The 72,089-nt window shown below is 33.6% G+C and overlaps 2 protein-coding genes and 1 long non-coding RNA gene across 3 annotated transcripts; 2 read left to right on the top strand and 1 right to left on the bottom strand.

Annotated features, from left to right (window-relative positions):
• Nucleotides 1-8,923: 8,923 nt before the first annotated feature.
• LOC133686340 (probable BOI-related E3 ubiquitin-protein ligase 3) lies at nt 8,924-10,552 on the bottom strand. Its single transcript, XM_062106964.1, has 3 exons — nt 10,161-10,552; nt 9,718-10,069; nt 8,924-9,590 (listed from the first exon to the last, which is right to left on the bottom strand). The coding sequence occupies exons 1-3, from the start codon at nt 10,214-10,216 to the stop codon at nt 8,985-8,987; spliced, it is 1,014 nt and encodes a 337-aa protein (XP_061962948.1). The 5' UTR covers nt 10,217-10,552; the 3' UTR covers nt 8,924-8,984.
• A 9,904-nt stretch (nt 10,553-20,456) lies between these two features.
• Nucleotides 20,457-21,877, top strand: LOC133681088 (protein CYSTEINE-RICH TRANSMEMBRANE MODULE 6-like). The gene is made up of 3 exons (XM_062104182.1): nt 20,457-20,662; nt 20,768-20,924; nt 21,471-21,877. The coding sequence occupies exons 1-3, from the start codon at nt 20,632-20,634 to the stop codon at nt 21,511-21,513; spliced, it is 231 nt and encodes a 76-aa protein (XP_061960166.1). The 5' UTR covers nt 20,457-20,631; the 3' UTR covers nt 21,514-21,877.
• A 19,243-nt stretch (nt 21,878-41,120) lies between these two features.
• On the top strand, nt 41,121-43,061 carry LOC133681162 (uncharacterized). Its single transcript, XR_009836428.1, has 3 exons — nt 41,121-41,388; nt 41,477-41,558; nt 42,086-43,061. It is a non-coding gene; the product is annotated as an uncharacterized LOC133681162 (long non-coding RNA).
• The last annotated feature ends 29,028 nt before the right edge of the window (nt 43,062-72,089 follow it).

Here is a 72,089-nt window from a genome sequence, read left to right as displayed (position 1 = left end):
GTGACCAAATGTTTTTATTGATGGCAATTAATCGGGTTCCCATTGTATTGACATTTCATTGAAGTGGGACTATAGCACCACCTAGCTAGCTATCTCTTCGCATGATATTCTTTTGGGGAATAAAAAATACACACGACAAATGGATTTGATTATAAATTGAAGGAAAAGACAATTTAGAGACGTGATATCAAACAAATTGGTCAATTCCATGGCCCTAGCTCGTATGGATAATTCATTGAATAACTTGGACAAAAATTATTGCATTTATATTGATATATATTACTTGTGACGCATAATTGAGATTGCAATCAAGATAGATAAGTATAACTACGCCAATCAGTGGGTGGGAAATGACAAAATAAATCATGCATTAATTTCTATTGAATATAATCTATGATCAAGAAAGAATTCATTTTTTGTCAAGATAACCACGAAATGCCATTTTTATCAAGGAAAAAAACAAGAAGATACTTGGCGGAAATTGTTCTAAAAAAAGTATATGGTATGAATTATTTTTTTTGTTTGAGTATTCCATTAGCCATCATTATTAAACTTGTTTTAGTTTGATAAATTAACTTAAAAAACTCATAATTCAAAACTTAATTAGAACTATATTTTAATTTAAATTTGATTAAATTTAAGTGAATTACGATCTATTTACCTAATTAAACTTTAGATCTGATTAATAAAATAATAATTTAAAAAATAATTCTTTTATAAAATAAGTTTTTACAGGGTCCCACCTAATTACAGGTCTTACAATTATAAGATTAGCTTAAAAAATTTAAACTTCATTAGAGGAATCTTTTCATTTTCTAATTTTGTTTAAAAAATGGTGCCCAACTTTTGATTGTGTTCCTAGGCTAAAACATATCTTTTGTAATTAGCAGGAGCAGTAGCATTACCCTTAATCTAATCTGCACACCCATCATTATCACACCCTAGCTAGTAGTTAATAATTAAACATTTTCCATTTCTGTATGGATTGTCCGTCCAAACCAACGGCTTTAAATTAATTAGTTAATTCATTCATTAATTAATTATACCAGAATATAAAATAACTCATTCTTGCACCATGTGCACACGTTTCACTGTGAAATTAATTTTACAATGAAATTATCAATTCACCTATTAAAAGTTGTATTTTCTTAACTATAAAAGCAAAGACTATTCGGTTTTTTTGTTTTTATTGGCACAATATAATTACTAAAATCTTGTTTGAGTCAAATAATTTGTAGCTAAGATTAAGGAGAGTTTTGATTTTTTTTTTGTTAATATTGTTTGGGGTAGTCATGAGTACTTTGATATTTGAATAAATTAAATTAAAAAAAGAAAAGAAAACTTGTTGGCGAGTAAGAAGCACTCGTGTCTTTGATAGCACGTGCGACATCTTTTAGCAGCTAAAAACCACATTTCAAGGTGGTGTTTGATACGTCTTGCAACTCCCTTCATAAAAATAAAGTGTGTGTAGCCTCTTATGCACGACGAAGCTCCAACAGTGTTTTTTTCCCCTCTTTCCTCTCTCTTCAATCTTGAAAAACATGTTGCCCTTGTAAAAAAACAAAATAGTATGTTATTTATTAATTTTATCATATTTGGACCTCATTTTTTTAATTGTAAAATTTGATTTATTTTATTTTTCAATTTCATCCTTTGACATTTGAATTTTATATCAAGATTGTCCTTTTATTTTATGATATTTTAGATTTGACTCTCAATATTTTGATTTTTAATTTTGATTCTTGGCTTTTTATCAAATTTTAATTTATTTTCAACTTTATTCTTGGATCCATGATCTTAGTTTTATTTTTTATATATATTTTGTCTTCATTCTCTTAGTTTTTATTTTTATTTTAAATTATTTTGTGAATTTAATTTTTTTTTCAATTTTGCTCTTCAATTCAAAATTTGATGATATTTAAGGTTTGACTCTTAATGTTTTGATTTTTAATTTTGATTATTAGTCCTTTATTAAATTTTAATTTTTTTTAATTTCATCCTTAAATCCATAACTTTGATTTTTTTTAATTTGTCCTCGTTCTCTTGATTTTTTTTATTCATTTCTTAATTTGGTCCCTTTTTTTTTCATCCTGCCCTTCAATTCAAAATTTAGATTCTTCTCTCTCACTCTTTCTTTAAATGAGGACTTTATTCTCTTAATTGCTATTTTTTTATCCTTTTACGTTTTGATTCTTGGAGATTAACCATGGTTATTTATTTCAATTATATTTCTATGATATCAAGTTATAAATTTATTTTTTTTCTTTAAGATATACTGACAATGTTTGAGCATTATTTTTATACACTATATATATATATATATAAAAAAAATCATGCCAGACCATGAGAAAGCAAGAGCCAAGCATCAAAGTATTAGCTACAAGGGAGGCGATAAATGATTAACTAAACCAAGTTGATTAATCAGGCTAATGAAGAGGAGAAAACTGGGAATCAGATTCACGTGTTAATGAGGGGATGCCGGTCATAAAGGGACAGATGGTCCTAATCTGGTGGAGGGGCCCAGAAGAAGGGCTCAGAGATCCTACAAACAAAATCTCCTCTTATTTTTGTGTTGTCCTTGTTGCTTTTTTCCTTATTAAATGCTAAGTTTGGATTTTTTGAAGGTGTTTAGGTGGGCCCTCTGAAAGGTTTTTGTCTCTAAAATCAAACAACATTTTCCACCATTGGTCCATTAATTCGCTGGACAATTTTGAAGGTTTGACAGAGGAGAAAATGCTATTGAAGATGACTTGTAATCAACTTGGAGAAAAGGGACCTCTTCTTGCGGAGAGATGGAAGGACGGAGCTACGATTATTATTATTATTATTATTATTTCCAAGTATATTGGTATTAAAATTATGTTTTTAAAAAAGCTTAATCTTAAAAGATTGAAGCCATCTATCATTTAAAGTTGTATTTGATATTCAATTGAAAAAAAAAGGTTTATTGAATGTCAACAAATAAAAGTTTAAAGGTGAAAATAAAATTAATAGCGTGGATTAATAAATAAATAGGCAATATTGGTGTGTACTTCACTTTATTCATGAGCCCCTGTTGACAATGACAAAGAGAGCAGAAAGGGGGCACGTAATGACGTGATGGTACGCGCCTCCATGGAATCTTGCCATTCAGTGGTCACCACTAGCCAGTAACCAGTCGTCCCCGCCACCACCCCGCCACCACCTTACTTACCTGGCAACTCTCGGACAAATCATACACGTCGTCAACCTGTACGTGCCTCTGCCCTTCCCTGCCATGCCTGCCACCCCATTCAATTCAATTCAATTCAACATGCCTTCGTCATCGTCATATCATTTCTGATATTTTTCCCATTAAAGTAAGAGAAGAACACTCCGAGAAATTATTATCACGCGAGTAGTTGTGGTAGATTTTTTGTCCTTCTGCTTGTCATCTTCTTGCTTCTTTTTCCAACCATTCATTATGTTTCTCTCTTTTTCTCTCTTTTTTTTTTAAAATAAATTTAATCTCCAAAATGTAAATGTTAGTAGTAATTTTTTTGGTAGTTACAGGTGTAAATTGATTTTTTTTGTCAATAATAATGTATGAATTTTGATGAGGTTTGTTTTATTAAATCCAAAAAATTTTACATAATGGATGTAATTTTAAAATATTGTTGTATAATTTTGACAATTCTTGAGAGATATATCTAGCCATCTCTAAATTGAGTGAGTGTTTTCATATCTTAAACTAATAATGATAATTTTACTCTGGTTTTTAAACCTAAAATAATTTAAATCTACTTGTTGTATATATGTGGCATCGCAACAATAATCCTTTCATATCGGGATCATTGAGAATGATATGGGTAGAAATGATAAGAAATTATTGTTCTTTCTCAGAAAAAAAATAGAAGTTGTCACTTAGTATTTTAATCGTTATGAACCTTAATTGATCTTAGAATCTAAATAACAGAATTGATTTCATAAAATGAAGGTATTAATATCCCTAGCATATATTACCTGAAGTAAGCTATATTATCTATTTGTTTGATATAAACTAAGAAAATATTGTAATTTCTAACTCATTTTGTGCATGAATAAGCCTCACAAACCCAGGATAAACACTTTTGCTTTAACATACATAACTTAAATTAAACCTACTTGTTGTATATATGTGGCATTGCAACAATAATCCTTTTATATCAGGATCATTGAGAATGATATGGGTAGAAATGATAAGAAATTATTGTTCTTTCTCAGTAAAAAAAATAGAAGTTATCACTTAGTATTTTAATCGCTAGAAATCTTAATTGATCTTAGAGTCTAAATAAAAAAATTGATTTCATAAAAGAAAGGTATTAACATTCATAGCATATATTACATGAAGTAAGCTATATTATCTATTTGTTTGATATAAACTAAGAAAATATTGTGATTTCTAACCCATTTTGTGCATAAATAAACCTCACAAACCCAGGATAAACACTTTTGCTTTAACATACATAACTTAAGTTAAACAAAAACTAAAACAACAATATATATATATAAAAACAAACTTAAATAAAAACTTTAATATATCAAAAACATCAAAATAACTTCATTAAATAAAAATCACAAGAACAAAGAAGTGAATGCAACATTATTTGTTAAATACTCTAAACCTCTTTTTAATGCTTATATATATAATCAAAAGCAAGCCACATAGGACTTACTTTTAGATAAGCAATGCACACCTAAAACAACTACTCTCTCTTGGTTTTTTTTTGAAAAATTGTGCCTCTCACAAACTTGTAAGAAAATTTTTGTTTACGCTTTTGGACTTATACACTTATGTTTCTTATTGATATTTTTCTTCCTTTTCTTATCTTATCCTATCTTTTCTTTTTTCTTTTTTCTTTTTTTCAGCCTTTTTTTTTCTCAAGAGGGGTATTTATAGGATTTTGCTAAGGTTTTGAGAGGTCTTAAACTCATTTCTGACCTCTTAATCTTTAGGGAAGTATTGTAAACCCTCAATAAAAATCTATTAAAGAGCTTTTATGTGTAAACACATGAAAAACAAATCGGTTTTTACATGATGCTTACACTATTAAGGCCTATTGAGTTGCCCATTTTCGAGGCCCTGCTGAAGAAATTGTTATATTATTATCACCTGAGACCACCTAAAGTTGGTAAAGGATGTGTATATCATTTATTTAGACCCCAACTTTACTTAATTTAAAAATCAGTAGCTTCACATTCATTCATTTGAAATTGCTAACTCGATCAGCCAAAACTGTTAAAATAAAGATACAAGCTGAAAAATAACATATCATTCATCTTCTCTTCATCTGAACGACACATCATTTAGAGTTTTTAATTTGAATTTTGGCAAATTTAAATTGAATATCTATTCTTCCAATTGCTTTTAATTGTACTTGTAATTGCCTTCAAATTTTTAATTTCATGTAATTTCACCATTTTCAAATTCAATTGTCAATCCCAATGTTGATTGCTATTTTCATTTTAATTAATGGTTTTGAATTTGTGCATTTTAACCTTCAATTAACCAATAAACTTCTAATTTTTTTAATTTGATCCCTAATTTGGTCAATGACAACCCTTATATTCACACGTTTTTTTCAGCTTGGTCTTTAGTTTTGGATTTCTGTAAAGTCCGTTAAACTTTAATATATAGGCAATTAAGCCTCTAATTTGATCAAATTAACTCTTAAAATTTGCAATTAGACCCCCTAGACTTTAATTTCTTCCAAATAAAACCTAAATTGACTTCAAAAATTAATTTTTTTGCAATTAAACCCTCAGTAAATTCAATTAAACCTTGAAAAAATCTAATCAAGTCCTTAAACATCCAATTTTAAATTTTCTTTTTTAAATTGATTTTTCTTTGGCAATATGACCTTTATCTATAGAAAATACATTGTCAATTTTTCAATCTTATATATTTTGATCTTTCTTAACTAATATTTGGCAATTTTCTAAATGTTCTGGTATATTTTTCTCACTGACATATTTTTTTTTAATTTTCTTTCAATATCCATTTTTCAAATTGTTTTTGTTGTATTCTCCCTTTTGTTCTTTTTTTTTTGTTTATTTAGAGCTCTAAAATAAGTAACAACACTACTTTTATTAATGTTGTTGTATTTTTTTAAAATCTATGATTATTATTAACATAAAATAAGAAAACAAATTTCCAAATATGCATACTAAAGATTACACTTTGCAGTAATTAATAGTGTAGTAATGAAATTTAGTATGGTTTATAATCTAGGTCATTAATTAACTAAATTAATTTAAATCAGTTAAAATAATAATATTTTAATTTTTTTAAAGATAAAAAATATTTCTTTTAATTTGTTTTTTTAAATCAACCCAAATTAACTCTCAAATATATATTTTTAACCTTAATCAAAGCCAATCGTTGATTGGATCATCAACCCACCGACCAGGGTTAATAACTACCAATGAAAGTTATAATTTTCAGGGGGATAATGAATCTTTTTACGAATTAAAAAAGAAAAAGAAAGGAAAAAAAAAAGGAGTTTGTGACTTTGTGTGCACGAGAGAGATCGGAAAAGAAAAGAGAGGGAGCAGAGCATAATTTACAGCGACATTTGCGCGCGTCCTACGTGTCAGCCTTCGCCTCACACCTGTCGCTTTCACTTTGTCGTTGACCTCACACTTTTTTCTTCGAGCGTGGTACCCACGCTCAACGTAAACCTGGCTGAGTGGATGGATGGCCTGCTCTGGTGTGGTCTGGTCTACTTACTATTTGGTAGATGCGTAGCCTACGTGGCTGGGACCCACCTCACGTCCCCACCTCTTTCTCCCTCTTCTTGTAGCCTCCTCCATCTCCAAAACTGCTTCTTTATCTTGCGCCATTAAGGGGTTGTTTGGCAACATAGTTTAATTAGTGTTTTGAGTTTCTTTAAAAATATATATATTTTTGATATTTTTAAATTGTATTAATATGTTAATATTAAAAATAAATTTTAAAAAATAAAAAATATTTTAATATATTTTCAAATAAAAAATACTTTGAAAAATAATTTTTATCACTGTTTCAAACACCATCTCATTTTTTCTTCAATTAATTAATTTAAAAAATTATTGTTATCAAAACATACAAAAACTTAATAACCATTAGTATCAAATATATTAAACTCAGCTTAAAAAAAATACTTAATATAATAGGTTTAATATGTTAATCTAAATTTTTAATCAGTCATGAGTCAACTTAAATTTTTAAATAATAGATCATACTAGATCAATTATTTTTATATATTTTATGAAACACATACCGATCTAGACCCCAAGCTCTAAGCCTACGTTCTTAGTCCGATCAAGCTTAATAACAATGGATAATACAATATAAAAGCTAGGTATTACTATTATTTATTTTTTTAATTTCACAACCACAAAGATCAGCTAATTCTTTGAAGTTATGAGAATATTAACTCGTAAATAATGTTAAAAAGAGAAATAAATATCTTCTTAACCATTTTGATTAACCTCTTAGGTTTTGGCACACTTATTTGAGTGAATTTATTGAGTAAACATTATCTTCCAAGTAAATTTAATCTAATCTAATTAAAGATGGACAAAATCCACAAATTGGTCAAATTAATGTCGACATTACTATTGCTACATATGAATGTATATTTTTCATTTATCGAATTTTTGGAAAGATTATCACCAAAGAAATTCCCACAAAAACATAATTATTGAACAATAAATAGCATCTTGATAATGACATGAATGAAATCATTAATTTATATAAGCACTAACTTGGTCGGAAGGATCCAAAATGAAATGAAATTGGAAAAAAGAGAGGTTGCTATCTACCCTTATAAGAATTCTTGGGTGTTATCCCATTACTATATATTTTCTAATTATTTCCGATTTAAAAGTTAGCCCCCAAGTAATTTGTCCACGTTGTGTGAAAAATTGACAAGAGGAGTGTGCTAGCAACCTTCTCCTTTACCTTCCCTATAGTCTACACTTTTTTATAAATAATAAATAATATTTTTTTTTTATTTATTAACAGCAAAATTAAAATTAATGTCGATAAGTTTTTTTTTTAATAATTGTAAGAACACGGGCATGGGCATATGACCTTTTTGTTTTGAAATATTGTTGGTATCTTTTTTCTATTCTCAATTTTCTTTTTCAAAATATTATAGAAAAATATTTTACATAATAACATAGTATGCTTTACCTTAATTGTAAATGTTTGGTATATTAATTTTTTTAAAAATGGTAAAAATAAATATTTTACATAATAAAATAGTATGCTTTACCTTAATTGTAAATGTTTGGTATATTAATTTTTTAAAAATGGTAAAAAGAATTCGGGTTTTGCTTAGGCAAAAAAATAAAATAGACCGGTAAAGAAAATATTTTGAATAGTTAGTTCATTCAAATCACTTGAATGTTCACCCCTACCTATATTATTGCATATACAAGATTATTTTCTTACGATCTCTTAAAATTTAATCCTTAAATGCTAAAATGCATTACAAAATAATGAAATAAAACCTAAAAGAATATTATTAAATTACCACATATTAAAGAAGAAGAAGAAGAAGATCTAAAATCATAAGGTTACTTGATCTATTTTTACTTAAAAAATATACCACAAATATATATTATCTAATCATTAGATTATCCTTAAAAATGACAAATGCTTGTTATACACGAATTTTACCAAAATTATACTATTGCCATGTATACAACTTGTTTGTCGGACAAGTGGCAAGTATGAATGCTTGAAAAATGAGCCATGGGTGACCATGAGAAGGAGAAGGTAAAAGGAAGAACGAAATGGAGAAGAGGCATCTAGCACTCCTCAATTGACAATTAAGGCAAGAGAAGAATGTGGTAACCAAAAAAAAAAGAAAAAAATTCCAAGTAAAATCCAATAAAAGAGAATTAGTAGCAATAAATAAACCAGGAAAGGAAAAGATTAAACAAATTAATTTCTTTCATCTTGAGAGAGATGTTATCATTGGGTATTGTAGTGTTTCTCATGACAAGTTAACATGGACGCTAGCATTCTTGGTGGCTCTGCAGATGGGGCAAGTATGGAGACTTGACCCACAAACAGTACACAAGCACAGATGCCTACAAGGCAACAGCAACACACATGACTCTTCCTTGTTACAATTCCTGCACATCCAACTACCTGCTCCTGTACCTTTATTATCCTGCGCCCCATTGGCTACCGTGCATCTCTCCGACACTCTTTCTTCCCATCCATCGTCGCCAACAGGTCCATCACCACCGCTGCTGCCACAGCATGATTGCGCATCGTCCATTAATGCTGCTGCCTGATCATCTAATCCTGCACCAAGGGTGCGTTCTTCGTTAACCTGGGCCGCGAGGACTTGTTCAAGATTGGAACGTAGAGCATTGGCTGTTGCTTCATTGGATTGCGCTAGGTCTCTCCATATTTGATTCTCCATGCATAAAGACTTGACTTTCTCTTCAAGGGCCCAGTTTAATTTGCCTATCTTTTCGATTTCTTCTTCTTTTGCTCTTAGTCGCTTCAACATCCCTGTCTCTAATGCCTCGAGTAACCTTCTTGCCTGCCTCTTCCTTTTCTCTTCTATCTCCATCCTTACTTTCTCCATCTAAACAAAACAACCAAAAACATTAAAATTAATATCATTCCCTAAATAGGACAATGCGATATATATGCTAATCATTGAAAAAAAAGACAATAACAGAATTATGAATTTAATGAAGTGATGGACTTACATGTTGAGAAATAAGGCAATCTGTGTCTAATTGCTGTTGTTGGATCTGAAAAGAGAGGTCCTGGCCAAGAAAGGAGAAGGGAGTGCAAGTCTTAGTGGACTGTACTGGAATTGGATATGAGAGGAGAGGATTGATGGAGTCTCTTGGGCGCTTCCTCTGTACAGGGAGATTGTAAGTGAGACCACTTTCTGATTTGATTTGCGTTTTATGAGGGATTGAATCAGTGATCACAGAGCTATACATAGGAAGCACTGTCTCTGCTGTTGTTGTAGTTCCTGATAATGGCACACCATATCCCATCTGGGTATTGTACATATATGTATCTGCTTCAATGGGGTTCATCATCATTTCCCTGCAAATTCATCACCAAAAACAACATTAGACGGCTAAACACTCATGAAAAGAAGAGTACGCCAAGGGGGCAGCAACAGTGCAACACCAACCTGTTGCTTAAGAGTTGAGGAGGGAAGAGATTGAGGTGCCTGGCTTCAACGGCCATATGATGGTGTTGAGAAATTTGCTTGCTTTCCCTGCTCTATATAAAAAAGGCAGAGTCTTTCTATGTAATCAGTTTTGGTTTCTTGTTCTTTTTGGCTAGAGGGTTGGTTTGTAGGAAGTGTTGTTTTGGTTGGTTTTTAGAGAGGAGAAGGAGAGTACACCAAGACAGAGAGAGATGGATGGGAAAGAAACGAGCAAATGGGCATGCAATAGAGGTGGCAAGGCTGTATGGTGGGGTTTATTTAGGGTTTGGTTTGGTCTAGTGATAGAGAGAGAGAGAGGTAGAGAATCGAAGAGATAAAAAAAGAATCAAATCCACACACTAATCTATTGCATTTCTAGAGGTCTAGAAAGAGAGAGAGATTTATAGTGAGAGATTAGATTTGATTTGTTTTTGTTGGTTTTGGTTCTCTTGTCTATTTTTGGATTCGGTTACCATGAAAAGAAAATTGATAAAAGAAAAAAAACCCATCCTCCAACTTGACTCCAATGGAGGTCATGGTCAATCCATTTTTCCAGCAATTTACCGGGGGTAATTCCGGAGTATTATCCGGTATTCACATTAACTAGAGAGATTGGTGTTCTTCTTTTACTATTTCTCCTTTATCATTTTGTGTGGTTGAAAAAGAAAATCTCAAAAAAAAAAACCCTAACTATATGGGTATTTGTTATTTAGTTTCCAAGATGTTTTTTACTTTCAATTGAGTCCTTAAATTTGATTAGTTTCTCTGGGAAAAAAAGATAAATATAAAAAAACCATTGAAGAGATAAGAACATAAAAACAAAAAGTACATGAAGATATATCTTGATTATTTTTATTGTTTTTATTTTTTTTCTCTCGATACAGTAAACAATTGATTTTGTTTTAAGGTTATGTTTGATTAGTTTTTAAGGTAAAAGAGATAAATATAAAAGAAATAGAAAAATATTTGGTTGGAAAGATAAAAACAGAAAATATATAAATATATATTTTTATTATTTTATTATTTTATCCCGATACAATAATCAACAGTAGACTGTATATCCTTCTTATCACAAATCCTGGAAGCCTAATTAACAAAAAACATCTTGAGGGCTCAATAGAGATCTGGGTTATAGATTGAGGACTAGTTTGAGGTTTGCCCTTAATAATAAAAAAGCAAAAAAAGGTGAGCTGTGGAGATTTTATTTAATACACTCCTAAAACACGCATCTGGGCATCTGCCACGTAACTAGCCGACTGAGCCTGCGAGGTAGGAAGAAAGTAGGGCCCACAAAATACACGAGTGGGGGCAGAGTTCAAGGAGGGTCCATTTCCCACAAGAGAAAGGAATGAGACAAAAAAAAAAGGAGAGTGGGACCATGCATGAGTGCCAGTTTGGCATTAGTGGGACCCAGTGAGAGTATGTATTTTTGTCAAAAAAGAGGGGAGCTTTTAATGTGCGGCCGGTGTGTGGTGGGGACTAACGTTAGGGGTACGTACGGTGTTTACACAGAAGCCAAGACGGTATCCTTTGGCAGTTTCTTTTCTTTGTTTTAATTTTTTTTAAATTTTTTCTGATAATACTGATTTTTTTTTATGGCATAGATTTTTAAGACATGATGTTAAATTCATGCGGGTCGCATGGGAAACGTTGGCCAAGATTTGGCAGTGTCTGCCATGATGACCACGTTGTTGTTGTTCGGACAATTAATGGAGTTGTTTTGTTTACCAGCTGGTTTTACCATATGGTTTATTGAATCTTGATGATGATACGACGACGATCACCATTTGACCCAGATTTCTTACCTTGGATGATTTGTTTCCAATCTTGGAGTCCCACAAAATCAATTGTCTTGCGTGCCATGTACTCACCAGGCTCACCACATCAATGTGTTAGAAATGAGATGTAAATCTTATCTAATTTTTTTTATATATATATGGGAACAGTTTTTCAAGAAAATCTCAGCAGAATGAATGAGTACATGCTTTGGAAAATTCTCAAAAACTGATTTGGAGAAGAGCTTTTGGGGAAGTTTTTCTTTGTTCAATCTAATATCATTCATCATCTTTTGATATATGTTATGGGAAATTAAATTCATATATATTTTTTTTATCTTATGCTATATTTATGATCTTTTGATATATAATACGAGAGATTCATGTTTTTTTTATCCTATAGTTATTAAGTTTAATATAACTTGATAAATTGATTGAAAAATCCATGACTCCAAACATAATCCAAGCTAAATCTTAATTTGAATTGATTTTAACATTGATATGATCAAACCTGATAGACTCGTGAGTTGATCTGTTTTCTAGTTAACCTAGTCAAATTTAGTCTCGATTAGATCAAAATCAAGAAAGTTTTCTTTTTTTAAGAAAACTGAAATTATATTATTTTAAACAAAAAAAATTATAGATCTTGATTGACTCGATAACTCGTGAATTGATTTAATAACCCAATGACCAAAGTCTTTTGTTTTTTGGATTAGACCCTGATCTAAGTTTGATTAGTTTGGGCTAGATTATATTATGATAAATATATTTTATATGATTCCTAATATAAATGTTTTTTTTTATACTTGTTAATAAAAAAAAATTTAATTTCAAAATAAAAGAAATATTTTTCATCACTAGTGATGAATGCTACACGATAATCAATATTACATGATCGAATTATATGTAATTAAGGATGTCAAACCTGAGTATTCCTTAGAAATACAGAGAAGACAACTGATGGAAAGAGATTCCCTCCATTCATGGGTGGATAAGCCACATGGTTTCTATTTTATATGGGATCATCCTTATCATGATAGATCGGCAAGACATTTACATATACTTCACTCTCAAGGCCAATTCTTTATGAATTTGTTATAACAACAATGATCGTAAATTATAATCGAAAATAATTTTGAAATTTGACATCAACGAATACGTTCAAGTGGAAGAATTTATCTGCTAGCTCCTAACCAAATGCAAGTGTCATTCATGCACATAGTTCCAAAGTCGGCAATCGATTTGTATGATCTTCATGTCTTGACCAGATTATCTGCTAGTAAACGTTGAAGGCATATTCAACTACGTGCTATGTTTCCAAATATGTTTCATAGGACTTTGCAATTGTTTTCTGCCATCGTATGCCGGCAAGGAGCAAGACAATTTCGAGGAAATATTGGTAGATATGATCATGAAAATTCTTGGACAAAATGTATGGTTTGATAATTCTTTGTACTCTAAATTAGAATTTAGTGTGTGTCCCTTTTGACTGTCTTAGTAATCACTGGCCACAGAACAAACTTTTCAATTCTTCGATCCATGATCAACGAAATGAAATTCGTGTTTGATGTGCATGCACAACTTTTCTCAGTCAGGAGTTCAGGTTTCCACATCTGGGGCCTAATTTCATGGAATTGAATTCTATTTCAATTTGACACTAGCACCTTGACCAAAGATGTTGCTTGACAAGGCATGCATGCAATCAAATATTCTCTAACTAATTGCAAGTTTTCAAAATCATGACCTAAAATTTAGTTGAATAATTCATCTTTGATTAGATGAAATTTCAACTATCTAGAGTTTGTTGCGGTGTAGTGTTTTCTTCCATAAATTTAAGCCGGGAGGGACCATGAGAGACTAACGTACGTAGTTCACAATATTTGACAACTTGCTTGCTTTGGCAAAGGCTAAAAGTAAGGAAATGGTTTTCGAGGGACCAGACAATATCGCTAAATAGTCAACAACTAACTAGTAAAAGAACACGGTTAAGCAATGAATCAAGTTTTATAAATCGAATCCATTCACATTTCTCAACTCAAAATTTCCATGAATTCAACTCAAAAACAACACGGCGAGTCCCATCCATTCTATGGTCAAGAAATTTATAATATTTTTTTAAATAGAATAATTATTTTTTGTTAATCGTGGGTATCCGGGTCAGTTTACGCGTATCTCGACTAATCCTTTAAGACTATAAAGTTAATGATAATGTAAGTCTTCAGTAATCTTAATTTAAATCAGATAATTTATATGTATGGTGATGGTAGTGATGGAAGTGAAAGTGGAGGAGAAGGTGATTAATTCTTGAAGAATTTCACAAAGTGCAGTTGTTACTCGTCTCTCGTTGATAACTCCTCCATCGTGCCATGCCCTCCACGGCTACTCTTGTTTAGATGTTATCACAATAAATAGACATTCAGCCGGACCATTCTTTAATACATATAGATTCGAGCTTGTGTTTAATTATTTGAGGCATAACGACACGAATATGGCGATTTTACACACTAGGCAGTAGAATATTCGACATGATGTTAATTTCCAAGAAGTCTCCTCTATATCAAGTAATTAAAGGAGAAATGATTTTACATGTTTTTATATCTTAGAAGTTGCATTTAATTTATGATTATATATTTAAGTTTATCTAATTTGTTTTTATAAAGTCATTGTATCTCTGATATATATCATTTTATCATACTATTTTTTTAAAAAACTAACACATCACGTAATTAATTTGTATATTATCAACCCCAGATTTTATATGCCTAAAGTACCTGTCACTAAAAGATATAAAATAAGAGAAGAAAATATAGTAGTTTAACCTAAGGTTCGATAAATTAGAATTTAATACTTAGTTTTGATAAGCTACACGCATAAACTATATCACATATGATGTATTTTCATAAGTTTTGATATGGTCAAGATCTTACTGAAAGGTAAATATATGGAAAAATAATTAAGAGGATTGATTGGATACAATTTGTAGATATATTTAGCCATATCTCCTTAATTAAAATCTCAAGCAATTTCTTGCTTACTCAATCCCCTTGCTGATCTAACCCCCTTTGTATATTTTTTTGATGGGGCAAGAATAAGCAGATTAGCTTCGTTTGAGGGAACAAAACGACAAGCAATTAAACATTTGATTATAACTGTAGAATCACTTGGCAATAGTTAATTACACTGCCAACTAAGGTCTGCATGCAATTTGATACTACTCAATATATATTCCCTGTCTACGGACCACTTGAGGAGGCATAATCCTTGATTACTAATAATTAAACCGTATAGTCGTTTCAATATACTAATACTGTCTTGATATCATATGTCCACATGGGTAACATCATTAAACTAATGCCTGATCACAAGATAAAACGCCTCTTGAGGCAGGCCGTACAGACACAGCAAGGCCATGCTGCTTTGCATTGGTATTTCACTAATCATTATATAATGCTTGAACGAGTAGCCTTAATTAAGCTAAGGGCACCCTTTTTCTTTTTCTTTTTCTTTTATATATATATATGGTAGATATTAATGAAGATTGAGGAGTAGTCAATTTCCTTTTGATGAACTTGCAATTGGTGCTATTTATTGAAAAAACTTTGAGTGGAAAGGACTCTAAGAACATATAGGTTGGACCATACTTTTCCCATATTCCCAAATATTTATAATTCTTGAGTAAAGTCTACAAGCTAAGCTATAGTGAAGTTCAAGAACAATCTGACACAATAAACTAAGAAACTCGAGTTCAATAATTGTTAAACCATCTTGAAACTTCGTAAATTATAAAGGGGAAAGGAAGAAAGTGATGGAGAAAAGCAAGCCCACAACAAGAAGATTAGATAAAGTAGATAGATAGATAGATAGATATATGGATGGATGGATGCTATATTCACCTTCCTTCACCTTTTCTTTTCATTCTACCTCCATTATTGCATGCATCAAGCCAACCCATATATATCAACTATACACTTTCGTTTAACCACCACCGAAATTAAAAACCAAAAAGCAAAGTGTAAAAACAAAAGTCGGGGGGAAAAGTAGCTAAGATATTGGGTCACAACCCATTCTACATTTTGATGGTTGGAAAAGGAAAAAAAGAAACTATATTGGACGGTTATGATTGCCTAATGCATGTTGTCATGATAAATCAGGACAGTAGCAGAATATAGTAAGAAAAAAGGGAATTGGTGAAGATGTAAGAGGTATCATGTGTGTTTGTTCTTTCCCTCTTTTCAGGGCAAATGTATTGCATCTTGACTCAGTTTGTTCTTCATGTAGTTTCTCTCTTTCCTTCATCTCTTCTTCTATTCAACTTAAAGCAGTTGTTTTATTATTCTAGATGTGATCTCTCCACTCCTTTTTAACCCTCGCACATTATGAGAATCTCATTTTCTCTCTCACACTCACGTACACTCGTATATAGCTTTGTTTTTGCCTTTTGGGAATCTCATTCATCACCCCCACAAACAAATAAAACCAACCCTCTGAACATGTTAGCCTCACTACTCTTCTCTCTGTAAATGTATGTATATGTATATAATATTTCATAAGAGAGAGACCTTGTGCTTGATAGTTGATTAGATGGGAGTTTTTCTTAGGAAGCAAAAGCATCAACTTTTCTCTTTTTTTTATTTGATGGGGCTGCCAGAGTTTGGTAGTGATGGCAATGTACTGTTATGTTTCCTGCTAGGGTCAGTTGGACTATCATTATTTCTTGTATTGGAAACATACCTTACCTCTTCTCTCAAGGATACATACAAAAGGGCTAGCTTTGTCTCTCAGCTTGAAATTTGACCGTTAAGTTAGGACTAGCTAGAAAATGTGAGAGGGACACATACAAGTATGCATTGATCATGGATATGTGTGGACCCAATTGGTAAAGAGTGTGTAGGTACATGATTCTCTCTATCTTTACTCTTGTATTACATTTAAATTATTCACCTCCAAAAACCTCCATGCTTTTTATATAAAAAAGTAATTGAAGGAAATGTGATTTCACTGTCAGGAAATTGAATGAGACATGTAAAGAAAGAAAGAAAGATGAGGAGGAGGCATCAATAGGACTAGTTGGGTTGAATATGGTGTCTGTAAGTGATCATAGAGTTCTACACATTTCTCAATGCACTTTTCTCTTGTGTTTTTTCCCTCTCTTTCTCTTTTGTTTTCCTCTTGTTTGGTTAGCCTGCTCCTACTGTTTTCAGCCTTTATGTTTCCATGTGCCTCCATATGCCTTCTCCACAGACATGGACAAATCAATGCACATTCATTTTCTACATACTTGTTTGATTGGAAGAATTAAGATGCTTGTTTCAGCAAAACTCCACACAGGTAGCCATTAATTAGACCTGAAATCTAGAAGGACAAGATTGTTATTACAGCGCAGTGCATGGACGGTGTACTCTTGCCCTTTTCCTTTATTTCCCCACCACTTCTATACAAAGGTTGTGATAACTAATGCAAACATCACTAATTTCTTGTTAAAATCTAGAGGAGGAGCATTAACTATCAAGAAAGAAATTAGATGAGCATTAAATTGCTTTGCCGGTATGCATCCAAGAGCTTGCTGCCGTATAAGATTTGGGAGACTCGTGACTTCCTATCCCATTTGAAAGACAGTGCGATGACTCTAGTACGGGTGGGCCAAATTGCAAAATTGTTTCGTAGACGTGCTTCCTTCTTTACATTATGATGGTTAAGAGTTGTTGAGTGACATTAAAAATTCAATTCTATTCTCATGATCAGACCTACCATTCTGCCATAGTCTTGAGAGTTTGATGGCTGGTTTGAGGTCGACAACCATGGTGGTTGGCTGATAGCATGTCATGGGGCATCGTTATTTATTTTTCCCCAAAACAAGCTTTAACAGCTCGGAAGACCCAAGAGTTTTGCATCGACTTCATAGCCCAATTGAGAAAGATTAGGATGTAGCGGTGGTCGATTTGGATACAAGTTAGAAGCCGTATATAATACAAACCAAGGACTAAGCTTACTTAGCATTCCAAAGAGTTACAATTCAGCCCAGCCCAACTTACCTAGGAGGAAGCTTACATTTACATTTCCATTTAGTGAATGAAATATTTTAGAACAATAACTAGTTTTTGTCCCACTCTGTGATATGGGTAGATAAAAAACTTTTCAACTTGAAAAAAAGTGAAAGTTGTAAGAAAGTATTTAGTATTTTTGTTAATTTTTAATTCTTTAGTCTTAATTTTTTATCTAGTTCGAGTTTTAAATTAACTCATGTGAAAATTGTTTTAACATGATCCACTAAACTTGATGAATTTAAAGGCAACCGGGACTCGACTGAGTTTAACAAAAAAAATTTAAAATATCTTTTTACTTAATAATATAATAACAAAAATAGACACTCGTAAAATTAAGAATGAATCATATGCCGAGATATTTATTTGAGATTGCGATAATATCATAGAAAGCAAATCAAAATAAATTATAAAGATCAATTTAAAATCAATCAAATATTGAAAGATGAAATCGAAAATAAAAAACCAAGAAAGAATTCACTTGGAAGAAAAAAAATTGAAAGATGGAATTTGAAAACAAATGAACTATTTGACTTTGTTTTTAAACCCAACTCAGTGGGTCAATTTTAAAATCTCTTGACCTAACTCTTTGCCTAACACGACATCCCAAATTACTGTTAAAAATATAGTTTGAATTACAACTTTTTTTTTTAAATTCAAGATGATATTTTTTTTTTATATTGAGAGAAAGACATATTATAACAACTTGATTTTCGTAACATAACTTGACAATTCCGAAACCTAGATCATAGACTTCGTTGGATTTTTAAAAATATTTTTTAAAACTATTTTTTATTTAAAGATATAATAAAAAAAATCGCTTATAAAATTAAGTATCAACCACATATCAGGATATTTGTTTGAGATTATGATAATTTAAAATAAATTATAATAACCAATTAAAATAAATAAAATGTAAAAGAATAACATTAAAAAAAACCCAAAAACATTTCTTCAAAAGAAGAAAAAAAATTGAAAAATAGAATTAAAAAAAAGTCTACCTTGTATGAACAGTGAAGCAGGCGGGGAAAACCATATATATATGTGTGTGTGTGTGTGTGTGGGGGGTAGTTAACACCTTTTTTAGTACAGTAAATTTCTAATTAAATTGTAAAATTTTTCTCATACAATCGGACACATGAAGAATCAAATAAAAAAAAAAAAACCTAAGAATCAATTTGTAAATAAATGAAAAAAAGAGAAAAAAAGTGGCCACCTCATATGAACAGTGAAGAACGCGGGTGATAACCTCAACTTTTTTTAGTTAGTAGTTTACAACTTTTTAGCATATTAGTTAATCTCTAATTAAATGGAAAAACTTTATCTCATACTTAAACACACTTAAATACTATATGATTAATAAAACAAATCCAATAGATATTTAAATTCTTGACTCTAATTTTTTAGAATGTGATTTTGTAATGTGCTACATCAAACTCAAGGAGATCAAGTTTTTTAACCATTGATTAAAAAGAAAAAAAAAACCCCCTCCATCTCACAAGACCTACAAGGTTTAAATGTTAGTTGTTTTTACAATAAATCTTTTATTGTTTAAGTTATGTTTCCATTATATATATTTTCTTTCAATTTAATTTTTTAATTGATTTTTTCAATCAAACCACTTTTAATTTAGTCCTTGGCTTCCAAGTTTCTGCAATTTCAACCAAATTTATTCTAAATTCTCCTTTTTCTTTTCAATTGTATATCTAATTGAATTAATTTAGATCTTCAGATTTAGACCATTTATTGTAAATGTATCCTTGATTTCTAAAATTATACAATTTTGACTAATCTAATTCCTAATTTTTATTTTTCTCTTCCAATAAATTCTTAATTTAGTCAAGTGTTTCAAATTCATCATTGACTCTTTAATTTTTCTAATTTAAACCAAATTAAGGTCAAACAATTTCTCTTCAATTGAATCCTTGTTTATGACCCAAATCTTCCGAACTTAATTTTTTATCTTTGATACTCGATTATCAGTTCAATTTTAACCCCAACTATATATTTTTATATTTTATATATTTTTTGTATTTTTTGTACTTCTTATGATTACTTCTAAGAACACAAAAATTAATAAAAAAGATGAAAATAAAAAAATGGTTACAATTAACTAGATTTACTGAAGATATACATTTTTTTCTGGAATTTTTTCTACGAAGAGAATAAATAAGCTCAAGCATTTGCCACCAAATAAATGGGATAAATTTTGGTGTAGTAAAAAACCCAACTCTTTTACTTCATTAGGTAAAGGTAACGTTCATTTAATTTCCATTGAATAAAACAGTGACGATCTTAATTAATATTTAAGTCATGATCAGAAACCAATAATTTTCTTATGATTTCATAAAAAAAACTTCGACAACTTTGACTAATTAGATCGATCCAAAAAAAGAAGAAGAAAGAAACAAGCAAGAAGGTGCTTCTAACTATTAACAACCTTGGAGTCTCTTCGTTTACGCGTTATAAAGCTGACTTCTAGCTAGAAATGCTCGTATAGACCAAGAAGCTAAAGTCAACTTCATCTGCTACAAGTGCCCTTGAAAATTATCCTCCTCTGTATTCTTCCCTCTTAACTCTTCAAGACCTATCTTGTCTTGTAAACCTAAAATCTTGTTTAACCAAAATTAACTTGTCATGGCTCAAACCAATCAAAAACAAGCTCCAGGTAATTATTATGTATAAAACCAACTCAATTTCCTTTTAAAATATGAGTTTTTTTTGTTAGGAATTCATTAGTTTTTCATATAAGTGATGCATGTGCCTTTTGCAGAAATATATGAACCGGCTTGTCAGGTGAATCCACCACCTGCACCACCGATAGGGTACCCTCAAAGTCACTATGTTGCACCACCACCAATTGGTTATCCCACTATGGATGATTCAGGTTACCCTTCCCAGCATACTCCAGAGACCAAAATGAGAGGATCGTAAGTGCCACATGCATATATTTAGCTAATTAAATCAAGTTATGCAATTTCGATACCCTGCATTGATTTTCCAGTTTTTCTTCTCACTTATTTTTTTAATGAGTAATTATAGGTGCAAAACTTATTTAATATTTGATGAGCACGTATAATCAATGTTATTAAACATGATCTTGGATGAATCTAGTTACTTGATGGCCTGATTTCTAGCTCGGGTTGAATTTTAAATTACACCGAGTTTAGAGTTGACTTAGTATAACTCAATTAATTTGATAGGTCAATTAATCGATGTTGTCAAAAATCAATTCATCTAATTTATGATCTAGGTTTTGAACCAGATCATAAACTGAACCGGGTTTAATAATTTTAAATATAATACAGAAAAACACAACAATTATATACATATATAAAAAATAAACATGCATCATATTTTAGGACAAAATAATTTTTTTTTACTCTATGGGATAATTAGACAACAGATTTAAGCATCATTTGTCAAAAGATGCTGATTAATTTTTGTTTTGAATTCTTATATGCTTCCCTTTGCAGCATTGAAATTCAGTGTTGCTGCTTTGTCTGGAGGAAGTCCTAGCTTGTGCTACGTACTAGATATCATATGGACATCTCGATTTGCATTTCGTGGGTATAAATGTTCCCTTTCATTTGAATAAAGCAAAAAGAAAAGAAAATTGTGCTGTTCTAGTATCATATGCTTAATAGCATATAAATACATGCAAGGCTGTGTTTTTTCAGTATGGTGATTGACTTTGCAAAAAAACTGATTTTGTCTCCTTTAATGACCTTTCAAAAAGGGAGGTCTTTCCATTCCAGATTATTCTCAAAAAACTAAGAACAACATCCTCTTGGTGATTCTGAAATTACTTCTTGCATTTTTGCTCGACTACCTACTGAATATGATTATCTTATTACCTCAATAAACACATGTTTGGAGCCTATACCTCTTGATGAGCTCCGTGGTCATTTGATCACACATGATCTGTGTTTGGAACAAGTTGCTCTTTTATTTAATATCAATATTCTTGTCATACCTCATTTTTGAACACAAATATTTCTTTTAAAATATAATCAAAATTTCCAGACACAATTTGAGCCAATTTACAGTCATTTCATAATTGTTTACGTGTTTCAAAAATCAACAAAAATAGATTTTTTTTTTAAATCAGATGTTTGAGGACTCAATTAAATTTTATGGAAGGTTTAATTGAATTTATGGAGGATTTGATTGCAAGAAAAATTGATTTTTGAGTCAATTTAGGCTTTAATTGGAAGAAATTAAAGTACTGGGGTCCAATTATATTTTTTGAGAGTTGATTTGGTCAAATCAAAGACTTGATTGCATAAATATTGAAGTTTGATGGCCAATCAGGGACTTAATTGAAGAAATCCAAAACCAAGGACTAAACTGGAAAAGGCGCGTAAATGGAAGGGCTGAAATTGACTGAATCAGGGACTAAATTGAAGAAATTGGAAGTTTATTGATCAATTAAGGGTCAAATTGCATAAATTAGAGACCAAGGACTAAAGTGGAAAATGTGACCAACTTCAGGGTCGACGATTGAATTTGGCAGGGATGTAATTGATTTGATTTTTAAAATTAAAATTGTAATTGAGGAATTGATTGAATAAATCATAAATTGAGGACTGATTTGGAATATGACGTGTTTTGGCGCCAATTTCTGTTTAAATGAAACGGCGTGTTTTGGTCAAAACGACGCCGTTTCATGCGTTTGATAAAAAAAGAAAAAAAAGAAGTAAATTGTGCCGTTTTGAACGGCACCATAGATCTTCTTCTTCCCTTGGACGTGCAGAGGACAAGAGAAGATGAAGCTATTATGTTCCCCTGCAACGCCACTATTTCCATCTCTCTCTGCCCTCATTTGCCCAAAAATACACGACATAACCCATACCCACACTCACCTGCTATCATAATGAAGAAAAGAGAAGGGATGCCACACCCTGCAGCGGCTGGGGTGGCTGTGCAGAAGCCGCCCCACGCCACCCTGCCCTGCACCTTCATGAGACAGGGCAGGGTGGCCTCTCTCGCTTCTTGCTTATTGTTGCACGTCCCCGCGCGGTGTATGATGGCGATTTTCGTTTGTTTTTTGCTATTTTTGGATTTTTCAAAAATTTATCAAAAAAATGGGTCAAATTTGGGTAACAACAGATGCCCCCTCCTTACAATGCTTATGAAGCAAAACTCCTCAATGTTTTCCATAGTAAGCTTTGTAAAGAAAAGAAAAAGAAAATGATTTTATTATCTTGGGTCACTTGCCCACACATGCTCACAATGGTCTATTTTCAAGGGCGACCTGCCCATACACACTCATACTGGTTTATTTTCACGGGTGACCTACCCCTAAATGCTCACACTGGTATATTTTCATGGGTGACCTGCCCACACAAACTCACACTGGTCTATTTTCAAGGGTGACCTGCCCACACACGCTTACACTGGTCTATTTTCAGGGGCGACCACCCACACACACTTACCCTGGTGTATTTTTATGGGCGACCTGCCTAAGTGGAAAAAATGAAGAGTGGTCTTATTGTAATGGGTGACCTACCTAGGTGGAAGAATGGTCTCATTGTAATGGGTGACCTACCCAGGTGGAAGAATGGTTTCATTGTAATGGGTGACCTACCTAGAAAAAAGGATGGTCTCATTGTAATGGGTGACTTACCCAAGTGGAAAAAGGAAAGAGTGATCTCATTGTAATGGGTGACCTACCTAGGTGGAAGAATGACCTCATTGTAATGGATGACCTACCCATGTAAAAAAATATGGAGAATGGTCTCATTGTAATGGGTGACCTACTAAAAAAAAAATGATGCTCTCATTATAATGGGTGACTTACCCAAGTGGAAAAAAGAAAAGAGTGGTCTCATTGTAATGGGTGACCTACCCAGGTGGAAGAATGACCTCATTGTAATGGGTGACCTACTTAGGTAAAAAAAAAAAATGGAGAATGGTCTTACTGTAATGGGTGACCTACCCAGGTGGAAGAATGACCTCATTGTAATGGGTGACCTACCTAGGTAAAAAAATACGGAGAATTGGTCTCATTGTAATGGGTGATCTACCTAGGTAAAAAAATACGGAGAATTGGTCTCATTGTAATGGGTGACCTACCCAAGTGGAAAAAGGGAAGAGTGAGGGCTCAAAGGCGTACTCGAAATGAGGTAGGGTTAGAAAACGCACTACCTAAGAGATGGTGGCTCAAAGGCACACTTGAAAGGAGGTAGGGTTAGAAAATGCACTACCTAAGAAGTGAGGGCTCAAAGGCGCACTCGAAAGGAAGCGAGGGCACAAAGGCACACTCGAAATGAAGTAGGGTTAAAAAACACATTACCTAAGATATGGTGGCTTAAAGGCACACTCAAAAGGAGATAGGGTTAGAAAAATGCACTACCTGAGAAGTGAGGGCTCAAAGGCGCACTCAAAAGGAAGTGAGGGCTCCAAGGTGCACTTGAAAGGAAGTGAGGGCACAAAAGCTCACTTGAAATGAGGTGGGGTTAAAAAATGCACTACCCAAAAGGTGATGATGAAACACCAATTTGACAATGTTGAAAGCAATGCATTATGGTCAATATGCATGTATACTTACTTGAGAAATATAGGTCCCCATTTCTTCATGGTGTCTTTCTTTTCTCAAAAGTTGGAGTGTTGGTAATAAACTTCGATGACTTTTTTGCTCTTGCTTACTCGAGTCATATCTTGTGATCTTGACCTCTAGAAAGGGCTTTCATATCATCATACTTCTTTGTCTTCCACCCTTTATCTCAAAGGTTGCCAATTTTGCCCGATATTTTTCTTAGGAAAGGAATCATAGAGCCAACCTTACCAAGAGCTTTTGATTGCCCATAGCTTGATCATGCCCCCAAGTATTCAATTCGGGTTTCGGGATGAGGCTATGTGAAGGAAGGTTTGACAAGCAATTGTTTTAATGCAAAATTTTTGGAATTTCAAAGCTATTCCAGACATAGAAATCATTTTGATGTCAATTCAAAACAAACTCATTTTGAAGAAATTCAAGTGATTTCTATAAAGAGGTTTTTAGAAGTGATGAAAACTTTTTGTTTTGCTTTTGCTGAAAAATATAAAGTGATTGTTGATTGGTGAAAAAGGTTTAAGATTTAATTTGAGGGTTTCAAAGAACCAGTGTTCAAAGCATTCATTTTATTTGCATGAATAATGATTTGGTTCGCATGTGAAAGCACTGCCTGTCGATCCAGATTGCTTGCCTTTGATCAGAAAAGGCTTGATTAGGCACATAATGTAGGCTTAGGCTCTTAGTTATGAAGAAAAATATATTTGTAGGCTTAAAAGGTGTTTAAGGGATTTCAAGACTAAAGATCACTTGTGCTTGTTTCCTGACCTTTTGTCATTTAAATGTATTTCCAAAATGGTTTATCGTGCCCCTAAGTGTTGGGCTAGGACGTCTTCTCTTTGTTTTTGTTTTCTTCATTTGGTTTTGAGCATTATTGTATTGGTTTTTTTTTTTTGCTCAAAAGTTTTGGATCCTTTGGATTTTTCTTCATGCCCCCCCAGCTTTGGTGGGGCACCTTTGATCATTGAGGATTTGTTTTTGCACTTGCCCCCCCAGTGTTGTTTGATCACTTCTAATTAATAAGGATTTTTGTATATCTCTCGCACTTGCCTCCTAGTGTAAGGGTGTGATTTTAGCCAAGGTTATTTTCAAAATTGTTATCAGGCTCAAAAAGGGACTGCAAAAGGATATATTTTAGCCTCGTGAATGGATTATTAAAGAAGGCCTTTCCTCATCTCAAACACATGCCTCATAGGAAATATGCTCATCGACAATGGTTCGGTTTTTAACATGCTACCAAAACACATGTTGAAAGAAATGCCGGTCAATGAATCTCACGTAAAACCCAGTACCATAATGACAAGAGCATATGAAGGCTCACCCAGATAGATAATTAGGATTTTAAAAGTGGAACTATATGTGGGACCATAAATGTTCTTGCTAATATTTCAAGTTATGGATATCTACCCTTCCTATGATATGTTGTTGGGTAGGCCTTGGATTCATGCAGACGGGGTAGTAACTTCATCATTGCACCAATACCTGAAGTATATCATGAACGAGATGATGGTAACTGTCAAAGCTAAAGAAACGGTTTCCATGATAAAAAGCATGGCCATACCCTTCATTGAGGTTGAAGATTGCAAGGACAAGAATGTCCATGCTTTCAAAATTATAAACACTGATTAGGTTCTTGAGAACACGGTGCTAAGAAGGCCAAAGATCTCAAAAGTAACAAGAACGAAAACAAAATGGTTCTTGGAAAAAAGAATTCCTTTTTAGTATGGCCCTAACACCGGAATTCCAGAAAGGGTCAATCTAATAAAAGTGAAGTGTGCTGATCAAAGATTTAGGCTTGGGTATAAGCTTAAAAAGAAGGATTATCGATGGGCTGCTGGTAGAAAAGGGGAGAAAAGAATGGCTAGAATTAAAGAAAGAGAACTTGAAGAAAAAGATTCGGCAATCCCTCCCCTTAAGGTTTCGTTCCGAAGAACTACATATGTAATGTAACCTGAAAAAGGATTGGAAAGCCTTGGTCGAGAACTGTCAACTATGAACATAAACACCTTAGATGAGGGTAATGTTGAAAGAGATGATAGGAAGACAAGGGTTGGGAAGGAAGATAAAGTGCAATCGTAACTGACTGTCCACAATTTAGAAGAAGTCTTCGCGAAGACCTTTGTGTGAAAGCTAGCTGAGGCTGAGAAGTTTTAAAATTAGGTGACTCAATAAGCTCCAGTAGTTTTTAAAATGTAAACCAACTTTGTTTGTCTTAACATGCTTTTATCATTGCTTTTGTTTGCTTTGATTTTCTCTAGTTGACAATCAAGACTCATGATGTCAGCTAGATTATATCTTCGTCATTGAGCCCACCTTTTCTTTAAATAATAAGACCATGCATTTTCCAAACTGTCTTTTTAGTGCATTTATACCAAACACTTTCCGCTTTCAGGAATCTTGAAAGCGGATCTTCCATAATATCACATACACTTAGCATCAATAATGAATGCCAAACAACAAAGAACATTTGATAGCTATGGAAGAAGAAGAGTTAGATGAAAGCAATATCAGGGAATTCACGAAGTTTGTAGAGTAGTATGAACAGACCTGGAAACCCGCTGCAGAAAAACTCGAAACCATAAACTTGGGTAACGATCAGTTCAAGAAAGAGTTGAAAATATAGACCTTAATTACTTCTGAACAAAGAGAAAAAATGATTGCCCTACTACAAGAATATGCATATATTTTTGCTTGGTCTTATGATGATATGTATGGCTTGGATACAAATATTGTAGTGCACAATATACCATTGAAAGAAGGTTGTAAACTAGTCAAACAAAAGCTGAGGAGAGCCCACCTAAATATCTGGATCAAAACAATAGAATGCTGACTTTTTAGAAGTAGTTAAATATCCACAATGGGTATCCAACATTATTCTCGTGCTAAAAAAAGATGAGGGGATTAGAATTTGCGTGGACTTCCAGAATTTAAATAGAGCTAGCCCAAGGATGATTTTTCTCTACTACATATGGATATTTTGGTCGACAACGCTGCATGTTGTTCCACATATTCCTTTATGAATGGTTTCTCGGGATACAACCAGATAAAAATGGCTCTAGAAGATAAAGTAAAAATAACTTTTATCACATATTGGGAAATATATTGCTACAAGGTTATGCCATTTAGTTTGAAGAATGCAAGGGCCACCTATTAGAGGGCCATGATGACTCTTTTTCATGATATGATGTATAAAGAAATTAAGGTGTATGTGGATGATATGATTGCCAAGTACAAGAAAGGAGAAGATCATGTCAAAGTTTTAAGTTAGTTGAGAGGTTAAAGAATTATGAACTAAAACTCAACCCTATGAAATGTTTATTTAGAGTCAAGTCTGGAAAGTTACTAGGGTTTGTGTTAAGTGATAGAGGGATAGATGTGGATCTTGATAAAGTGAAGGTCATCCAATCTATGTCATCCCCTAAGACAGAGAAGGAGGTAAGGGGATTCTTGGAAAGATTGAACTATATTGCCCGATTTATATCTCAGCTAACAACATGTGAACCTATCTTCCGGCTACTAAGGAAAAATAATCCTTAGAGTTAAAACGACGTGTGTGAAGGGGTTTTCAATAAAATCAAGCATTATTTATAGAGTCCACCTTTGCTTATTCATCCTTTATTAGGGAGACATTTGATATTATATTTGACAGTGACTGAAGCAGTTATGAGATATGTATAGGGTCAACATGATGAAATTAGGAATAAAGAAAGAGTTATTTATTACATAAGTAAAAAGTTCACCGAATGTGAGTTCAGATACACGGTGATAAAAAAGCTCTATTATGCACTGGTGTGGACAATAAAAAAGATTATGAAATTATATGTTGCATTAGACCACGTGGTTGATTTCAAATGTGGGTCCCTTGAGGTACCCACATTTGAAAGGCTGAAGATGAATGGTGTCGTGAAAGCCGTCAACAAGAACATCAAGAAAAGTTTTTAGAAAATGGTAGTCGCTTACAAAGATCGACATGAGATGTTGCCATTTTCTCTCCGTGCATATCGTACTGCAGTGTAAACCTTGACAGGAACTACTCCATATTCTTTGGTGTATGGGATAGAGGTAGTGATGCCTTTGGAAATGAAAAGCCCCTCATTATGAGTTTTGATGGATTCAAAACTAGAAGAGGCTGAATGGGCCGAAGTGAGATATGAACAACTGAACCTGATTAGTAAAAAGACGATATCTGTGATTTATCATCATCAACTCTACTATAAGAGAATGACCAAGGCATATGAGAAGAAAGATAAATCTCTTTAGTTCCAAGAAGGAGATCTAGTGCTAAAAAAATGCTATCTTTACTAGAAAAAGATTAAAGCAAATAGGCGCTTAATTACGAGGGTCTTCATGTAATAAAGAAGGCTTTCTCGGGAGGAGCTCTAAAGTTGTCTAGAAAGGATGGGAAAGATCTAGCTAAACCTGTGAATTCTGAATCTATAAAAAAGAAATTATGTCTGACGTGTTCAATTTTATCTTGAATCAATAAAGTGAAGTTTGGCCATGATTTGTTCATGTAAAGAACCTCTTTTAAAAATTGCATGATCTTATAGCATTTAAATAGCTTTTCTAAAAAGAAAAATCTTGAAGGAACTGATTTTTGTGCATGATTACAAGGAATGGATCAGAAAACGCTCAAAGATAAAATTTAAGCACTTCTTATTTAAGAGGTGACCAGACTAAGCAAACCAAAGCTAACCCTTAGATAAAACCCTATATCTGGACATCATTTTGAATTACATGGATAAATGGTTGGGTAATCACTCTGTAATCACCCACAAGTTTCTTTCAGCCTTGTGGTCCCTATTTGAGCGATAATGAGTTTTGTCTTTATGAAAACCATGACTAGGATCACACCACACACTGGGGGAAATAAGAGAGAATCAATGGTAGAGGGCATGTTAAAAAATAAAGTACAATGATTAAGAAAGGGCTAAGAAAAAAGAGGAGAAGAAATTTGAGCAAAATGCCAAGATGCATAAATGGATCTATAAAAGTCATAACCCAACACTAGAGGGCATCATAAAAGAGAAAGGGAAGATAAAGTTTTAATGATGCTATAAGACTATACAGATCCCTAAGCAAGTTTCTTTTTTTAAAAAGAAAGACTACTCCAAAAGAAAAAGAGGTATGAGAGAAGTGATCCTAAGTCTTTAAACCCTCAAACACTTTTTGAGCTTCAAAAGCATCCATTTCTTTCATAGCCTACAACCACAACCTACATTACATGCCTTTAGAAGTTCTTTCTAATTAAGCATGTATAACCTGGATTGATAAACAATGATCTTACTGTTTATACAATGGGATAGAAGAGTAATGACTTGCTTTTGTCCATGCAAGAAAAATGTAAATCCTTACATGAGGCAATACTCTTTTTCTTCACATAGATTATACTTGAAAACCTTTTGAAAATCTGAAACAAAAGGTCACCTCTGATGAAAGCCTGACCTAAAAGACAACCGGCATTCTGAACCTTAAAGATAAATTTTCGTTATGAAAAGTGACAAAACCCCAATAAGAATTGCTTAAAAGATTTTTTGATGTGTATATTGAAAGTTTTAGTTTTTATGAACAAAATCAAGTATTTTAAAGATTTTTCTTCTTGAAAAGATTTGTGTATTGAAACAAAACCAAAAAGCCTTTAATTTGAAAAAGACAATTAAAGCATTGACAAGAGCATGCTAAGAAACAATGTCAAAACATACATTTTGAGAAAAGGGCCACCTATAAAAAGGTTCAAACTTCTTCCCAAAGATGTGATGGCCAAGAGAGACAACACGAGAAACGAATCCAACATACAAATTCAAACACGTGAACAAGCTCATACCAAGAGGGAGTTTTACAAAATCAAAGAAAAGGATGGGACCTATGTCTTTAAACCAGGTAAGAATGCATGCATTCAACTCCAAACATTGCACAAGTTTTTTTTATTAGTACAGAAAACAAAATTCTTGAAAACCGACTTAGACGAGTCAAAAGACTATAATGAAAGAGTTTTCGTGAGAATTCTGGTTAAAGAGAATCGCCATATAGGATTTCAGGTTGATCAAACTATACATAGATTTTGGTTCTGGTTAAAGGAGATCGTCAGATGCGATCTCAGGTTGACCGAGCCGCCAATACAGATTCCAGCTTTGGTTAAAGGGAATGACCAAATGGGATTTCAGGTTGACCGAGCTACACACAGATTTTGTTTCTAATTAAAGGAGATATGCTAGATGGGATCTCAGGTTGGTCGAGCCACCAACACAGATTCCAGCTTTTGTTAAAGGGAATTGCTAGATATGATTTCAGGTTGATCAAGTTACACATAGATTTTTTGTTCTAATTAAAAGGGATCGCCAGATGGGATCTTAGGTTGACCGAGCCACCAACACAAATTTCAGCTTTGGTTAAATGGAATCGCCAGATGAGATTTTAGGTTGACCGAGTTGCACACAGATTTTAGTTCTAGTTAAAGGGGATCACCAGATGGGTTCTTAGGTTAATTGAACCTCTAACATGGATTTCAGCTTTGGTTAAAGGGAATCGCCAGATGGGATTTTAGGTTGACCGAACTGCACATAGATTTTGGTTCTGGTTAAAGAGGATCGCCAGATAAGATCTCAGGTTGATCGAGCCGCCAAGATGGATTTTAGCTTTGATTAAAGGGAATCGCCAGATGAGATTTTAGGTTGACTAAGCTACAAACAGAGACTTATGGGATCACCAGATTGGGATCTCAAAATAACCAAGTTGTACATAGTTTCTGGTTAAAGGAGATTGCTGCAAAGATAGAGTTTCAGATCAACCGAGCTAAAAGTTTTGAGAAGATTAGTTTCAAAAGAACATTTTATTTATCTTTATAAACTTAATATACAAAGAATTTGACAACTCTTTGCTCGGTAAGTATTGTAAAGAGGGGACATATGTTGTTATCCATTTTTGGGTCTCCACATAAAAAAGAGAAAAATCTAGAAAAAAATTATTGGAAGAAAACAAAAAAAAATAGCAGTGAGAAGGAGAAACATGGGTGCTCTAAAAATGACCAAAGATTTGTTAAGGAAGTTCAAAAATATAAAGATTGAAATTTGACATTATATTTTTGACTGATAAAGGTCCTATTGGCAAATAAAATTCAATTTGAGGAGGAAAAGTCCAAAATCAGATGTTTAAGGACTCAATTAGATTTTGTTGAAAGATTAATTGAGTTTATGAAGGGTTTGATTGCAAGAAAAATTGATTTTTAAGTCAATTTTAGCTTTAATTAGAAAAAGTTAATGTTTGGGGGTTGAGTTATAATTTTTAAGAGTTAATTTGGTCAAACCAGGTGCTTAATTGCATAAATATTGAAGTTTGATGGGCAATTAGGGACTTGATTGAAGAAATCCAAAACCAAGAACCAAACTAGAAAAGGCACGTGAATATAGAGTCTGTAATTGACCGAATCATAGACTAAATTGAAGAAATTAGAAGTTTGTTGATCAATTGAGGATTAAAATGCACAAATTCAAAACCAATATCCAAAGTGAAAAGGCAGCCAACTTTAAGGCTGGCATTTGAATTTGACAGGGATGCAGTTGAATTGATTCTTAAAATTAAAATCTCAATTGAGGACTAGATTGAACAAATAAAAAATTGAGGGCTGATTTGGAAATAGACTTTTTGGCGCTAATTTTTTTTAATGAAATGGCTTATTTTGTATAAAATGACGCCGTTTCATTCACTGTTCATAAAAAAGAGCAAAACAGTGTTGTTTTGAATGCACTGTGCACCATCTTCGTCCTCTGGACATGTAAAGGTAGGGGAAAAAGGTTTTTCTTCCCCTCCTTTGCAGTGTCTTTCCCTCTCTGTCACCCCTCCCACATGCCTAAAACCCCGACATAACCCACACTCCTTCATGGCCTACCACAATGATGACAGGGGCAGAGGAGACAAGCCCTCTCTCCCCCTACCCCTTATAAATACCCCCTCGTTAGGAGGTGGAGGGGGGGATGAGAGAATGAAAAGAAAAAAGAAAGAAAGAAGGAAGAGAACGAAATAGAAGAGAAAAAAGAGAGAAAGAAAAATAGGGGAAAACAAATAAAAAAACAAACAAAAAAGAAAGAGAGAAGGAAGCAGAGAAAATAAAAAGAAAAAAAGAGAAAAACAAGGAAGACAAACTCCCTGGTCTTCCACTATTTTTTTCCTCTACCAGCTTCGCTACAACACTCATAAACCACCATCACTCTGCTTCTTGCCAACATAGAAACACTACCTAGAGCCACCGTCAATGACAATGCCACCACTGCCACATCAACCTCTCCTCCTCTTCCTCCGTCTTCTTCTTGGCCCTTCCCCAACCATCTTCATTGTTCTGCTAATAAATAGTGGAGAGTTAATTATAATTTACTCTTTATTATTCACATAGCAAGTGAACAGTGGAGAGCTATTGTTCTTGGGTCGGGCCAGTGCTGACCTAGTTCCCCTACAATAGAGTTTGTAGGGCTGAAATTGGCCTAACTTTTGTTTAATATATAATATTCTTTTTAAGCCGAATTTCAGCCAAACCAGGGTGGGCTCAACCCTATAGGTGAGCCCAACCCAATATATTTTTATAATATAATAATAATATTATATATAATATTATATATGAGACAAAAACACAACAAAAAAAATTCAAAAAAACCTTTCAAAAAATTTGTGATTTTCTCATATACTTTTCTTACCAATTTTGATTAATGTTAGATTGTGTTTTTATACTATAAAGATACAAATCCAATATTAAAATACCTGGTTTTCTTTAAAATTTTATAGAAAAAAAAAACAAAAACAAATGTCTTGTTTTCATGCATACGGTCAAGTCTCTAAAAAAAATAAAAAATTCACATCATATTTTCATTCAAAAAAAAAACAAAAAATATGTATTAGCATGCATTTTGAGCTTTAATAACAACCATAAGAATTAGGCTAATATTTAAAAAATATCAAAAAAATTATTTTGTTTTCTTTTAATATCTGAAATTATAAACTTATACGCAAGATGTTTTTTTTCTAATATTAAATAAGAGTTAGTTATTCTTTTTGTTGACATTAGAACAGTTAGGTTTTACCTGATAAGATAATGATCTCTTTACTGAAAATGACTTTTTTTAACCTTAGATAAACTAACAATTAGAAAATACGACAATACTTTAGTTTTTATCAGATAATCAAATATTGCAGCTTACCTCATGTAAGGCATATTAGGGGTGCTAATACCTTCCTTTTACGCAACCAGTCCATGTGCTCAATCTCTAAGACCAGTTAGTGTTTCTAGTAACTAAAATATTAGGTGGTGACTCTCATTCCCTCTTTCCATTGATAAAAGACAAGAAATCCTTGTACCCCATTTCTCGATTTCCAGATACCAAGAGGACGCTCGTTATGACGCCGCACGTGTGTGACAAAGAATGTCAAGAAGATTGTTATAACCTATTTTTGGGTCCCTGCACGAACAAGGAGAAAATACAAAAAAAAATCAAAAAATTATATTCAGAAAAATAATAAACAGTAAGAAGAGGATGCTAAAGTGCCCAGAAAATAGGTAAAAATTGGTTGAGGAGGTTTAAAAATACAAGGATTGAAATTTGGCAGTATATCGTTGACTGATGAGAGCTCGACTGACAAAGAAAATTCAATTTGAGGAAGAAAAGTCCAAAATCAGATGTTTATGGACTCAATTAAATTTTATTAAAAGTTTAATTGAATTTATAGAGGGTTTGATTGCAAGAAAAATTGATTTTGGGGTCAATTTGGGCTTTAATCGGAAGAAATTAAAGATCTGGGGTCAAATTATAATTTTTGAGAGTTGATTTGGTCAAATCAGGGGCTTAATTGCATAAATATTGAAGTTTGATGGCCAATTAGGGACTTAATTGAAGAAACCAAGAACCAAACTGAAAAAGGCGCGTAAATAGAGGGGCAATAAGTGACCAAATTAGGAGTCAAATTAAAAAAATTAAAAGTTTATTGATTAATTGAGGGTCCAATTGCATAAATTTAAGACCAAGGACAAATATAAAAAGGCAGCCAACTTCAAGGCAGACAATTGAATTTGGTAGGGATGCAATTGAATTAATTTTTAAAATCAAAATTGAGGGGGCAGCAGCAAAGAGAAGAGGAGAGGAGAAGAGAGACAAAGAAGAGAGCAGAACAGAGGAAAAAAAGAAGAAAACAACAAAAAGAGAAGAAAAAAACAGAGGAAAACAGAGAGAGAAAGAGAAGCAAAACAGAGGGGAAGAGGGAGAAGAATCACCGCAAACCCCTAGCGCCGCCTCCTGTCGCCTCCAGCAGCGCAGCCAACGGCTACAGCCACCGCAGGTTAGCCTTTCTCTCGTTCTTTTTTTTTCTCTCTTCTGCTTCGTCTCGCCCCCAGCTCTCCACTGTTCATGTAGTATGTGAACAGTGGAGAGCACTGTTCATGGCTGGGCTAATTCTGGCCCAATAGAATATTTGGGCCCAGCCCAGTCCAAAGAAAAATATAGTAAGGCCGGGTCCGGCCCAATTCTAAAAAAATTTCAAAAAAATTTATTTCGAAAACTTGTAATTTTTCTGTGTATTTTTCTACTAAATTTTGCTTAATATTAGTTTGTATTTTTATATTGTAAAAATACAAATCCGGTATTAAAATACTCGGTTTTGCGTAAAAAACATAAAATTTTTTATGTATATGGCCAAGTCTCTCAAAGCTAAAAAATCATATTATATTTTCAAATAACGAAGAAAACATAAAAAAAAAAATGTTTGGCAATATTTCAAAAAAAAATCCCAAAAATTATTTTGTTTTATTTTAGTATCAGGGATTACAAATTTATACGTAAAATGTATTTCTGATATTAAAAAGGTAGTTCTTTTATTGACGTTAGAACGATTAGGTTTTACCTGATAAGGTAAAGATCTCCTTACCGAGAAGAACTTTTCTTAAACCGTAGACAGACCAACAATTAGAAATACGATAAAATTGTAGCATATATCAGACAATAAAACATTGCAGCTTACCTTAGGTAGGGTGCAATTAGGGTGCTAATACCTTCCCTTTACGGAACTGGTCTCCGTACCCGATTTCTGAGACGTTAGGGTTCCTAGTGATCAAAATACTAGGTGGCGACTCTCATTTCATTTCCCTGATAAAAGACAAGAGTTCCTTGTCTTCCTACTTTTGCTAGGTAGACACTATACTTTGAGGGTAGACGATCATCGCAACGCCGCACACGTGCGACAAAGATTATTCAAAAAATGATAATTACTTACAGAGATTGGCATGATATGTTGCCATTTGCTCTCCACACATATTATACTGTAGTCAAAACCTCAATAGGAACTACTCCATATTCTCTAGTGTATGTGATGGAGGCGGTAATGTCTTTGAAAGTGTAAATCTCCTCATTAAGAGTAATGATAGATTTTGAAATAGAAGAGGCCGAGTGGGCCAAAGTGAGATATGAACAACTAAACTTGATAAGTGAAAAGAGGATTGATGTGATTTGTCATCACCAACTATACCAGAAAAGAATGGGCAAAGCGTATGATAAGAAGGTTAGCCCTCAGTTGTTCCAAGAAGGAGATCTAGTGTTGAAGAAAATACTATCTTTACCAGGAGAAGATCACAACAAATGAACATTGAATTACGAGGGTTCTTATGTAGTGAAGAAGGCTTTCTTAGGAGAAGCTCTAAAGTTGTCTAGAATGGATGTAGAAGATCTAGCAAGACCTGTGCATTCTGATTCTACAAAACGATATTATGTATGATGTGTTCACCTTTTCTCCCAAATCAATAAAGCGAAGTTTGGCCATAATTTCTTTGTGTAAAGAACCCTTTTTTATATATAAAAAAATGCATGATCTCACAGCATTTGAATTGCTTTTGTTAAATGAAAAAATCTTGAAAGAACTGGTTTTTGTGCATGATTATAAGAAATGAATCATAAAACACTCAAGATGAGATGTAAGCGATTCTCGATTAGAAGGTGACCAAACCAAACTTAACCAATTCTCAATCTTAATGATGTGTGTTTGAAATGAGAAAAGACCATTTTTGTTATCCTTTCACTTTCTAAGAATATATCCCTTGTAGTCCCTATTTGAGCCTAAATAAGTTCTTCTTCATAAAAAAAATCCCTGACTAGGATCACACCCCATATCAAGGGGTAAAAACAATTTTGAGCAAATGCCAAAATACATATATGGATCTATGAAAATCAGAACCCAACATCAGGGGGCATCATCATAAAAGAGGAAGGAATAGAAAGAGAGCAAAAATATATAAAAAAAGAAAAGAAAAGAATGGTTTAATGATGCTTTAAGACTGAGATAAAGATCCCTAAGCAAGATTCTTTATTAATAAAATAGAGTTTATCCAAACATAGTCTATGAGACAACTTCACAAGAAAAAAAAAAGAGGAAAAAAAAGTGATCATAAGTCCTTAAACCCTCAAACTCTTTTGAGCTTCAAAAGCATCCATTCCTTTCATAGCCAATAGTTATAGCCTATATTAAACGCCTTTATAAGTTCCTTTTTAATCTAGCGCACACAACCTGGGTTGATAAATAATGATCTTACTGTTCACACGATGTGATAAAAGAGTAATGACCCACTTTGATCCATACAAGAAAAATGTAAGTCCTAACACGAGGCAAAACTTTTTTGTACACATTTTGTTTTCAAGTAAATACTTGAAACCTTTTGAAAAAAACTAAAACAAAAGGTCACCTCTGGTAAAAGCCTGATCTAAAGACAAACTGCATTCTGAAAGCTAGTAAAACCCTTAGTCGGAATTGCTTAAAGAACTTTTTTTTATGCATACATTGAAAGTTTTAATTTTCATGAACAAAACCCTGTCTTTTAAAGATTTGCTTCTTGAAAAGATTTATGTGCTAAAATAAAACTAAAAAGACCTTAAAATGAAAGAGACAATTAAAACATTGACAATAACATGATAAAAAGCAATGTCAAATCATAGATTTTGTTAGAAAGAGAAAAAGCCACCTATAGAAAGTTAGAGACTTCTTCCTAAAGATGTGATGGGTAAGAGAGGTAGCATGAGAAATATATCCTAACTCCAGCATACAATTTCAAACACATGAACAAGCTCACACCAAGAAAGGGAGTTTATAGGAAATCGAAGATAGAATGTGACTTTTGTTTCTAAACCAGATAAGAATGCATGTATTCAACCCCAAACAATGCACAAGTTTTTATTTTATAGAAAAATTCTTGAAACCAAACTCATACGAGTCAAAAGATTGATAAAGAAAGAGTCTTTGGGAGAGCTCTGGTTAAAAGATACTGCCAGATGGGGTCTTAGATTAACCAAGCCGAAGACAAAGATTTTAGTTTTGGTTAAAGGGAATCATCAGATTGGGATTTTAGATTGACCGAGGTACAAACAAAAATTTTGGTTCTAGTTAAAAGGGATCGCCAGATGGGGTCTTAGATTGATTGAGCTAAAGAAAAAAAATTTAGTTCTAGTTAAAAGGAATCACCATATTGGACTTTCAGGTTGACCGAGTTACAAATATAAATTTTAGTTTTCGTAAAGGGGATCGCCAGATGGGGTCTTAGATTGACCAAGCTGAAGATAAAGATTTTAGTTTTAGTTAAAGGGAATCTTCAGATTAGGAATTCAGGTTGGCCGAGCTACTAACAATAATTTTAGTTCTAGTTAAAGGGAATCGTCAGATTGAGATTTTAGGTTAGCCGAGTCATTGTTCAATATTTTGATTTTGGTTAAAGGAGATCGTTTGATTGGGATGTCAGGTTAGCCAAACTATTTTTTAGATTTTGATTCTAGTTAAAAGGAATCGTCATTTTGGGATTTCAGGTTAGCTGAGTCGTTGTTCATTTTTTTATTCTGGTTAAAGGGGGTCGCTGGATTGAGATCTCAGGTTAGCCGAATTGTTTTTTAAATTGGGATCTCATGATAACCAACTATACATAGTTTTGTTCGTAGTTCTAGTTGAAAAGGACTACTGCAAAGATAGAGTTTCAAGTCAACCAAACTATGCAAAACAATTTGTTTATCTTTACAAAACTTACTATGCAAAGCACTTAACCAGTCTTTACTTCATAAGTATTGTAAAGAGGGGACACCTGTTGTTACCTGTTTTTTTGGTGTCCCTACACAAAATGAGAAAGGGGGGAGAAAATACAAAAAACAATCAAAAAATTGTTGGAAGAAAAAAAAATATATAAGTGAGAAGCGGATACCGTAACTCCTAGAAAATAGCCAAAGATTGGTTGATGAAGATCAAATATACAAAGATTGAAATTTAACACTATATTTTTTACTGATGAAAGCCCTATTAGCAAAGAAAATTTAAATTGAGGAAGAGAAATTCAAAATTGGATATTTAAGGACTTAGTTAGATTTTTTTGAAGGTTTAATTTAATTTATAAAGGGCTTAATTTCCAAAAAAAATGATTTTTAAGTCAATTTAGTCTTTAATTGAAAGAAATTAAAGTTTCGGGATCGAAATGCAATTTTTAAGAGTTAATTTGGTCAAATTAGAGGCTTAATTGCATAAACATTGAAGTTTGATGGGTAATTAGGAACTTGAGTGAAGAAATCCAAAACCAAGAATCAAATTGGAAAAGACGCTTAAATATAGGGCTTTAAATTGATCGAATCAGGAGCCAAATTGAAGAAATGTTGTTTGTTAAGGACCAAAATGAAAAAGATGGCAAAATTTAAGGCTAACATTTGAGCTTGACAATGATAAAATTGAATTGATTCTTAAAATCAAAATCTCAATCAAGGACCTGATTGATAAAATAAAAATTTGACTAATTTAGAGATCGGATTTCTGAAGGCTATTTTGTTCTTCAAGTGCCAAAATGACACCATTTTAGTAAAATAAAACGACACATTTTGTTTGAAAGAACGAAACGATGTTGTTTTGATGGTACTGTGTAACATATTTTTCCCTTGGACTGGTTATATAGGCAGGGAAGGAGGGTTATTTCCCCCCCTTTGCAGTGTGCTTTAGCTCCCTCTCTCTCCTCTATGTCCCCCATACCACGACAATCCACATCCCTTTTATGGCTTGCCATTATGCCCGAGGTGAGTAGAGAAAACAGGTCTTGTGGCCAGCCCTAGAGCAGCTGCAAAGTGGTCACTTCGCCACCCTACCCTTCAGCATGTTATGGACAACAATAGGGTGGTGTAAGCTCCTTCTTGCCCCTATAAATAGCCCCTCACTAGGAGAAAAAAAACAAATGAAAAAAGAAAAGATAGAAAATAAAAAGAAAAGAAGAAATCAGAGAGAAAAAAAAAGAAAAAGAAAAAGGTGGCCTTGAATTGGACTTTCAACCCAGCCTATACAGCGGGGCTGGGTCTAGCCCTCTTTTAAAAAAAAGATAAAGATTTTGTTGGGCTTTCAGTAGACCCAACCAGCTAGGCTGAATTTGGGTTTTAGGCCCAACAAGCCTGCACAACTATATTTGAGTTTGTGTTGTTTCATTTGATTTTGTATGTGATTTGGACGAAGTTCATGATTAATAAGATTCGTGTAGGTTTTTGGTGTTGCTCGGTTTTCAGTTAACATCATGGTTAAAATTGCTTGATTAAAATGTTTTTTTTTTCGCGTTTTGCCAAACATAGTCTTAATTAATCTAAGTTAAATAAATTTTCAAAATTTTGAAAGATCATCTTACAATTAATTTTGAGTTCCCTACATCTTTTTATCCCCTTATATTTAATATTTGGAATTGTGAATTACATGTGAAATGTTTTTTTAGTATTAAATAAATTAGCTTACTTCCATAAAAGCAACAAAAATCTTTTTTTTTTTTAAATCAACTTTATTTTAAATTGTCTATCACCAAAAATCCTAAAAAAATATTGGAACATTAAGTCTTTTTTTTTAACCAAATTTCTTTTCTTTTCAACAATAAATTATTATTCACTCTGTTTTGTAGTGACAACTCTATTTTGAAACGCCGACAGTACATATTATAATGTATAGAACACCACTGAGCACATATATAAATATAGAATTACATTTCAGAAATGAAATATTTGTCTTGCCTGTACAAATTAAATTTAAACTCTAATTTTATTTACTTGTTTTTTAAATTAAACGGGATAAGATAAAGAAAATATCCAAAACATTTAGATAAGATAAGAAAATTTTAAAATAACTGGATTTAATTAAACCTAATCCTATTCAATTGGACAAAGCTATAATAACAAAAAAAATAGATAAGAAATTTCAAAACAAACTTTGATGGTGGGATAGGATTAAACCTTTCCATATTCGTACTTGTAAATGAGCCCTTAAGTTATTAGTAATATTATTTATCATATTGATTTTGGATTTAGCTATAACTTTTTTTAAAATTGGTAATTATTTTCTTATAGAAAAAAATCAAATGATTAATTTCAAAATAGATTATATTGCTGTATTATGACAAGAATGGAGTCAAACCATCAATTTAAAAATAATAGTTGGATTGGATTTAACCTAACCCTAACCCTGTCCACATAAGTTTCCATTGGAGTCATTACTCTTATGCTTATCCAACGCTAGCAATCGCGTGGTACAAGGAAACTACAAAAGAGTACGCAAATTTCGATAATTCTTAAGTTGGCAGTCCCACGTATACTTAGAAAAGAGAGAAAGCATGTGAACCCGTGTATCAAGGAAAACCCTAATGAGAGGATGAATCAGGCCTATATAATCTCTCATATACATTAAAAAAAATCCCAACTCTAATTAGAAGCGTTGTTTTTAACAAAAAAATGGAGATAGTTAGAAAAGAAGAAGATGGAGATGATGAGGAAGAAGAGCTTAAAACAATTCTCTTTTATCAATTTGAGTATATACCAAATCAAACTCCAAAGGTTTGTGCTTGTTTCTTTTGTTCTCTTTATTTCTTTTTTGTTCTGGTCAATAAAGATTTAAAAAGGAATAATACTTTATTTTCTTCAGGTTTTGGAGCTAAAGACAATGGAGAGCAAATGGACATCCATCATTTTGCACCGCGCTTCAGGTTGACTTGGATCAAGCGTAGGTATTGCATCTGGCTTTGTATTGGTTAATTTCTTTTCTTCTTTTTTTGTTTTTGTTTTTGTTAATTATTTGTAATTAACTACAGAGTTTAAAAACTAGCTTATCTAATTTTGAATTCTTCAAAATTTGCACTTTTGAAAATTGATTTTTCCATAAATTTAAAATAAAATTACAAGAACTAAGAGTTTTGTTAGAGTACTGTTGTTAAATTGAGAATTAATCTTTTATTTTCATGTCTAATTGGAACATGTGTGAATGATACTTTTGTATGATGAATGACTTAATGCCTTGTAGATCCTAACAAAAGGGGCTTTTATGAGTCCAATCTTGCAATTTTATCCCTTAGCATATATAAATTTCTAATATATAATATTTGTTTCAAAGGTCAATTATGCATAAATTTATTTATTTATGTAAATTCACAATTTAACAAGGGAGTTTAATTTGAGGATATTAATGTAGCAGATATATTTACTGTGTTTGAAATATAGTGAATTTCAGTTAAAGTTAATCAGCTCGCTCTTGCAGTACCAGAATGAGGCTTGGGATGGCAAGGTGGAAGTGGAGTGGCATATTCAATGCGATTGTGCCTCTCAGTAGCGTAATTGATATGATGCCTTCTTCGTAGGTTCTAATGTGGGAGACATTATTTCTTTGCAAGAAATTGACCAGGCATCGATCATTTTCATCTATCCATTCATCCATCTGGTTGGTTTGTTGCCCTTGTTGTTCGAGTAATTTGGTCGGCATTTTCTTGCACATCCTTGAATTGCTCTTCTAGAACCCCAACTTCTAGTTCATCAGAAGTGGAAATCTCTCATTGTTCTCCTTGTTCACTGAGCATCCTCTGAAACCTTGGCGAGCTGGCAAGCTTAACATATTCAATCCCCATTTCAAGGAAGAATTCGGCAACTTCCTTGGAAACTGTTGCATGTGAGTTTCCAGCACCTCCAGTTACCAGCAAACCTCCTGTTTATGGATTAACTGCAGCTGCAGTTTTCATTACTAGCAACTCGCTCAGGATGTCTAGTTCTTGAGCAAGACTGTTGCCTTCGGCTTCAACAATTTGCTTCCTGAATAGTTTCCCTTACATTAAGTGGAGCTCCATTAAAAGAAGATGCATCCAAAGTCACTACTTACTAGTCACCTTGTTGCAATATATATATATGCTTTACACTTCCGGTTTCGGTAATCCAAAGCCACGTCATAATCATGGATAATCATAGAGATCATGCCACTGCTAGATGCTGCCAGTTTCATTTACAGAGATTAAACTTACAAAATAAAGAAGATAAATTAGTAAGTACTATATATTATCTATCAGGATAGAATGAATGATAAAATTACTCAGATTATTTTAGATACTTTGTAATAGCTTTATGTAGGTAATGGCAAGGATGCAAGAAAATATGAGTGGTCAATATTAACTTTGTATTGAATTCTTGTAACAATAGAATATACACTTGAATGATTTTCTGACTAATCTATCAGAAATTATCTTGTACTTCTATGTTTTATGTTTCCATATTAATCCAATTTACGAAATGAAAAAACTGAATATAGTAAAATAAGAATATAAAGTTAGCAGCCTTCAAGAAATTATAATAATAAAAATCACATTGATATTTTAGACAATTATAGTGAAAAGCGTGTGTATGTATAACACAAATTCTCTCTCTTTCTTTCTCTTTTCTAAATATTTTTGAAAATAGATCACAACGGTTTTTAGGATAAATTAATATGAGCACATATAAAAATATTAATGATATTATATATGATTTTCGTGTTGATAATATATTAAATTTACCGATAAAGATATTATCAATAAAATAAAGCAGGTAATTTATTTATTTTTACACGATTTATGCTTCTGGAAATTATTCCCTTTTGATTTGGCATTCTCTTCTACAATGACAACACAATTTTCATTGCACTTGTAATCACAAATGCAACGAACCCTATAGATAAGTATCTCTGATAAAATCTCTTTGCTTTCAATTCTCATTATCTGTATTTTTTGTTTAAATTGGCATTACTCTTGCCTTAATTAGTGCCATGGAAATTATTAGCATACCCTATGCGGTATGAAAATCCTATCGAAAAGGAAAATGATGCAAAATAAGGCAAGAAATCCCTAGGGGTTGGTGGTACAAAAAAACCAAACCCTGTAGGAGAAGGAATATGAGTATCCATATGTGTATAATTCAGCAAACATTCGGTCACAAAATGGGTGAAATACGAACTGCTGTCTTCAAGGGCGGAGAGAGGAGGTTTGCAGGGGTCCGGGCCATGCAAAATGAAAAACCATTAATATTATTCTCTCGAAAAAGGAACAATCTTAAAATTAATGTAAATCAGAATGGTATTCTGGATGAAGAGCTTTATAGCTAAGGAATAATTTAATTTCGTGAAATGTAAATCAGATTATATGCGGTTACTGTTAAGTACTTTTTGTAGGAATAGAGCCCATATTCTTTTTAAAACCTCTATATAGATTTAGTGAATGTATCTGCAAGCTGATGAGAGAAAATAAAACGATTTTAAATCTTTTTTTTTTACAATTATATCTCGTACGAAATGATAGTCAACCTCAACATGTTTTATGACAAAAAAGAAGAAGATAATCACCCATAAATTTGCAAACATCAATATTACTTGTCCAATTTGCATCTGTAGAACCATGTAACACAAAAGAAGAGCTATGAGTAATATGTAGGTCATATATTGTCGTACCCTGAAGGTAACACAAAATGTATTTAACGGTATCCCAATAAGAATATGTAGGAGTATACATAAACTAACAGACTCTGTTAACAACAAAGAAAATATTTGATCTTGTAAAGGTGAGATATTGAAGAGCACCCATGATTTGATAAAAACATGTTGGGCCGACATTGGCCCTACACTCTTTTGGGCCAACATTGACCCAACCCCTGTCTTGTGCTGATGTTGGCCCAATTCTTTTGGGCCAACCTTGGCCTAATTTATTCTGGATTGATTTCGGCCCGGCCAAGATGGGCTTAGCCCATATAATTGGGCGAAGCCCATCCCATTATATTATTATAATATAATAATATTATATTATATAATATGATATATTAATTAAAAACAAAAAATTCAAAAAATTTGTGATTTTCTCACAAAGTTTTCTACCTTTTTTGCTTAATAATGGTTTGTATTTTTACACTATAGGATATAAATCCAGTACTAAAATACTTGATTTTCTCTGAAATATTACAAAAAAAATATATAGAAAAACAACAAAAAAAATATATTATTTTCATGCATACAGCTAAGTCTCTCAAAAATATAAAATCATCCATATCATACTTTCATACAAAAAAAAGCTTAAAAAAGGTATATATTAGCATGCATTTTGAGTTTTAATAACCAGTTTATTAAAGTTATGAGAAATAGGCTTGTATTTCAAAAATACCAAAAAACTTAATTTGTTTTCTTTTAGTATTTGGGATTGTGAACTTATACGTAAGATATATTCTCGATATTAAATAAAGATAGTTCTTTTTTATATTCATATTAGAACGGTTAGGTTTTTTACCCGATAAGATAAGGATCTCCTTATCGAGGAGGAATTTTCTTAAACTTTAGACAAACTAACGATTAGAAAAACACAACAATACCTTAGCTTATACCAGCCAATTAAACAATACAACTCACCTTAGGTAAAACGTATTAGGAGTGTTAATATCTTTCTTTTACGCAACCAATCCTCGTACTCAATCTCTGAGACCGGTTAGGATTTCTAGTGCTCAAAATACTAGGTGATGACTCTTATTCTCTTTTTCCACTAATAAAGGATAAGAATTCCTTGTCCAGTCTATTTTCCCATTACAATTGAATATTTTATAAGAATATTCGTTGCGACGCCGCACCTCGTGCAACAATTCTATGTTTGAGATTGAAAAAAGCATCAGAATTAAGATGAGAGGCCACTGTAGCCCATCAACATTGTAGCCTTACTTTTTTTCTTTTTTTTTAATAAAAACACTGTAGTCGTACTAATTTCTGGTTTTCAATTTTTTTCACTGTAAAAACAGGAAAAAAAAACACCTACTAGCATAGTTATTAAACCCGGCCCGGCCCGACGGGTCGACCCGGGACCCAGTCGACATGGTGGCTGGACCGGGTTAGGTTTAATAAAAGACCGGTTGTGGCAACAGCCCGGCCAAACCCGGGCGACCTGGGACCCGGGCAACCCGGCGGGTCGACCCGGGACCCGGGCAACCCGGGCGAACCCGGATGAGACTCGGTTGTTTTTTTTTTTTCAAATGTGGGATTTCAAACCCATTGGTATATATACTCTATGTTCCCAAGAAAAAAGTCATGTTTTTTCAATGTGGGATAAAAAAAAAAATTGGTTTAAATACTTCAACTTAAAAGGATAACATAATATCTTTTCAATGTGGAATTTGAAGCCCTTTCATATATATACTCCATGTTTCCATGAAAAAATTTATATTTTTTCGATGTGGGATTTGAAACCCATTAGTATATATACTCTATGTTCCCAAGAAAAAAATCATGTTTTTTCAATGTGGGATAAAAACCTTTTGGTTTAAATACTTCAACTTAAAAGCATAACATAATATCTTTTCAATGTGGGATTTGAAGCCCTTTCATATATATACTCCATGTTCCCATGAAAAAATTTATGTTTTTTCGATGTGGGATTTGAAACCCATTAGTATATATACTCTATGTTCCCAAGAAAAAAATCATGTTTTTTCAATGTGGGATAAAAACCTTTTGGTTTAAATACTTCAACTTAAAAGCATAACATAATATCTTTTCAATGTGGGATTTGAAGCCCTTTCATATATATACTCCATATTTCCATGAAAAAAGTTATGTTTTTTCGATGTGAGATTTGAAATCCATTAGTATATATACTCTATGTTCCCAAGAAAAAAATCATGTTTTTTCAATGTGGGATTTGAAACCTATTAGTATATATACTCTATATTTCCAAAGAAAAAGTTATGTTTTTTCAATGTGGGATAAAAAACGTTTTTAATTTAAATACTTTAACTTAAAAGCTTAACATAATATCTTTTTAATGTGAAATAAAAAACTTTTTAAAATATTCTTTTAAACTTCATAATATATATAATCTATATTCACATGGATTCTTTCATATGAAATATTAAAATTTTAATTTTTTTTAATTTTCCCGAGTTGACCCATGAAACCCGAGACCCGGCCCCTTGACCGGGTCAATCCCCGGGCCGGATTTAATAACTATGCCTACTAGTTCATGACCCTAAACCCTAATTACAAAGTTTTATCAATGTAAAAAATAAAAAATAAAACTTACTTAGTAATGCATCACAAGAACCGATTGAAATATCTTTCTTTTTTTCTTTTATGACCACGAAACGCTGAGGAGCACAGCAATACAAAGCAACAATATTTATTTTTTTTCCTTTTTTGTATGTACTAAAATTAAAATTTGGAAAGGAAAATTATTTATTGTCAGATAAACATTTACAGGCCACATGATTTGAACCAAATCCATTTCCTTTCAAACCACATTCTTTTCTGGCATCATTATTTTTCTTCTAATAAACCAAACCTAATAACAATGTGGTTTTGAAATTCTGCGTGCCAATGCAAAATAAGGCAATAAATCCAACGACCAGGCGGTATAACGAAACCACTACTGAGTATGGAAAATTTTCGATATTTTTTAGGCTCTGGGCAGTCTATGCCACCGAAGATAAAAAAACCACACCACGCAAAGAAAGGGAGAGGAAGGGCAGATCTTATCATGTAAAGACACGTCCATGCCCTATATAATCCACCATATTCATTCACCAAAATCACAACTCTAATTAGATGTGCCGTCTTTTACAAATAATGGAAAATGTCTGTGAAGAAGAAGATGAAGGTGATAATGAGAATAAGCTGAAAGCGATTCTCTTTTATCAGTTTGAGGATATACCAAAACAAGTTTCCAAGGTTAGTGCTTCTTTCCTATTTCTCTCTCTTTTTTTTCCTTCTTCGCTAGGGTTAGGGTTAACAACGTTTTATGTACTTGGAGTTTGCTAGCTAGGTTAAAAATGAACTAAATTGTGACGAGCAATCTTTAAACTATGCGCCACCTTATTTATAGCAATAGCTGATCCTTGTTTTGTTTTTTGGGCACAGAAAACATTGGTGCTTGGCGATCAAAATGGGGCTCTTGACGATGGAATACCATGCCATGCCCATACTTGTCCATTTTACCAAGGATTGTATGGGGAGTCAGAGGAGGATTCCTTGTATCACTCTCTCAGGTAAGCTCCTGGGAGAGTGATGGGATTATAAGATGTTGAACTCAAATCAGATGATTAGATCTTCAACTCCTACAACGGAAAAAATCTGTAAGTTAAATCAGAAGTACCAGCATGGTAACTTACGGATTCATGATCAGAACATCCAGGTGTGCCTGCATATATTATTCTTGGATGGAGAGAAGTTCTTGGGGCAATTAATTTTGCAAGGGAATGAACAACTTGTAGCTTGTTGCATAACTTTTTTAATTCTGTTAAAAACAAGCAATAATATTTTGATATTTGTAAATCAGCATCTATTCATTTTATAGCAGAATACAATTGAAAAAAAAACTTTTTGCACACAGGTTCAGATTTGTTTAGAGGCCCGGAGAGCCAGGGACGGAGTGAAGAGGAGCAAGCAGGGCCCAGGCCCCTGGAAGACTTTTTTATATATATATAATTAATTATAATGTGCTGTAATAGGCTACAAAGTAATTAAAAAAATTGTCTATATGGAAAGTAATAGGCTACAAGTGCCTAAATGGAAAGAAAAAAACATATAAAGTGATCATTGTATTTTTTTATCTTTTTTCTCTCTATAGGTTACAAAGTACAACCCTAATATAAATGCTTGAAAGTTGCAACGCAGTCGGTCAAAACAAAAATGCAGATCACAAACAGAATTTTTGTGCGGAAAGATTGAAGCAGAGTATTGTTTAATTTATCTTCCAGTAAATAAAACAAGATAATTGGATATCGATAATTTAAATTTAAAATATATTTTTATTTTATTTTGAGATGTTTATTAAGAATTTGATGAGATTTTTTTATAATTTTATAATTTTTCCTTTTATTTTTCAAATTTGCTAGTTCTAACAATTTTTTTTTGAATTCTTGTTATAGTGATTTTTTTTCTAATTAATTAGATATACTTTATTGGTTTGTTTTGATTATGCATGGATTTTTTTTATGTTTTGTTTTTAGCAGAGCCACCAAAATTATCAATTTTTTCTCACAATATATGTTTTGATTTTAGGTTGAACCATGAACAAAATAAGAAGAATTGATTTTTTTTTTGAAAAAAAAAGGAAAAATATTGATAACTCACAGCCTAGTGAACTGTTGCGATGTCGCGGTCACACAAATTAATTACCCTAGCTTCAAACACAACACACAAGATAGTATAGAGCAAGCAAGGGGTCAATCCCACAAGGAAGTTTCAAGTCAGATTTTATGTTGTACGTTATGTAATTGGGGGGATTTGGTTTGTGATTATCTAAACTATGGCAGCAATTAAACTAGCAAACACAATCAATTAAAACCCGAAACTTATCAAGAAAAACAAACCTTGATCGCAAGCACGCATCCACCAACGGAAATTAGAACCGATCCTTGAAACGAAAATTGCAATTTATGTTCTGAAATTTTATCTTTTCTTAACATTGATTAATTAACGGATCCGCCGTATAACTAATCCTAACCAATAAACAATCAAAGTGTCTGCACTAATGATTCAATTTAATGGTAGCTTTAAGAACTAGATAATTTCATCAAGATTAACATACAAGCTGTCCGCAGCTTGTATCACTTTGTTCAAATGTTCTCCCTAAGTTCAATAATGTAGTTCCGCCACAATTATCAAGCTTAGTTGCTTTACAAGTTCATATATCACAACTCCGGTTTTGATATTAAACTTAGCAATAGATTGTTCACAATAATAACTTAGAGTCCGCTCTAGCAATCATCAACAACAATCATAGAAAATATGCATAGGAAAACAATCATACTCATTCATAACATAAACTGAAAATAGAAGGAAGAATAAATCTCACGGTTCTTGAAATCCGAAGGTTTGTTGTGTCCTTGCAACCAAGAAAAAGTGTTTAGCCTTGCATGTTTGTTGAACAACTAATCAAAAAGAAGGAAGAATGCATAATTTAAGGTTTCTTAGAGGAAGGGGGCGTTTTTCTCTCCTTGGCTGGCTGCTGCCTCCTTCTGCTCTCCCTTTTTTCTGCTGGCTGCTGCCTCCTTCTGCTCTCCCTCTTTTCTGCTGGCTGTTGCCTCCTTCTCTCTTTCTTTTTATATGCTAAGAAACCCTAGTCTCTATTTTACAAAATAGTCCTCCCTTGAGTTGACAGTTTACATTTAAGTACTTTAATAACTATTTTTCCTAAAAGGAGAAATAGCCTTGCATGAAATCTTCAAGCTCTGACTTAGAGGAGCTAAATTGCTGATATAAAAACTTGGATGTCGGTTTAGATGCTTCGGAACGTAATTTGGACTCGTTTCTTCACGAAACCTGTTTGCTGGCAGAACTCAGTTGTCATCTTTGTAAAATCATATCTCCCTCATATGACATCGTGTTTGGCTGAAAGTTTGAGCGTGGATAGGTCTTTGAATTAGGAATCCAAGCAAATTTAGTTTGCATCAATCAGACATCTGTAGCTCCAGATATTAAATTTTGAATGGCCAAAGGTCAACACTGGCAGAATGCGAGATTTGACTTTGCAGGATGTGATTTCCATGATCTTTCTCCTTTTATTTTTTTTGCATTACATTTCCATAAAGGTATGGATGTTAGCTTTTTAGTGCCACTGGAATCACTTTATTTCCATCTCTAGAACTCACGCTCTGCACAAAACATCGACTGAACGTCAAATCTGCCAATTACCTCCAATTTACTCCTTTTTGCATCTTTCATCCAAAAATGCCTTCAAAACATAAAACAAAGAATATCAGGGCATTTTATATATAAAAAATGGACAAAACATTAGGTAGATGTGGGTGAAACTATCGAATAATATGATTACATCAAATACCCCTACACTTAGCTCTTGCTCGTCCTCGAGAAAGGATAAATAAAATCAAATTGAAAATAACTATGATCAATCTCTTAATCTCCCATCAATGTCCAAGAATATATGCATTATAAACAAGAATACAATCATGAAGGATAAATAGTATAATTCTCATGAATTCATTTACATGCAAACTTCAAAACTCAATCAATCGTCGGGATTTAAATGAAATCTATGCCATGCCAAAGTGATAGGTCCTCTCATTGATATACACTCCAACACTCATGTGTTTAGGGTTTATGTGTTTAAATCTCTCAAATTCAATCAAAGAGTATGTTCTACCATAGGCTTGCTTTTCAATCTCATCTCCATTAGCAACTTATTACAAGTACTACATGAATCAAAAGGTCTTATTTTCCGGTTGTAATGGGGCTAAGGTTAAGGTGAGGTAAAAGAAAGTAAAAGGAAAGGTTCAAACCAAAGAAAGTAGAGCATTCTGAAAAATGATATTTCAAACAAGATATTTCATCAAAGCACATAAATTTTCCATCTTTAATCACCAATGCTTAGCTTCTTTTGATTTCAAGCTTTTTCAACATAAAATCTTAAGAACATAAAGGAACACTTTTTTTTTTTGTTCTTTTTTTCTTTTTTTTTTCTTTTTTTTTTTTACCTTTGGCAACTTTGCCCATCTTTTCATCAAGCATCACTTCTTCTTTCTTTTCACATAATTTCCAACCATAATTCCATGAGAAATCATAAGTATATGCTCTACTAATCCTTGGCCAAAGGAAAAGGAAAACATATAAAAAGTTAAGGTTTATACATGGATAAAGCAAAGAAAAGATAAACAAGCTCAAAAAGGGCTCACTAAGGATAATATGCTTTAGGTTGGCTTTTTGGCTCAAGTGGTTAAAATTTCTAATGCCTTTATCATCTTCATGTATATATGTAATGCGAATGTAATCTCAACAAGATATGAAGCAAGTTCTAGAGATACATATCATTGAAAGAATGCACACTCAAAGAATATAATGTTGAAGGCTCAAAAGCTTGCATTGGTATAACACTATAAAGTCAACATGGCATATTCTCAAAGTCAATCCCTAAACCAATTCAACCTTAAAATTTGCATGCATACTCCATTTAATTTATATCTTCATCTATCTCAATTAATTCTCATACATAATACTCATATTCTCAAAAACCAATGGGAGTTAAAAAGATCAAACACATTTTTTTTTTTAAAAAAAAAAGAACAACAAAGAAAACTAAAATTAGAAAACCAACATTCTCCCAATACCCCCACACTTAAAACACAACATTGTCCTCAATGTTGAAATAAAAGAAAAGGAATAGAAGAGAATGACAGAAAATAAATTAAAATGCGAAAAAAATAAAAGATAAGGAAAAAGAAAGCAAATCTGATTATTTTTTTTTGTGCTGGGTTGCCTTCCAGTAAGCGCTTTTGTTTTATGTCATTAGCTTGACATGTGGCATTCTCATTCTTCATAGATTGGTTCAGCTAACTTTATAGAAGAGGTGAGTTCTGTCGTCCAACCTTCATAGAAAGGTTTCAAACGATGCCCATTGACCTTGAGTACTTTGTTGGTTTCTAAACTTGTAATTTCAACTGCACCATAAGGAAAAACATTAGAAACAACAAAGGGTCCAATCCAACAAGAGCGCAATTTTCCAGAAAAAAGTTTCAAACGTGAATGATAAAGAAGGACTTTCTCTCCAACATGAAACTCCTTTCTTGTAAGCATTCGGTCATGAAGATTCTTAGTCTTTTCTTTGTAAATCCTAGCATTCTCATAAACATCATTTCGTATTTCTTCCAATGTAATTCCAATCTTTTTGGGCACCAAAAGGATAGGCGCCACCCATTCATTGTCTATGATGGGGTGAATGACTCCTGCATCATGGGGAACAGTTTGCAAAGCTTGCAAAGCCAATGCTGATTCATGCATGTTTTGGGGAACACATATATACCTGTCCATCTCTTCTATCTTGGTAAAATCATAGCCATAGCTCAAAGCTACGCTTAATCCATCCTCACTATCAAAATCAAAAACTTGCTGCACACACTTATCAACTTGGTCATAACATGTGATAGAATAAACATTGCTATAAGGATATTTCATTGCATCATGAAAATTAAATTCAATCTTTTCATCTCCTACTTCCATAGACAAAGTATCCTTACCACAATCTATCCTTGTATTGGCAGTTTTCAAGAATGGTCTCCCAAACAATATAGGAGTGTTGTTTGATGAGTCACAAGAATCATGTTCCATATCAAGAATATAAAAGTCGCATGGAATGACCAAACTATCAATCTTAACTAGGACATCTTCTATCACACCAAGTGGGTAAACAAAACTACGATCCGCAAGTTGTATTACAATGCTAGTTTTATTCAAAGGCTCAAGACTAAGAGAATCATAAACATGTTTGGGCATAACACTAATGGATGCACCTAAATCGCATAAAGCTCTTTTAAAACTAGCATTACCAATAACACATGTGATAGTAAACGCACCTGGGTCTTTTTGTTTCAAAGGCAGATTCTTTTGAACAACGGCAGATACAACTTCACCCATACTTACCGTTTCATGACCTTTCAGTTTGAAAGCTCTCTTGGTAGTACACAACTCCTTCAAGAATTTTGCATACTTGGGAATTTGCTTGATAGCATCAAGCAAAGGAATGTTGAGTTCTACTTTCTTGAAAACCTCTAAAATCTCTTTTTCTTTGTCCTCTTTCTTTGACCTAGAAGAACTCACAGGAAAGGGTGGAATTGTTTTAAAACTGGAAGTCATTGATTGAGGACTTACCTTTAGAGTGTTGGTCGTGGTTTCAATTTGTGAAGGAGAAGGATGTTTCTTTTTTGTACTTAATTCAGTTTCTATCTCTTCTTCTTCCTCCATCTCAATTTGTTTCGACCTTTTCTCTTCAAGTTCTTTCCCACTTCGCAGCATGATCGCACTAACATTCTCTTTTGGATTCAATGCTTGGGAGGGCAATTTTCCATTCATTTGTGCTTCCAATTTCCCCACACTTGAAGCTACTTGCCCCATTTGCTTCTCCAAGTTGTGAATACTTGACCTTGTTTCCTGTTGAAAAGACATGACATTTTGTTGCAAGGTCACAGTGTTAGAAGCCAAAGTTTTCATCATCTCACGAAGATCATCACTGGATGACGACCCCATAACATTGGAGTTTGTGAATGGAGGGGGTTGTCTTGCTTGATAATTCTGTTGGGGCTGAAATCCATGGGGATGGAATTGTCGGCCTTGATTGCCTTGTTGAGGCTGGTTCCCATACCGTAGGTTGGGATGATCTCTCCATCCAGGATTGTACGTGTGGGAAAAAGGATCATACTTACGCTGAGGTTATCCATTGAATGCTCCATCAACTGCATTAGCTTGTTCAATGTAATCTTCTTGCATTATTGGGCACATATCTGAAGCATGTCCTTGTAAGGAGCATATGCTACAAACTTTCACCTGCTGTACATTGCCACAAGCCAAAGAACACACAAGAGAAGTAAGATCATTAACTTTATTCTCAAGGTTAGAAATACTTATCTCATTTACTCGTTTATTTGTGAAGTCTCCACGAGTGCCAAACTGTTTCGAGTTGGCTGCCATGTTTGAGATCAATTGGCGTGCTGTCTCGGGTGTCTTATCTACCAATGCCCCTCCACTTGCAGCATCAATGATACTACGGTCAGTAGGCATCAATCCTTCATAGAAATATTGAATGAGCAGCTGATCGGGTATTTGATGATGAGGGCATTGAATGCACAGTTGCTCAAATCTTTCCCAATACTCGGAAAGTGTCTCTTCATGAGATTGTCGAATCCCACATATTTCTTTCCTTATGTTGGCAACTCGAGATGCTGGGAAATACTTCTCAAGGAAGATCTTCTTCATGCCATTCCACGTTCCAATTGAACCTGGGAGAATGGACAAAAGCCATACCTTTGCTACCCCTTTTAAAGAGAAAGGGAAAGCTTTCAACTTAACCTATTCTTCATCAACTCCATTCGGTTTCATGCCAACGCAAACCATATGGAATTCCTTGAGATGAGTATGAGGATCTTCTCCTGCAAGACCATTGAAAGTTGGTAGCAAATGTAAAAAACGAGATTTGAGCTCAAAGTTTACATTATTGTTGATGTTTATGCACAATGGCTGATTTTCCACGTTAGGAGCAGCAAGCTCCTTGAGTGTTTGTTGTCGTGCAATAGCCATGGTGTTAAGGCGAGCTTCCTTTCGTAACCTGCGTAAAGTTTTTTCTATTTCGAGATCCAAATGCACTTGACTTTGATTAGTAAAACGGGTTACTGGCATAAATCATCAAGAAAACTCAAAATAAACCAACCACACAAGAGATCGAAAACAATGCAAATTGTACGAAAATTCTACGGTAGAAAACAAAAACTGCCTAAAAACCCTAGAAAACAGTGGAATTTGGCCTCGATAGGGTGGGGCTAGTGATTATCACTAGTCCTGTTTAGAACGTCGTTTCCCTTCAGGAAACAAATGGCCGATACCTAAGTCCACCAAAAAATATGTTTTGAACAGTACCGCTGCCGTAATGAACAGTACCGCAGCAAACAAAAATTCTGTTTTTTTTTTCAGAAAAAGAAATAACAATCACAGCAAATAAAAATAATAGCACAAGAATCAACTAAAATTACTTCCCCGGCAATGGCGCCAAAATTTGTTGCGATGTCGCGGTCGCACAAATTAATTATCCTAGCTTCAAACACAACACATAAGATAGTATAGAGCAAGCAAGGGGTCGATCCCATAAGGAAGTTTCAAGTCAGATTTTTATGTTGTACGTTATGTAATTGGGGGGATTTGGTTTATGATTATCTAAACTATGGCAGCAATTAAACTAGCAAACACAATCAATTAAAACCCGAAACTTATCAAGAAAAACAAACCTTGATCGCAAGCACGCATCCACCAACAGAAATTAGAACCGATCCTTGAAACGAAAATTGCAATTTATGTTCTGAAATTTTATCTTTTCTTAACATTGATTAATTAACGGATCCGCCGTATAACTAATCCTAACCAATAAACAATCAAAGTGTCTGCACTAATGATTCAATTTAATGGTAGCTTTAAGAACTAGAAAATTTCATCAAGATTAACATACAAGCTGTCCGCAGCTTGTATCACTTTGTTCAAATGTTCTCCCTAAGTTCAATAATGTAGTTCCGCCACAATTATCAAGCTTAGTTGCTTCACAAGTTCATATATCACAACTCTGGTTTTGATATTAAACTTAGCAATAGATTGTTCACAACAATAACTTAGAGTCCGCTCTAGCAATCATCAACAACAATCATAGAAAATATGCATAGGAAAACAATCATACTCATTCATAACATAAACTGAAAATAGAAGGAAGAATAAATCTCACGGTTCTTGAAATCCGAAGGTTTGTTGTGTCCTTGCAACCAAGAAAAAGTGTTTAGCCTTGCATGTTTGTTGAACAACTAATCAAAAAGAAGGAAGAATGCATAATTTAGGGTTTCTTAGAGGAAGGGGGCGTTTTTCTCTCCTTGGCTGGCTGCTGCCTCCTTCTGCTCTCCCTCTTTTCTGCTGGCTGCTGCCTCCTTCTCTCTTTCTTTTTATATGCTAAGAAACCCTAGTCTCTATTTTACAAAATAGTCCTCCCTTGAGTTGGCAGTTTACATTTAAGTACTTTAATAACTATTTTTTCTAAAAGGAGAAATAGCCTTGCATGAAATCTTCAAGCTCTGACTTAGAGGAGCTAAATTGCTGATATAAAAACTTGGATGTCGGTTTAGATGCTTCGGAACGTAATTTGGACTCGTTTCTTCACGAAACCTGTTTGCTGGCAGAACTCAGTTGTCATCTTTGTAAAATCATATCTCCCTCATATGACATCGTGTTTGGCTGAAAGTTTGAGCGTGGATAGGTCTTTGAATTAGGAATCCAAGCAAATTTAGTTTGCATCAATCAGACATCTGTAGCTCCAGATATTAAATTTTGAATGGCCAAAGGTCAACACTGGCAGAATGCGAGATTTGACTTTGCAGGATGTGATTTCCATGATCTTTCTCCTTTTATTTTTCTTGCATTACATTTCCATAAAGGTATGGATGTTAGCTTTTTAGTGCCACTGGAATCACTTTATTTCCATCTCTAGAACTCACGCTCTGCACAAAACATCGACTGAACGTCAAATCTGCCAATTACCTCCAATTTACTCCTTTTTGCATCTTTCATCCAAAAATGCCTTCAAAACATAAAACAAAGAATATCAGGGCATTTTATATATAAAAAATGGACAAAACATTAGGTAGATGTGGGTGAAACTATCGAATAATATGGTTACATCATGAACCAACTCCAAGTAATGTTGAAGTTATGGTTGAGCAGCCTCAATATGCTTCAGTTTACAAAGAACCTGCGCTGATTAGTGAGCAGCCTCTTACTAGAATCGATATTGCTCATTTAATTAGAGATCCAAGCAATCGTCCTCAAATTTGGGAATGCCTGGTTAATTAACAAGATGAAATTCAAAGTGCATATATTAATTTGGAGCCATATCAACCTTTGATGTCTAAATATCCGTTGACTGGAAAAAAAACATCCTCGTCGATTTCAGTCTCATTGGTTCAAATGTTATCCGTGGCTTGAATATTCAGAACAAAATATTGCATTTTGTTTCCCTTGCTATTTATTTCCAAGTAAGTCATCTGAAAAGCCAGGATTAGACACATTTATTGTTAAAGGATTTAATTATTGGAAGAAAGTTAATGATGGGAAACGATGTGCTTTTTTGACTCATATGGGAAAAGGTCCAAATTCAGCTCATAGATTTGCTACTAGGTGCTTGGAAAATTTGAAAAACTAGTCATGTTATATTGAGAAAAAAAACATCCTCGTCGATTTCAGTCTCATTGGTTCAAATGTTATCCGTGGCTTGAATATTCAGAAAACAATATTGCATTTTGTTTCCCTTGCTATTTATTTCCAAGTAAGTCATCTGAAAAGCCAGGATTAGACACATTTATTGTTAAAGGATTTAATTATTGGAAGAAAGTTAATGATGGGGAATGATGTGCTTTTTTGACTCATATGGGAAAAGGTCCAAATTCAGCTCATAGATTTGCTACCAGGTGCTTGGAAAATTTGAAAAACTAGTCATGTTATATTGAGAAGGTAGTTAAGAGGCAAACTACTCAAGAAATTCATAATAATCGATCGCGTATTAAAGCTTCAATAGATATTGTTCGTTGGCTCACATTTCAAGCATGTGCTTTTAGAGGGCATGATGAACGTCCAGAATCAAAAAACCGAGGTAATTTTCTTGAAATGATGGAACTTTTAGCATCATACAATGAACAAGTAGGTGCTCTTGTTTTGGGTAATGCTCCACAAAATGCTAAATACACCTCACATCAAATTCAAAAAGAAATTTTGCATGTCTTTGCTAGAAATGTTCAGTCTTCAATTCGTCATGAGATTAGTGATGCAAGATTTTATTTAATTGTTGATGAAGCTCGAGATGAATTTAGAAGAGAGCAAATGGCCCTTGTTATTAGATTTGTTGATAGAAGTGGATTTATACGAGAACAATTTTTGGATATAGTTCATGTCAAAGATACAATTGCTGCAACTCTTAAGGAAGAGATCTCCTTTGTTTTATCTCATCACAATCTTGTTGTTCAAAATATTAGGGGTCAAGGGTATGATGGTGCCAGTAATATACGTGGAGAGTGGAATGGTTTGCAAGCTTTATTCATTAATGATTGCCCTTATGCGTATTATGTACATTGCTTAGCTCATTAATTACAATTGGCTCTTATTGTTGCAGCTAGAGAAATATCTGATGTTCACACTTTCTTTCAGGATTTGATTTTTATTATTAACATTGTTAGTGCTTCTTGTAAGCGTAATGATGAATTATGGGTTTTTCGAGCAGCTACAATTGAACATTTAGTTGATATTGGTGAGATTGAAATGGGTAAATGAGTTAATCAAGTAAGTGGTTTGCAACGACCTGGAGATAACAGATAGGGTTCGAACTTCAAATCAATTTGTAGTTTGATAAAAATATATGGGGCAACTTGCTTGGTTCTTGAAAACATTGCTTTAGATGGATCTACTTATTCTCATTGTGGTGATGTGGCTTTTTCATTTAAGTTGCTAATGTCATTTGATTTTGCATTCATCTTACATATAATGAAGGATGTTATGGGAATTACTGATATGCTTTACCAAGCCCTGTAATAAAAATCTCAAGACATTTTAAATGTTATGCATTTGGTGACTACCACAAAGACTTTAATTCAGAAGTTAGAAGATGAAGGTTGGAAAACTCTTTTAGAAGAAGTGACATCATTTTGTAAGCATCAAGACATTGAAGTTCCTGATATGGATGCTTGTTTTTCTAGTGTGGGACGATCTCGCCTTAAACAAAAATCAGTAACAGTTGAACATCACTACCGAGTTGATATATTTACAGCTATCATTGATCAACAATTGCAAGAGCTAAATAATAGATACAATGAGCAAGTGATCGAGCTTCTTAAGTTGAGCATAGCTTTAAATCCTAAAAATAGCTATAAATTATTCAATGTTGAAGATATATGCTTACTTGTTGACAAGTTCTATCCTCAAGATTTTTCTGACCAAGAAAAAATTCATTTGAGACTTCAGTTGCAGCATTATGAGCTTGATATACCTAATCATCCAAAGTTAAAGAGCATGTCATCGATTGCTGATTTATGGCAAGGATTGGTTGAAACAGAAAAATCAACAATTTATCCACTAGTTGATAGGTTGATTCGGCTTGTTTTGACTCTTCCTATTTCGACAGCAACTACTGAACGAGCTTTCTCAGAAATGAAGATTGTTAAAACAAGAATTCGTAATCGGATGGAGGATGATTTTCTTGCAAATTATTTGATTGTCTACATAGAAAAAGAAATTGCTGAAAAATTCACAATTGATATGATAATCGATGATTTCTATTCTATGAAAGAACGACGAGCATAATTAAAATAAATATGTAAGAATCATTCTTTATTATTTTTTACTTTATTTCAAAGTTTATCAAACATAAATAATGCTTCGCTTTAGCTAATGTTTCTTATATACTTTGTATGTTTATATTTGATAGGTATAAAGACCAATATCATTAAAGTGATGGATACATCATGAAGATGAAATTAACTTCATTGCTTTGACTCAATTTGATATTGCTTCAAACATTTTACCTTATACAAAGGTCATTATATGTTTGTAATAAGTTATTTAAATAAAACTAAATCATGCAGTTTTTTTTTTACAACTCATGTACAATAAATTAAAACAAATATTATATCTTATTATATTATTTTTTGCTATCCCTAACAAATAATTCTAGCTTCGCCCTTGCGGAGAGCATATTTTTATGGACTTCCAAATAGAAATATATATGTTCGTAGAGTCTAAAGACCTGTTTTTGTATTTCTTTCTTGTAATCCCTTCCTCTTTCTTTTATTTATTGTCCTTAAAAAGTTTGACAAGTTTGACAAGTTTCATTGAAAAAAAAAAAACCTTCAAATATACTAATACAAGTGCAAACAATTGTATTTATTGGTTTCCTTTTTTCTATAGTGATATAAACCATAAAATATACGACAGCCAATTTTAATATTTTATTGATATAAGAAAAGAAAAAATCGAAATCCACGATGTAAGAAGTTTTATTTAATTAAAAAGGAAAAAATCCCAACAATAAAATTAAAAATCCCTCTTAAAAAGGAAGCGTTAGCTGCTGGTCTTCCGCGCAAACACAAGGGGTGTTAGGAAACCCTAGACAAGAAGAGAAGATGAAGCAACCATCCCCGCGCTCCCAGTGATTCCTTGCTCAAAGACAAATTGATTCCTTTCACAGTGTTTCTTTAAAGTGTTCACTGATTTTCTTTTCTTTCTGTGTCAGGAATGCGCCTCCTTTTCGGAACTGCAGCGCAAGCTAGGCTAGAAATTAAATGGACCTTGTGATGGTACTATCTAATTTGGTTGCATCAGTTGCTGAAGCAACTGAAAATGGAGTGGCAATTTTCAGTATCAATGCGGAAGCTTAGTTTTTTTAGGCTAAAGAATATTTAAACATGAGAATATCAGAGAAGGAGCAAGTAGTACATCTGTGAGGAGGCTTAGTCTTTTACGTTACCAAATCCATTCTAACTTTCACCTAATATAAACTTGCCGATATAGCTGAATTTGTAGGTTTGCAGCAAGTTTCTGATGTATAAGGAATCGTGGAATGACAAACTTTTGAAAATGTCCTCTCCACCTCCATAGATATAATGAATGGTTGGAATAATCTCATCGAGAAGTCAGATACAAAGAGGGGGGAAATTGCTATTGAATGAAAAAATGCTCTCCCTCTCTCCCTCCCCCTCTCCCCTGTCCCCCACCAACCCTACCCCAACCAAAGCTCACTTCCCCACAAAATCTGCGCCGCCACCTCTTTTTTGCCTTGATGATCCCACATCGTCACCAATAGAAACGCTAACACCGAGCCTCACCCTCAAACATCAAACCCACTTATCCAATACAAAAATGCCCCTCCATCATCCACCCAAACCTTCCCTCTGCATCAAACCATAGCTCCTTCTCATCAGAGACTTGTTCTGCCCACTCAGGGATTTCCACACAAAAATATCAATCATCCAGTAGCGCAAACCTTTTATTTTGAATGTTTTCCCTCATGGCTCACCTTCACAGAGCTTAGGAAGGAATTTTAAAGATATGGAACAATCACAGAGTTGTTTGTCTCAAAAAAGCTTAACAAATCTAGGAAAAGGTTTGGCTTCCAATATCTCTGCGGCCCTGAAGCAGATATCACAGAGAAGCTTAACAAGATATGGTTCTCTTCCTACAAACTCCGTGTATTGCAAAGTATCAACGCCAGGTTGTAAAGCAAAAGCCATTACCTGTGCCAACTTTTTCACCTCAAATCAAAGCTCCAATAAAGTAAAGGGATGGGCGTTCCTACATAGAGGTGGTAAAGGAGAAACCAGTCAGGAATGTCATATACCAAACAAGTGAGGAAGATCATGAATGACTGAGTCGTAGTCTGGTTGGGTTTTTTTCAAGAGGTACGGACTATGCTAAGATTAAAAACAAGATGCTGATGACTTTGCACAATATGGAAGGCTTTCGGTTCCTAGGGGCGTCTAAAGTAATCCTCACCTTCAAAACACAACAAGATATGCAGTTTGCGGCAGATGAAAAGAAGGATTTTTTGGGACAACATTTTGAAGAGTTAAGGCCCTAGTGCATCACTGATAAGGCCTCTGACATTTTCTCTTGGATACTTATCTCTGGTCTCCCCATTGTAGCTTGGAATATGGAATGCATTAAACGTCTAATGGGGGGAGATTGTAAGGTTCTTGGGTATAGTCTCCTAATTTTTCGGTCCTTAAAAATAGGAGACAGGTATGATTTAACTTCTGTTAGTAAATGAAATATATCGGGGTTAACAATCTTGGTAGGCAAGTCACCCTCTATTTCTCTTAATGGAACAGTAAATCTCACGATTGATAAGGAAAAAGTGGAAATCAACATCTCGGAGATTAAATATGAGGCCTGCACAGATTTGGCTTCGCTCATTTATTCCCTTGGGCATGCTCCAGAGTCTGATTCAGAGCTGGATTGTACCTCATCACCGAGTGATCTTGAGATACTGGCTATAAAGAAGCAACCAGATATGGTTGCAAACAAGAACTCCACTTTTACGACCTAGATTATGTCACTGAAGTGATTATGTCACTGTGACAGAGAAAGAAAGGGATGCACATGGCTATGAAGCTCAGGTTTACTTCCCGGAAATCCTGGTTGGTTACATGATTCAAGACTTGACTGCAAGTGGGAAATGGCAGATATCTACCCCTACGACTCTAGTCTCTAATATTCCATGTAATGATAAGGAAAAAGGGCCAGATAACATGACTGTCATGGAAGAAGATCAGTAGAGTTGGCCTAAAACAAACCTAGTCCGCAGCATGACTCTCAGGAATGGTAAACAGCTTGGTGTCATTGGCACGATGTAAAACTTGGACGAAGGACTGACCAAGGCATGTGAATGACTCACCAGATGACGCAGCAAGAGCTGGCAGTTGGGGCTGCCAAGTGAGCATGCAGAACGTGGGTAGTGGCAGTTATGGATATCCAAGATCATGGGATCATGGGGGCTGACCAGGGGTTACTCTCAACCCACTAAAGATCATGGGGGATCATGGAGGGAAACTTCCCACTACTTGGTAGATAATGGGGCCACTATGTTCATGGGTGAACATGGGTGAGATAGTGTCCCACTACTTCCTTAAAAGTAGGAATGAAGGGTGTGCCTTGTAAATGCTTGTCTATAAATACTTTTTGTAGCTTTTGGTTGGGAGGGGGCGGCATTTATGGGAATGCAGCAGCATGCGTTGGGAATGTTCTGCATGTAGGGGCATGCAAGAACATGTAGAGCACTAGTTAGAGGTAGCTTAGTGTAGCATGCAATCTTTGTGCATAGCACACATACGGAATTGTGTATAGTTTCCTTTGTTTACGAGATCAATAAAGGTTGGGAAAGAGTTCCTATAAAGCTTGTTGTGCACTTTGATTCTTATTCTTACTTGTGTATTCCGCTTGCTTAGTTACTAGGCAAACACGAGTGGAATTGGCGAGGGAAGGCTGAGTCTAGCGAGGGACTAGGCTGCCGCACGGGTCTATTCGCAGAGCGAAAAATTACCCTGTGACAGCAGCCATTTCTACTGATTCAAATAGTAGTGTTGGAAATGAAGACTCAATTGATTCCTGCATCAGATCTGTCAACCAAAGACTACAACTATCTCAGCCCACATCAGACCCTACAGCTTGTGATGAGATTGGGGCTATGAAAGAAATTGGTCAGAAATTGGGTATTGACTTTGAAACAAATGGTGACGGTATTGAAGTCACGATCCAAGAGGCCATCGATGCAGAACAGGACCATTGGGACAAGTATGACCAGTAGGTTTTTATGCATCTGTGCATGGTTTTATGCTATTTTTTATGATTCTTAGCTGGAATGTGTGTGGTTTGGGATCTAGTTCTAAAAGAAAGGCCATCAGTAAGTACATTAAGGATTTTAAAGTTATTGTCTGTTTTATTATTGAATCAAAACTTTCATGCTCGGACTCTATAGTCTCTAGTCTATGGCATGGTCAGAATATTAAATGGTTCTACATAGAGGCTCAGGGTAGATCAGATGGGTTGTTAGCTATGTGGGATGATGATCTCTTCAGGGTAGATTCGGTTCAATTTGCTGGAAGCTGGATTAGCTTATTTGGCTCCTTTATTGATGATGCTTTTGATTGTGTGATCACTGGGTATTATGGAGCTGGCTCTAGATCTGAAAGAGCAGCCTCCTGGATGGAGCTTACTAAACTTAGACATGTTTTTTCGGATTATCCTTGGTTTTTAATAGGTGATTTTAATGAGACCTTATCTAAGGCAGATAGGAGCAGTGATCTGCTAGATAGGAGAGGGGCTTCAGAATTCCAAGCTTTCATTGATGGTTGTGAATTGGTTGAATACCCGCTGGTGAATCATCGGTTTACCAAATTTAGAGGTAGCTCTATGAATAGGCTAGATAGAGCCTTTGCTCACACACAATGCCTATCTCATTTTAGTTCTTTGAAACTGATTAGATTGGATCATGGTCTCTCAGATCATTGCCCTTTGCTTGTTAGGAAAGAACAAGTTAACTGGGGATGGAAGCCTTTCAAATGTCTAGACTGCTGGCTCATGGCCCCATCTTTCCATAGCATTCTCAAGGTTTTCTGGAAGGAAATTATGCATGATATCCCTGGCGACTTTCAAGTGATCAGACGAATCAATGATCTGAGACTGAAGTTAGACCAGTGGAATAAAACTGATTTTGGGAATCAGGACTGGGCTTTGCAGAATATCCAGTCTTCTATTCGGCTCCTCGAGGATCAGGCTGAAAGTGGTAAGCTGTCTGACTCTAAATGAAAAAGGCTATATGAGCTGAAGGGTAAGCAATGGAAACTATGCAGATATGTAGAATCAATATGGAGACAAAAAGTTAGACAGTCTTGGCTCAAGTTGGGGGACAGAAACACTCGGTTCTTCCACATCTCAGCAAAAGTCAGGGGATGCAAAAACTATATTCGTTAGATTATATACAACGGGAAGATTCTCTCTAGTCCAACTGAAATCAAAGAAGGAGTCAAAGCATACTTCTCCAACATCTACTCTAAATCTCTGACTTCAAGACCCACGATGGGTAATGCAGACTTTAAAAAGCTTAATGAGAACCAGGTTGTGGCTTGAAAGAGATGTTACCATAGAAGAGGTTCACTTGGCCATCTTTAACAGTGAAGGCTCCAAGGCCCCAGGACCTTACGGTTTCAACTTCAATTTAATTTTATAAGAAGTTCTGGGAGTTAATGAAACATGACCTATTCACAATGGTTCTTGAATTCTTCAGGAGAGGTCACCTTCCTAAAGGTATTAACACCAGCTATATTGCTTTAATTCCAAAAGTTGCTGGTAGTTCCTCTTTTAATGATTATAGAACTATTAGTTTATTAAATGGGTTATATAAGATTATTGCTAAGATTCTCGCCACTAGGCTAAAAGAAGTTATGCAGAGTGTGGTTAGTCCCTTCCAATCAGCTTTCATTGTTGGCAGAAACATCCTGGACTCAGTCCTTATTGCCAATGAAATGCTAGATTCCATGAAATCTCGGAGTTGTCAAGGTTTTATTCTTAAACTTGATTTCAGAAAAGCTTTTGACACTGTGTCCTGGTCTTATCTTAATGATGTTATGGGCTATATGAAATTTGATGCTTGATGGAGGAAATGGATTATAGTATGTGTCTCGATTGCAAGACTATCAGTTTTAATCAATGGTTCCCCTACTTCTGAGTTCACAGCATCTTGTGGTCTTCAACAGGGGGATCCCTCTCCCCTTTTCTCTTTTGTTTGGTTGCTGAAGGTATCTCAGTTCTCATCAGTAGGAGCTTGAAAATGGATGCTCTGTATGGCATGGATTCTGAAGCAATAAAAGATATTTATCATCTGCAATTTGCAGATGACACTTTTCTTTTCCTACCAAATGATCTTTAATGCTTGCTAAATACCAAGAGAATGTTATGATGGTTCAGTTTATGCTTAGGGCTCAATGTCAACTTCCATAAAAGTAGTTTGGTGGTTGTGAGCGTGGATGGGATATATGCTGAAGGGATTTTTGTTGTTCTCAAGTGCAAATGTGATACTCTTCCAATCAAATACTTGGGGCTCCCTCTAGGTGCTAATCCCAAAAGGATTTCCACATGGAAACCTGTTCTCTTATAGATTAGAGGGCGGCTCAACTCTTGGAAGGGGCAGCTATTATCGATGGTGGGGAGAGCAATTTTGATCAAAAGTGTAATCTCTGCCATTCCTCTCTATTACATGTCCATCTTCTGCATTCCAAAGACAGTGGCCTATAAGATCACAGCCATGCAGTCTCGGTTTTTGTGGGGTGGAAGTGTTGATAACAGGAAAATTCATAGGCTTGCTTGGGATACAGTGGCAAAAGAAAAGGATAGGGGCGGTCTGGGTGTTGGGAATATATCGGCAAAAAACAAAGCTCTCCTCTTCAAGTGGATTTGGAAATTGGGAAGCAATGACAAAGCTAGTTGGGCAGACTTCATTAAGGAAAAATATAGTCCTCAGTTCATAAACGGGATGCCCAAATTCAGGAAAAAACTTTTAGGGATCTAGCTAGGAATCAGCTCTACCATTACTAGTACGGATCTTGATAGCTCTCTTATTCGAGCTGGCTGTAAACTTAAAATGGGTAATGGTAACCATGTTAATTTTTGGTCAGATACTTGGTTAACCGGTTTCTGTTTAGCTAACTCTTATCCGGCTCTCTTTCGCCTGTCCTCCTCCAAAGCAGGGATTGTTAGTCAGATGGGATACTGGATAGAGGGTACTTGGCATTGGAATCTAAAATGGAGAAGGACCCTCAGAACAAGTGAGAACCTGTTGTTTTAAAGATTATTGTCTGATCTTAATCTTGTAGTTATTCATCGATTGAAAGAAGACAGGTTGATTTGGGAATAGGGGAAGGATGGAGGCTATATTATAAACTCTTGTATGCTTGCCCTTGAAAGGATCAGGTATGTTGGTTCTACAACTTATGTCACAGATGTTTGGAAATCCATTTGCCCTCCAAAAACAGAAATGACTTTATGGTTGGCGTTAAATGAAGGCCTTTGCACAAGAGCCTTCCTGGTGAAGAGACACATTCTAAGCCCCTAGGAGGACTAGTGCCCTTTTTGTGAGCAGCATTCAGAAACTGTCTCCCACATCCTCATGCATTGCCCAGTGGTCTGGAAACTATGGAATAAAATTGTAGTCTGGAGAGGTTTGAGCTAGGTAATGTCGGATGCCCTTGACGACCTTCAATGTCAATGGCTAGGTCTTTTGCAGGGCAACCACTGTAAGTTTGAAAGATCTGTTTGGGGGGGCTTTATGTTTAGCATTGTCTGGACTATATGGAATCTAGGAACACCTTGATATTTGAGGGGAAAAAAGCCAATCAGGGAAGATATTCTATGGCTTTTGTTTTACTTTGCTACAGGCTGGATCAGGAATTTGAACTCTTCTTTTTGGTATACCGGTGTTGATCTGTACAGGAATCACGAATGCATTTTGGCTTGGTCTACTTAAGTTCTGATTTCGTGTGGTTTTGTATTGCTTGCTTTATTACTAGGGTCTTATGTTTCCTTGTATTTCTTTCTTGTAATTAGGCTGATGCCTAGGCTACAATCTATGTAGCTCAAGCTCTACCCACACTGATCAAGTTTTCTCTCTTTATTATTTATTTATTCTCGATTTCACCAAAAAAACTAAAAAAATGACAAGTTACAGTAACTATTGAAAATATCTTATAATTATTTTATGTAATGACAAAGAAATGTGAAAGAAACGTAAAGGTTTTATTAATTTTATACTTTCTAAACCAAATAATAATTGAACAAGAGAAATTAGATGTCCATGTGTAATGTATAAGAATAAAAAGTTTCATCATAAAAATATTGTGATGATGTATCTTTTTAAAAGAATTTGTCAAGAAATATTCATGTTGGTATGTACACAGAGAACTCTATGTTCCCCACGAAACTATGTTAAAAAGAATAGTTGACCTAACTTCTAGTTCTAGTAACATACCCATTACACATTTTTGGGCCCTAATGTTGGAAGAAAATCAAAAATATATATTAGTGAGAAGAGTATATCAAAATGCCAGTAAATTATCAAAAACAAGTTGAGAAAGATCAAAATATACAAAATGGGAAAAACTAATAGTGTATTTTCAACTAATGAAGGTCTTATTGGCAAAAACAATTCAATTTGAGGAGGAAAATTCAAAATTAGATCTTTAAGGAATACATTGGAATTTTCAAGGTTTAATTAAATTTATTGAGAGCTTAAATGCAAGAAAAATTGATTTTTGAAGTCAATTTAGGCTTTAATAGAAAGAAATTAAAGTTTGGGAGTTGAATTGTAATTTTTAAGAGTTAATTTTATCAAATCAGGGGCTTAATTGCAAAAATATTAAAGTTTGATGGGCAATTAGAGACTTGATTGAAGAAATTCAAAACTAAAGATCAAACTGAAAAAGACATGTGAATATAGAGACTGAAATTAACCAAATCAAGGGAAAAATTGAAAAAATTAAAAGTTTGTTGGTCAATTAAGGATCAAGATGCAAAAATTCAGAACTGAGGTCCAAAATAAAAAAAAATGGCCAACTTAGGGGTTGATAAATAAGTTTGGCAGAGGTGAAATTGCATTGAATTAAAAGTTATTGTGCCAATTAAAGGTCCACGTGCCATAATTGGAAGAACACAGACTAAATTGAAACTTTGTCAAATCTCTTGTTGTGGAGTTCTAGACCTCCAAATGGCATGAGGTTTTTTGCAAATAGAAGAGGAACATCCCTTCTACAACCCTATTTCCATGAAATTAGATGTTTAAATCCTAATTTTTTAATAGAAGTCCCCATCATCTGGTCTCTGATCAACCATCACTTAATTTTCAAATTTTGGACTGATCAGATTAACACCTTTCAAGAGCTCGCTGTGGAATTCTAGACGTCTAAATGACATAAGGTTTTTTTAATATGGAAAAGGAACATCCTTTGTACAACCTATTTCCATGAAATTAGATATTTACATTCTAAATTTTCCATAAAAGTCTCCAACATCTGATCCCTGATCAGCCATCACTTGATTTTTAGATTTTGGGCTAATCAAGTTGGCACTTTAAAAGAATAAATGTAGAGCTATAAACCTTTCAATTGAGCAAAAATGGATTCGAATGAAAGGTGTACATCCACTTTACCAAATTCAAGTGGTCTTAAATGATGATGATATCAGAATTACTCCAACAAAATCTTGAAAGGAGGCAACTCAGTCAGCCTTAACAGTGCAACTACCATGCAAAAAAATGATTTAGTTTTCTTGTGCTTACATACAAATGCTCCTCAATGAGTTCTTATCAAGGGTTCACATTACTCCTCTCAAGATCAAGAGGTCAGAAATGGATTCAAGATCTCATAAAATCCTAACAAACTCCTATAAATACTCCCCTCAAGATCAAGAAAAGGGGCTGAAAAAAAAAAGAGGGAAAGAAAAAATAAAAAGATAAGAAAGAGGAGAGAAATAACAATAAAAAATATAAGGGTAGAGGTTCAAAAGTCAAAACAAAAGTTTTCTTAAGCTTTGTAAGTTTGTGAGAAGCAAAATTTTCCTAAGGAAAGCCAAGAGATAATAATTGTTTTAGATATACATTACAGACCCAAAAGAATGTTCTTTATGGCCTGTTTTTGTTTTTTTTTTTTTATTTGTTTTGGCCTACATTTGATTCATTGACAATCAAAGTGAATGGATGCTACATTATTGATCGTTACATGATTTACAACATGTATGTGCCTTCGGTTTACCCATATCTGGTCTAGTTTGAGAGTCACCTTGTTGGGTTTATGTTGAATGTTCTTCATTTGTTCTTTTTAAGAACATTGTCTTAGCTACATGATTTTAACTTGTTTTGTTTTATTTATTTGCTCAGAACTCTTCCTAATACATGATTAACCAATAATATAGTGTTTGTTTGCATCAATAACACGATTTCAATAGCTTTTAATTCTAGAATTTAGGTTTAGAACCAAAACCAATTTTGATAAAATTGTGACGTTTTAGTGATAGCTAAAGTAATTGGATGCTAGATTATTGATCCTTGCATGATTTCCAACATGTATGTGCCTTCATTGTGACCAAATGCGGTCTAATTTGGAACCCTTGTTGCTTGGTTCGTTTCAGGTGTTCATCATGTTTTTTATTATTATTTTTTTGTTTAATCTGTTTGGTTTGCCATAATTTTGTTTAAGGGGTTTTTAGGTTTACGCGTGTGTTTGGCAACCACCGACCCGATAAAAAAAATAGATCAAAAAGTTTAATATCCTGTTTGGTTTACCATAATTTTTGTCATGCAATTTTTGGGTTTAAGAGTGTGTTTAACAAACACTCTTTAAGTCTATTTTTTATAATTTTATTACAAAAAAAAAATAGTTTTTTTTGTCAAACAAAGCCTAAAAAAATAAAAATAATTAATTATTTTTTTCTTCCATATGACTAAAAATCCTAAAGTTATTTAAGCATTTTAAAATAAATCTAAAATACTTTGATATGTTTTGAAAAAATCTAAAGGATTTTGACCTGCATTTTAAAAATACCAAAACTTTTTATTTTTTTCTTTTAATATGCGAGATTATAAACTTATAGGTAAAACATATTCCTGTTATTAAATAAGAAGATAATTTTTTTGTTGGCATTAGAACGATTACGTTTTTTTAATTTGATAAGATAAAGACCTCCTTACTGAAAAGGATTTTTCTTAAACCTTAGATAACAAACGATTAGACTATCAACATAACTTTTTCTTAGTTTATATCAAACAAATAAACAATGCAATTTACCTCAGGTAAGGCATATTATGAGTGTTAATACCTTTTCTTTACGCAATCAACCCTCTTTTCTAGATTCTAAGACCAATTAGGGTTTGTAGTCACCAAAATACTAGGTGGCGACTCTCAATCTCTTTTTTATACTAATAAAAGGCAAGAATTCTTTATCTTTTCCACCCATTTAAATAATATATACCATTTAAAAATCCACACAAATTAGGTCCTCTAAATTTTTCGAATAATCAATTTTCGAACACTAGTTCATTTGTGTTATTTTTAGTCCCTAATTAGAGAGAAAAGAAAGACAGAGTCACTAGATTTCAGTGAACAAAGAGAAATTTATTATTAGCTCCATTTCTTGCCATCAAAAATGGGTTTGCTTGGTATCCGTGGATTCCATTAGATGAGAAGGACTTCATGATATTGTTTAGAGTCTTGATGTTGCAAGAAAAACTAGATCAGAGTCAAAGAAAGCTAAAACTAAACCTATTTGATTTTGGGTTTTTGGACCTTTTTGTTTTTTGTATTTAGAGTTGATGGAATGGTTTATATTAGGGTGATGGTAAAGTGTTTTTGAGTTGAAATAGCTTGAAAATTAGGTTTTTTGGGCAAAAGACAAGTTGCCTTGATTTTTCCAACCACCATTATCGTAGCCAGAATCTGGGGTTACAGACGACACGTTATTAGCCTTGGTGGGTAACTTGTTGCCTGCTTATTGTTTTTCAAGAAAATAGGTTGCCTGTCCCTTTAAAAAAATTAAAATAAGCTTAGGTCTGCTAGCCTAGGCTTAAAGGCTCACTAATGCTATGGGCTCTTCATTTCAGTAGCCCAAACGCACTGAGTCATGAACCTGCAAGTCTGGGTTTTTTTCTCTTTATTTTTTTTAAAGGTTAAATATAAATTTAAGGGCAAGAAATATTGAACTTGATTGAGTTCAAAGTCTAGGTCACGGGTTTAACGAGTTAAGTTATAACAACCGAGCAATTATTTTTTTCTAATATCGCTTTTTTTAACAAGTATTTTTTATATATATTTTTTAAAAAATAATTTTAAAATTTATGTTTAAATTAATATCCTTCATCAATGATTTTTTTATTATTATTTAACCTTTTTCGGATTTAAATTGTTTTTTAATGGTACTGTTGTACGTATTTATTTATTTTTAAAATTATTATGATTCATCAATAATTTTTTTAAAATCTTTTTTTATACAATAAATTTATTTTAAAAAATAAAAAATATTTATTTATTTTCAAAAAATATTTCTGATATATGTATTCTTGCATAATATTGTTTTTCACTTTTATTCTATTTAATCAATTTAATATGTGTATCTATTTTTAATATCATTTGATTGAATAAAAAAATAATTTTAATAAATAAATTCAGTA

This window comes from Populus nigra, chromosome 1 (assembly GCF_951802175.1).
Source record: "Populus nigra chromosome 1, ddPopNigr1.1, whole genome shotgun sequence".
NCBI classification, from domain to species: domain Eukaryota; kingdom Viridiplantae; phylum Streptophyta; class Magnoliopsida; order Malpighiales; family Salicaceae; genus Populus; species Populus nigra.
Note: the sequence above shows the minus strand (reverse complement) of the source record. Positions and strands in the feature narration are given on the sequence as shown.

Bases quoted from the DNA above. Each gene is read 5' to 3' on its own strand.
- LOC133686340 (XM_062106964.1), bottom strand. From the start codon at position 10,216: ATGGCCGTTGAAGCCAGGCACCTCAATCTCTTCCCTCCTCAACTCTTA. The intron at 10,070-10,160 runs GTTGGTGTTGCA...ATGAATTTGCAG, and splicing joins CCTCAACTCTTAAGCAACAG to GGAAATGATGATGAACCCCA. The intron at 9,591-9,717 runs GTAAGTCCATCA...TGTTTTGTTTAG, and splicing joins ATTGCCTTATTTCTCAACAT to ATGGAGAAAGTAAGGATGGA.
- LOC133681088 (XM_062104182.1), top strand. From the start codon at position 20,632: ATGGCTCAAACCAATCAAAAACAAGCTCCAG. The intron at 20,663-20,767 runs GTAATTATTATG...TGCCTTTTGCAG, and splicing joins CAATCAAAAACAAGCTCCAG to AAATATATGAACCGGCTTGT. The intron at 20,925-21,470 runs GTAAGTGCCACA...TTCCCTTTGCAG, and splicing joins GAGACCAAAATGAGAGGATC to CATTGAAATTCAGTGTTGCT.